At 37.0% G+C, this 72,089-nt stretch overlaps 2 long non-coding RNA genes across 2 annotated transcripts; one reads left to right on the top strand and one right to left on the bottom strand.

Moving 5' to 3' along the window:
- The first annotated feature begins 22,464 nt into the window (after nucleotides 1-22,464).
- Nucleotides 22,465-36,372, top strand: LOC136838342 (uncharacterized). The gene is made up of 4 exons (XR_010852947.1): nucleotides 22,465-22,833; nucleotides 33,092-33,305; nucleotides 35,504-35,775; nucleotides 36,014-36,372. It is a non-coding gene; the product is annotated as an uncharacterized lncRNA (long non-coding RNA).
- A 29-nt stretch (nucleotides 36,373-36,401) lies between these two features.
- On the bottom strand, nucleotides 36,402-49,927 carry LOC136838341 (uncharacterized). The gene is made up of 4 exons (XR_010852946.1): nucleotides 49,662-49,927; nucleotides 39,272-39,393; nucleotides 36,746-37,036; nucleotides 36,402-36,597 (listed from the first exon to the last, which is right to left on the bottom strand). It is a non-coding gene; the product is annotated as an uncharacterized lncRNA (long non-coding RNA).
- Nucleotides 49,928-72,089: the final 22,162 nt, after the last annotated feature.

The raw sequence follows: 72,089 nt of genomic DNA, 5'->3' as shown, positions 1-72,089 counted from the left end.
TATCTACTATATTCCTGGAATTAATGCTTCTTTTTCTTAATTTGTAGCCGCCTTTTATCCTTGTTTAATTACCAAAACTAAAATAAATTTTTTTTTAGAAATGGAACATCCTAAGTTACCATGCTGTCTGTCACCAATATTAAAACAATTAGTTGAGGGCTTAAATCAATGAGAAGTAGAGCAAATCTTGTCTGTGATAATGCAGAACTACATGCCACAGCATCTGGAAAAATTATTACCTCATAACTGATTAAAAAATCTGTTTTCAATAAACGTAGACCACTCTTTGTAATTAGCAACTTTTTTTCGCTTTATGAAGAGGAGAAATGTTCTAATACCACTGGGTTAGCCGACCATAATTTGATAAATTTCCTTATTAACATCAGTTTAGTGGACTTTCAATAATTATCATTAAAGTATGACAACTTAATATGAAAGAACTGTCATATCCTCAGCTTGGAAAACGTCTCCGTTTCTCATTTGAAATGTCTCTATTATAGAATATTTCGTCGAAATTAATAAAAGATCGCATTGGAGTTTATAAAATAAAAAAAAGACTATAGAGAACAATCTCGTTCTTTGAATGTGAGGATAAAATAAGACCCCTTCTTTAGTGTAAACCTTGGTATATTTTTAAAGATACAATTGACATACTTGAGGCAAAGGAGAACTCCAATACGCAGAGAGATTATTTATAACAGTTTTCTGCACGAACTTCTGACTACTTAACCACCCTGTTTTTTATGACTATGCTGCCCTTCTGCTGCTCAGTTGGGGCCGTTAATCCCTGGTGTGGGTCACGAAGGTCAGGTATTTATTTTTCTTTCCGTCAGTTTTAGAAATAAGTCTAGATTATTAACCTCCCTTACAGTCTCAAAACCATTGGCAAGCAATTTTAACTGGGTGATAAGCTTCGATGTGGTATCCTCACTCACTAGCGCCCCATTAGATAAAGTATTCGAATTCATTAGATCAAAAGGAGGTGAGCTTTTTTTATAGCTTCCTGATACCAGTGGGTAAAATGTGCGAATTGATCGTATAATATGTCACAGATGCGGTTTTCGGTTTTGATGGCAAGTATAAATAGACGTTCGGTATAGCAATGGGTTATAATAGGAATCAAATGAATATTATTGGATCGGTATGGAACTGATATTTATGCCTTATGGGAAGTAGATATCGAAAACTCCCATTTCATTCTTAGACGCCTTGAATTCTAAAGATCCTTCAATAAATTTCGCATTGAAAAAGAGCTAAGGCAGCATCCTTCCCCTTATAGATTTAATGATATATATATAAAAAATAGACGGATTTCAGACTAAAATATACTAAAGCCACGCATTAAAAGTCGTGAATTCGCTGTTTTTCATACCACAATTCGAACATAGACGAAAAGAGTAGCAGTAGGCTTTGTTTCCTAAGAGTCCAAAGAATTTGTGACCTTGCTAGTTTAGACGTTGAGATAAACTCTATAAAACTTGTTTTCTCGATTTAGCGCATTCAACCTACTTTCTGGAAAGTGCTGCAAAACCATAAAAAATAAAGAAATATTTACTATTCAAACAGCGAAAAAACGAGACCCAAAAAATTTAGGCTTGAACAATATAAATTTTTACTTCATTTTGTCAATAATATACTTAAATCTCTTTTCAAAAACAAAATCTGGAAAATGAAGGATGAGGACGAAGCCGGGATGCATACCATCAGTTGTAATAATTACAGATTGGCTTGCGTGGGTAAGATCGGAAGAAGTCTCGAAAAACGCTTCCGGCACCTCAAATATTAACAAAAAAAAAACAATGCGACAGCCACACATTGTTACGATTATAACTATGGAATGAGTTTTGAGGACAGTAAAACTTTTTATACAAAAACGTTAAGGTAAAACTTCGTTGGGTTGTGGAGGCGGTTCTAGCTTACTCGATACCAACGTTGGCTGGAAAAAAAAAAATCTTTTAATACCCTTGATAAGATAAACGATAGCCAGGTTCTTAGAGAAACTAAGGTCTCCAGAATAGTAATGGAAGCTAATAATCCACAGCTATTCCTTGGGCTGCTGGAAAGCCAAATAACTAACGTTCGTGGACCCTGGATTAACGGCCCCACTTAACAGATGGGCAGCATAACCACAAGAACCCGGAGTGGTCAAGAAGTCAGATGATCAAGAAGAAACCTGATGTGAATAATCTGTCAGTGTCGACATTGTGATTGTTTATTTATTTATTTAATTGAAAGCTACAGAAAATGTCTAGAAGAAAATAGTGTATACAGCAAGATGAGATGAACTTACCATTGCAATACAATCCCTCTGAGAATGGGATCAATAGTCTTTGTCAAGATTAAGGAATTTAAGTGTGTTTTGAACAATATACCAGTATTGACACACACATGGAGATGGTCTTATTTTATCCACTAAATTATTCCTGCTAATCAAATCCCTTCTAGAAGACTATTTCTTTAGAACAGTTTGAGTGAAGAACAATATCTTGTTTTAGGATAATTTTAGGTTTCTGTAAAAGAAAACTATTTGGATGGCTTTGTCTGTCCGTCCGTACTTTTTCTCTCCGCCCCAGATCTTAAAAACCACTGTGTCTAGAAGGCTGCAAATTGGTATGTTGATCATCCACCTTCCAGTCATCAAACATACCAAATTGCAGCCCTCTAGCCTCAGGAGTTTTTATTTTATTTAAGGTTAAACTTAGCCATAATCGTACTTCTGGCACCGGTATAGGTACCAACAACACAGGCCACCACCGGACCGTGGCTGGGTTTCATGGGCTGCTGCTAAAAGTTTTATACAGCATTATACGCTGTACAGAAAACTAGATTGCGCCGAAGAAACTTCGGCTCATGTTTTACTTGTTTATTATCGCAAACAGCTACCAATAACGCAAAGAAGAATTGTAATTCAACCACTCCTTAATCGAGCCAAAGTACAGTAAAGTCTTTTTCTATAGTGTTCAAGTAAATAAATAACGAAATGAATAAATAACTGTTTTGAATCTATTTACAGTCTTATAAATACAAAGTTTTATATCTTTCTGTTCCGTAAGTATGCGCTAAAGATTTATAACTCACTTTCGAGGAACATTAACAAAATGGACTGCATTATTATAATTTATCATTGATTAAATTCTCTGATGGTCACAGTACAAAAGTTAGAAATATGGACATGTATTTTATGTATATTCTACTTTTTCGATAAAAAAGGCTTTTTCTATGAACGAGATTTATTGACTTTATTATAAATTAGCAGATGGACACCTGGGTAAGGAAAATAGTGATTTTTTTTTTAATGGAAATAATATAAAAACAACAGGGAATTAGTGTAACTAGTTTGCGAATGAAGTAATATGATTATAAGAAAACAACGAACGTCAGAAAAACAGAAGCCTCAAGAAAGAAAAAAGAAAAAGAGCGGCGGGGTCGAGCTGATCGTTTTATAAGAAAAGGTCGCATCCATATCGAAGTAGCTCTCCAGGACGTGTAACCTTTCAGCATCCATTTAATATTTCCAAAGCAAATCTGTGGCCCCGTGGCCATCGCGCTGATCAGCGATGGCAAGCGATCCAGACTGTCTTTCCACTTCTTTCTGGTGAGGAACACAAAACTCTCTTTTACTTTAAGCAATAGAGATTATCCACGAGTTAAAGTGATCTTAATTTCGTGATATGAATAATGGAGTCGCTTAAAGGCGAAAGATTGCTATTGGACAAGAACCAACTGTTGCCTAAATGTCACGGAAGTGATTATGCTTTGGACTTTTATTCTGATGTCTCAGGTGGTAGGGATTTCAACAGCTATGAAGAGCGCAGGTAAGATTACAAGACAAATTATTGTCGACGAGCAACAAAACTCGTATGAATTGTAAATTGGAAATGTGCACTAATTATCCAACATCAAAGATTCTATGATTCACTTCAGCTGACGTTGCAGAAGGTAAGATGATTCCAGCCGAATCAAATACAAGGCAAGTGCGTGAGAGAATCTAATCGAGGGTGAATGAAGATAAATGCAAGTAATCAGAGAACACAAAGAAGTAAGGGAGATAAGACAAGGTGGTAAATAAGCTGCAAACGTATGAAAAGACAGGTTCTATAATTTTCTGAAACAGGTATTGTGGTGTACATTTTTTGAAATTATAGTATATTCTCGGCAGTCTTGAATGTTTGGTTCAGGTCGTGTGTATAATACAATTTCAGAGAGAGAGAGAGAGAGAGAGAGAGAGAGAGAGAGAGAGAATATCTATTCTCCTGTTCTTTCTTCTTTACTATTGATTGTAGTTTTGGTATATAAATGAGGGTTAAGAGTACCATGAGGTGATTTGGTGTTCATATCCAGGGAGATGAAAATTCAAAGACTTCAAAACGGTTGTAACGATACCGTAAGAAATCATACACGTGCCGATTTTATTCTCTCATTTTAACATGGATATATATAAACTCATTTATTGTTTTTAGATTTAACTGTCAAATACATTTTGCTGCATTAGTTGTTTTAGAGTTACGTAAAGCTTTATTACCTTGAATTTTATTACAAACATTACTCTCTTTCTTGAATTATTGTGCATTAATATTTTGCTTTGACATTTAGAGTAAAGAAAAGACAAACTCTATAAGAAAAAATTAAATATCCTAAGCTAGCGAGGGGTAACTGCGGTTTTAGCAACTTAGTTACTTTTCTGCCAAGGTTTGCTGCCTGAGGCAATTAAAAGGTGCTCAATATATGGATATGCAAAATGCACCATATGCATTAGTTCCCTTTCAATCAACTTCATTGCTAAAATACAGTTCTTATTTTTCATTCTAGGGCCGATCGACTTTTATGTCTGCGTATATTTATGGAGATTACTACATATTTGATAAAATGGTTTGCAAGCTATACTAAGTAATATCGTGCAGTGTATCTAAAAGGACAAGCCAGACATTTTCAAAGTAACATAGATCGGTTTTTGTATATAAAAAAAATTCAGACTTTCTTTCGTTTCCTGAAAAATCAATGGTGATGTAGTAGAATAAATTTTGTGTCTGACATCTAACACGGCCGCTTGGTACACAGCACCCGATTTTGACAAGTATTAATGTTTTTTGGACGGAAAGGCCGCTCAAAGGAATGCCAGTCTTACCATATTAATGTCAGTTAAGTCTGCAATACTTTTGACTGTTCAATGTCCAATGTGTCATACTGATCTAATGAAGAGTTACGTACATTGAAGCTGGAACAAATGAACCTAGAAATATGTGGCTGTCATTAAGGGCAGCGTTTTGCTGAATGGTGATCCCTTCCTACGATATTTACTAGATGCTCTCTCTCTCTCTCTCTCTCTCTCTCTCTCTCTCTCTCTCTCTCTCTCTCTCTCTCTCTCTCTGCGCGATAGTAGAGGAACCGTGTTTGATACCAGTAATGGATGAGGCAAGGAACTTTGCGAGTTTTTTTTTTCCTCGATCTGGGTATAATGGGGTGTTTTGCAATGCGGATCATATGATAAAAAATCACTTTTATAACAATACTCTTGTTAAAATCTTGTATGCTCTTAATTGCCATTCGACTGATGTGGGTTGCAGCCGGGGATTGAGTAAGAATTATGAATGTTTTCATTACGGTGAGGTCGAATCCTTCTCGCCTTGATGGTGTTCGTGCTGGCGGTACACCTTCTCCTTTCCTCTCACTCTCTCTCTAACCGTGAACTGCGATCTACAGTCATTTTCCAAAAACTAAGGACATAATCCACTGTTTAGGTTAAGAGAGTCATCACAGTACATTTTCAGGAAACGCACAATATCGTCCCCGAGGTCCGATTAGGCGATCGAACACCAATGCGCCTGTTTATGAGTGGAATGCGGTACCATATACGTTATTAGGCTAGAGAAATAGAGAAAAAAAATGAAACAGATGGAAGATTCAACACGCTCTGGTGATGAGTGACCGCCAAAATGTATACCGATAAAGCGTTGCTAGAGGACGGGAACACCCCGGTATAGGTGACCATACTTTTCCGAGTAAAGTCAGATTTATATATATAGTATATATATATATATATATATATATATATATATATATATATATATATATATATACATATATATATATATATATATATATATATATATATATATATATATATATATATATATATATATATATATATATATATATATATATATATATATATATATATATATATATATATATATATATATATATATATACATATATATATATATATATATATATATATATATATATATATATATATATATATATATATATATATATACATATATATATATATATATATATATATATATATATATATATATATATATATATATATATACATATATATATACATATATATATATATATATATATATATATATATATATATATATATATATATATATATATATATATATATATATATATATATATATGTGTGTGTGTGTGTGTGTGCATGTGTAATTGTAATAGCCACAATGCCCTCTTAACTTCTCGAATTCTTCGCGCTTTTTTGGATACGCTTGTAACTACAAAGCCTTTTGATCCAAGAACAAGAAATATGAAGAAATTATTTCTTGCACTTGCATCCAAAGGCTTTGTAGTTACAAGCGTATCCAAAAAGCGCGAAGAATCTGAAAAGTTAAGAGGGCATTGTGGCTATTATTTTCACACACACACACACATTATATATATATATATATATATATATATATATATATATATATATATATATATATATATATATATATATATATATATATGCACCATCTTACCTAAGCTGTCATGCTTATCACTTCTCCTTCTCACTAGCTTCCATAGTTTCTCATCACTATTCACAAGTGTCACTTTTTTCGTAATGGAATGAACACACCCTAAACTTGACATTCCTTATTCCTTTTCTAACCGAATCACTTTGCACCCGCTTACGCTGTTCTCTCTCTCTGATTCCACCCTCCCTCTATTCATAAAGAATAGCGAGAGTCACCACTGACGGGTGGTTCAATGGATAACTTTTCTGTTGGTTATTGTGTACTTATCTTTGTTTTGTCATTGATTTACGTAGACATGTTTTTCTATTTGTGCTGACCGTTTATATTTTACATTTCACCTCAGTTGATTAAGAAGTATTGAATCTTTTTCCGTCTCACCTCCTACTAATAAAAGTCGTTAACAAACTTATTGAGATTTTACAAAGTTATTTTTTGTTGGTAGGAAATTCCATTCTTGATAAAATGCTTATATACGGGTAGGGAGTAAATAATTTTGTTTTCTACATAACGTTTTTCGTAGCCGGTTATCTATTGCACAAGAGAATCCCTGAAGCAACCCTTCTTTAATATCATGAAGTTAGCAATACTTTGAGTCTCCTTATTGCTTTAGAAAAATTTGCAGTCCAAGGAAAACAATTTCCACAGAACGGGTGCATCAGGATACTCTAACAGGACTACTGTTACTCGCTCTTTTACTTTAAAGACCTGGCGTCTTCTGGAATAAGGAACAGAATACGAGTTTTAGGTTGAGGAAAACCATTGAGCATTCAGTGTTTATTAGTTATCAGATAATTTATATTTGCATTTTAATGCTTGGACGGATACACGATGTACAATTGAATGGGGAGACTTCTGGTTTCGTTTATTATCCAGTTCATTTTTAGGGGAAACTATGGAGTAGATTTTCTAATTTTATTGCTGTAGTGTACTTATCTGCAATAAGTAGACGTACACGCAATGAATATAAAATCTAAATGTAAGAAGTGAATTATAAGGCAACAAGGAAAAGACAAAGACATATTGTTCACACCCTGTACTTAACATCAACAAACACATCCATGGCAAGAAGGGAAACGCGTTACTCACATTTTTTTTTTTGACAGGCAACTGCTCTCACTTATATCCTAATGGAAAAATCAAAGGTAAATCTCTTTACGTAACTGGAACCACACTCCCTACATACCTCTGTATCTGTATTTTGTGCCATGAATCTTTTGAAATAAACAGCTTATTTATTCGTAGGCTGACATTTGTATTGCCATTAATACTTTCTTTTATTAAAGTAGGCTGAACTATGTTATGTTACATCCTGTGGTACATCAAAGTTTTTGTATATTTCCAAATAATAGTATGATTGTTTACTGAATATTCTATTTTTCTCGGTTCACTTTTGCAACAATTTTCCAGTTTGACCGACAACATTTGTTACATGTCTTACATTGGATTTAATATAAATAACTTTTAACAATGTTACAAGAGTTCTTTAAAAATACCTTTTTAGTTTTCTGACAGGAAAACTATTGTGCCAGCTTTGTCAGTCCGTCCACACTTTTTTCTGTCCACACTTTTTCCGTCCGCACTTTTTCTGTCTGCCCTCAGATTTTAAAAACTACCAGGCTAGGGGCTGCAAATTGGTATGTTGATCATCCACCCTCCAATCATCAAACATACCAAATTGCAGCCTCCTAGCCTCAGTAGTTTTTATCCTATTTAAGGTTAAAGTTAGCCATAATCATGCTTCTGGCAACGATATAGGATAGGCCACCATCGGCCTGTGGTTAAAGTTTCATGGGCTGTGGCCCATGCAGCATTGTACCGAGACCACCGAAAAATAGATTTATTTTCGGTGGCCTTGATTATAAGCAAAATCCTCGGCCCTTTGCAGTTAAGCCCTGCCACTGCACTCCAGATTTTTACATAATATTTATTTCCATTCAGCAGTTGTCATTTTTGTTGAAATTATTTCTTAATAATGTCTGTAGAATGCTGTCGTGACTCGTTGTATGCATTTTCGTCACCGAAAAGGTTAATGTTTAATTCTTAATCCATTTTAATAAAGATTACCACTGAACCAGACTTGTCAGCCATTTTCACATTTATCTTTTTATCACGTTTCTGTTATTTAAGGCTGCCAGGAATTACTCACGTCAGCTCAGATAGCTGACTTGTTCATAATTTTCATATAGGTTGAGACACTTTGTAGCCTGACTTTTTGTGGGATGGGTGATGAGGTCAGGAAAGTTCAGGAGGTCACAGTTGACCAACGTGAGGTGAACGAATGAGTATGCAAGATGGTGGTTAGAGATGTCGGGAGATTTTCAGGACAGTTATGCCGAAGGATCGAGGAGATGAGGGTTCCATGGAGTTGGTGGTTCTCTATTTAGTTCTCTGTTAAAGAAAACTACTGAGATGGCTATTTGTCTGCCCGTCCGCACTTTTTCTGCCTGCCCTCAGATCTTAAAAACTACTGAGGCTAGAGGGCTGCAATTTGGTATGTTGATCGTCCACCCTCCAGTCATCAAACATACCAAATTGCAGCCCCCTAGCCCTAGTAGTTCTTATTTTATTTAAGGTTAAAATTAGTCGTGATCGTGCGTCTGGCACAGCTATAGGTGCCAACAACATAGGCTACCACCGATCCGTGGCTGAAAGTTTCGTGGGTCGCGGCTGAGAGTTTCATTGGCTGTGGCTGAGAGTTTCATACAGCATTATAAGCTGTACAGAAAACTCGATTGCGCCGAAGAAACTTCGGGGCAATTTTTACTTGTTTTTAGTAAACCCTGTTCTACACCTTTCAGGAAAAAGAGTTATTTCCAGAATATAACACACAAACACCTATGCAAGTATACCACCGCACAAATCTCAGATCCAGAAGCATATACTGTATATACGTCTCGAAGGTTCACTTGCAAACAAGATATAGAAAGCGAGGTAGCTGCTGGGATTCAAAGGCCACACAAATACATTACTTGCAGTTGTTGCATAGTCAATATTCGGTTAAGGCAAACTGCTCTGCTGAGTCATTCGTTGGTAAATGTTATGTCTGCCGGCATGCCTTTTCATGTCATTTTCAGGCTCACTCTGTCTGCCCACCTAATTACTTGACTCACTGGCCGTTTGTCTGTTCACTTGATTCACACGCTTGCACAAACACGTATCTTGCTAACATCTTGATAATAACTCACTGATGTTATTAAGTCTTTATTTCTTCAAAACTAAGAGTATGTATAAAATTAACGTTTAGGTATTCAAGGTTCTTGAGCATCACAGAAAATTAAGGATTTCATCTTTTTTTCGAAATTGCAACGAAGAACTGTGGTCGGGGGCATTCTGCAGATAAAAAAAAATCTAATAAATTTAAATTTGATGCTTTGATCAACCTGTATTTCAGACTTTCACTAAATTGCAACTGAAGAGAACCGGTCCAAGATATCACTGTTCCTAAATATCTGAAAGGCCTAATCTCATTAGCCCTTTCTTCATCAAATATCGTTTTGCCCTTTGTGCGTATTCTGTCCTTGCTACTGTTGTTTTTCTTAGTTTTAGTTTGAGTCCCATCTTTCCAGATATAAGATACATTCTATTAAGCATGGTTGGTAAATATCGTGAGTTTTCCCGATTGAAAAAGCGTCATCTGTTTATTATAAACATGTTAAATTTCTCTCGGTACTCAACTCTAAACAGTCTCTTCCGTCTCCGACCACTTAAATTTTAAAATCTATGAGAAGGGCCAATAAATAAACAAAGGTGAAATAACATTCCTTTGCAGCACCCTACTATTAACTAAATATTCAGTTGACAAGACTACATGACCAGTAGCTTCCCGTCATATTGGTTTTGTACTCCTGGACATTTTATAATTTTCTCCAGCCTGAATACTTCCATAAGTTTAACGCTTCTATAGGTACCTTTCTTTTGTGCCTTAGCCATGGCTTCAAAATTCTCAGTTACAAGGTATCGTTTTCATTCTAGTCTAGTTAGTTTACGATGTTTCATTTCAGTGTCGGGTAGATTCACCTTTGCAGTGATTCGTCATCAACTGGTGTTTTCCGTATCCGAATTTTCTTTATTACTGATGGGAAGTTTTCTTTATTTACTCAGTCACTACTAATTGCTTATAATTTGTAATGAAGTAGTGTATTGTTATTTATCCAAAATCTTTTGAAATGAATACGCGCCCCTTACACCAATAAATACAAAAAACTGGCAATTCTTTGATGAAGAAAAAAGACGAAGTGATTTCGTTATTTCATTTGCGTTTTTAAATCCTTCGAATGTATTTTAAACCAATATACCTACACAAAAAGAAGAGGCAAGTGTACACAAATCATTGATAAAAGTTGGAGGGTAAGTAACATATGGCAGTAAGTTATGTCATCCACCGCAAGACAGAAAGGATTTTCGAGATTTCATCCGTTATTCTGGTTCCTGCCTGAGAGTCTCCCAAAATTTACTATTTCAAAGCACTCTTCTTTTCATAATGAAATTTGTTCGTGTTTAAATAGGAAGTTTAAAAATTATAAGCCTCCTCAGAAACCATTTGTAATTAATGACTTAATCACTGAATATAAAGATAATTGTCACAGAATTATTTTATTGCATCACAGTTCGCAATCAAAGAAGAACTAAGAGACGGGTGAGTGCCTATAAAAGAGATTATAGCAATGGGTTAATTTATGTGAGCTTGTGAGATAGAGGAAAAATGAAAAAAAATACCTAATGTGTGTGTTTGAGAGAGAGAGAGAGAGAGAGAGAGAGAGAGAGAGAGAGAGAGAGAGAGAGAGAGAGAGAGAGAGTTTTGAAATTTATCATGTCAAAACATGTGAATCTCGAATACGTCATTTTGTTATTCATTTTGATAGCTAAGCAAAATGCATCTTCCAATATTCCCTAACATTCGCATCGTATTTATACAGAAACCGTGAAGATGATCTTGAGCTGTCTCTTACATTTCATCATCTCTGGCTTTCGTCTCCTTCTTAGTTTATTTCAGTGAAACGCTAATTATTTTGCCCTACAAACGAGAGCATTTATATAAAAAAAAAAGGGGAAATAAAATATACTGCAAAAATTGGTTTCTGTTAAACATTTTACTTGAAATGATGAGCAATAATGGACGTGGATTTTAATACTGGTATAGTTGTTGACCTCAGAGAGGTATTATTATTATTATTATTATTATTATTATTATTATTATTATTATTATTATTATTATTATTATTAAATATTCATAGTAGCATGAGTCTTGAAATGGAAAAACAAATGCACAGTCATGTATACGTAAATATACTTAAAGATAAATCTGTATAGAGAGTTTTCTGGAATCTTCGATTCCTTTTCAACCTCAAAAGGGGAATCAAACAGATTCCCGAAAGCTCTCTGTACAGAATTATATTTAAATATATGTACACATACATAACTGTGGATTTGTTTCTCCATTATTATTATTATTATTATTATTATTATTATTATTATTATTATTATTATTATTATTATTATTATTATTATTATTATTATTATTATTTGCCAATAATTTATATATTTACTTTACAACAACTTTTCGAGAAAATGATACTTAACACGGGCTCTTGTTTAGAGAACAGCACCCGTAAGTCATTCTAATGATATGAAAGTGAAACAGACACTCATGATTAATAGTCATGTTCATGATATGCAAGTGGTGGCTCTGGTCATTATTGAAATGAAACATTGAACAGGCAAGGTTAGGTCCTATAGAAACTCTAAGGTATCAGACAATGGGAGAGAAAGAATTATAATATCGAGTAATGACAAGTCGTAGGTAGCCATGAAGGAAAAGGATATATATATATATATATATATATATATATATATATATATATATATATATATATATATATATATATATATATATATATATATATATAATATTCAGCGGATAAAGTCTACGGGGTCCTCATGCCGTATTTCATTTACTCACGTTTTCTATGATGGCAAATAGCACTGACTATAAGTTATAAAGGATCGATGAGGAAAACGAAATCTTTCTAAATCTTCAAGCTTGAGAAAAAATGAAGTTGTCTCGCTGTACTTGAAGGAGAAACGAGTCTTGTGCGTGTCTCTCGAGCAGAACTGTGGACTATTAGTATATTAATGACTCATAGGCTGAGGACTGTAGACTGCAAGAAGGTAAATTTGGTTTTGTTTGTTTATCTCCCTGCAGTGATGTGTTAAAACGAAAAAAAAAAAATGCAGGATTAATGCAAATTGAAAATGAAAAAGGTAAAATTTTTGTACGGTGTTTGTGTAGATGAATCTTGAGGGAATAAGAGAAAAATACGAAATTAGGAATACGGTAGTTAGAGGAACATCCGGCCAAGTGCCATATGACATGTTCTCACATTTTCAATTTGGACATCAGTAGAAAATTCCAGGTTATTTCCAAAGTGACAATTGAGGTTCTTTCCGAAGTTAGTGGCGGGCATGGTTTCTGGGTACTATAGCAGAGGTTCTTCAGCACAGACATCCAAATCTTAACCTGTGTGGATAATTACTGCTAGTTTCCGTGAAGTTTCTTTGGAGACGCTACGTGGGTGAAGATTGGCAGTGTAATATGTCGTTTGGTAGTTAATTGACCTTCAGAGAAAGTCTGCTTGTCAGTACCTAATGCTTGCCATTAGTTTTTTTTTTTTTTTTTTTTTTTTTGTAGTTTATTAGTGGCACTAGAGTGATGCTTATTGCACTGAATAGCAGACCGCTTGTTGAAAGGTCGTCTGCCTCCTCTTTTCCGTTTATTTCCACTTGACCAAAAATCCAGTTTAATGTTGTTTGTCTGCCTCTTCTTTGGTGAAGTGAAACAATTACCTAATTTCTAGTTTTTAGTTTAATATTTTTCGTTGTTTTTGGTTTTAAAACCGGCGAGGACCAGTGCATTTCCTTGTTTGTACTGGCTTTTAACTCTTCTCGAAGGGCGCAGGCATCGTCTAGAGGTCTTTAGCTTTCTTTAAATGAAGCTGGAAAACTGTTTCTACTGTATTTCTGAGATCACCTGACCTATCGGTGAAATATGTTGGGTGCTGTTGTTCTGACAATTGCGTATTGGGCTGCATATTGCTGTTGTTGAGGAGTGTTAATGGCTTTACTAGCAGCGAGTGTTGTAAAGTTAATTATGAAGAGCTCGAGTTCCCAATACGTTAGTTCTGTGTATGCTTCAGTGGGAGTCGTTATTGGTTGCAAGGAGGCTTCCAGCATAGATTTTGAATTGATCCAGTTCTTAGTGTAGATTTATAAACCTGCTTATTACGTTATTCAGTGAACAATTCCTGTCATTTGATATTGTTTGAAGTACGGTAGCTGTATTCCTTCTATCAGTTCAGTGTGCCAGTGACTTTCCTGTAAATCGTCCTTTTTTTCCCCTGCCGACGACTTGGAACCTTCATTGTCGTCAAGCTGTCTGCCGTATTCCATGATGCCAGGTGAAGGCAGCTTCTCCAAGGAGACAACCTCACTCTCTCTCTCTCTGCTTGACCCCCGAAAAACACCCAATGCTATAACCTTACCATTTACCCTTTTTTGCCCCGCTGCAATATAGCCTGATTGCAATAAAATGTCGAAATATGGCCATATTCCATGCATACTGATCGATTGCTTGCCCATACTCTGCATTTTTCACAATTTGAAGGAAAAGTCAGTTTAACACTCAACAACCTCTCAACTATCTGAGCTATTTTTGCCCCCTTGCAATATGGCCCGATAGCATTGAAATACCCAAGTATGGACATTTTCCTTGCATAGTGATCACTTTCTTGCCAATGGACAGAATTTTTCAAAGTTTAAAGGAAAAGTCTATTTGACCGCCCCCCCCAAACCCATGGGTATAGCCTTATTATTAGGATTTTTTTGCAACCCCCCCCACATACTTTGATTACAATCAGATGTCCAGATATGGCCATTTTCCTTGTATACTGATTAATTCCTTCCCCATAGACAGAATTTTTCTCGGTCTGAAGGAAAAGCCTGTTTGACGCCCCCGAAAACATTCACTATTCAGTTTTTTTACCCCTTTCAACATAGTCCGATGGCATTCAAAGATCCAAATATGTCCATTTTCCATGCATATTGATAAATTAATTGTCAATAGATTGCACTTTTAACAAAGAAAAAGTCAGTTTGTTCCCCAAAAAAACCCCAATGCTAGCCTTACTATTTGTGTATATCTTGCCCCCCCTGCAAATGGCCGGATTGCAATACCGTAAAATGTCCAAATATGGCCATTTCCTAAACATATTGATATTTGGCTTACCCACAGACAGAAGTTTTCACACTTTGAAGGAGAAGTCCCTTTGAAACCCAAAAAACACCAAAGGCTAGCCTTACTATTGCCCCCCCCCTCCGCAATATGGCGAGCAGATGTTGAAATATGGTCATTTCCCATGCGAATTGATCAATTGTTTGCCAATAGATTACATAGAATTTTTCACAGTTTTAATCAAAATTCCCCTTGACCCCCCAAAAACACCCACTATCGTTCCTTTTTTGCCCCTCTGCAATATGGCCTGTTGCAATAAAATGTCCAAATATAGCCATTTTCCAGACATACTGATCAATTGCTTGTTATTATAAATTTATTAAAACCGATGTTTAGATCTTTTAAGAGGTTTTGTTTTCTTAGAAGGATTTTCTTGTGAAATGACTTTTTGTGTAGATCCACCACGTTTATGCGTTGCTGTTTGATGTTATTCCAAAATGCCCGATATTTTGGGAGATTTCTCGTTTTTGTTAGAAACATTTTTGTAGACTGGTTTTATCGAAAAATAGGGAATAAAATTTTAATTGAATTATCAGAAGCATCATAACATTTTTGCCGTTATCATGCACATGTGTTTATGTTATTATTTTTCTTTGAGAGAGAGACTAAACCAAATATGAAGAGATAAAATTGTTAAACTAGATTTCAGGTACTCTAGACACTGGCGATTTCTTTGATTTTTTTTTTTTTTTTTTTTTTGTTAAATGAATTTCTCATTGCAATATAAATAATTTGCTATCCACATTCTCTACTAGTCTCCATAAAGTTTCTAATCATTTCTCTCATAAGATCCATTTTCTTTTCATGACGTTTTAGATATCTCATGAAGTTGTTATCTTTATTATTCAAAAGAAACAGTCACGGTTTTACCATCATCACTGCTGTGTTGAGAGAAATGAAAATTATAATTTTCTGTAAACATTGGGATACATCCTTAACCCTTAATTTAAATTCCGGGTAATATTTTTCTAAATGATAAAAGGGATGGAATTTCGGCAGTTAAAAGTTATTATTATTATTATTATTATTATTATTATTATTGGTAATATATTTGAATCTTGAAATACAGTTAGGCATGCTTCCACGTAAGAGAGCTTTAATCAAGCCTTGTAATACATATAAACTGTGTTAGCTTTGCTAGGAATGGAGTTACTGAGGTGTAATGAAATAAGAGCTTGGCATCCATAAGTTTTATTCTCTTATTTTTCAGCATAAAAAAAAAAACAACCAATTAGTCTTTTCCCTCACACTGAGGGACCTGGGGCAACCCGAACGAACTGTAAGGTCTGTAAGGTAAGGTAAAGTATGCAGGTTCTATCTTTTTCCATTTTAGCCACTTGCGTGAATTTTCTAAAAAAAATATTTGTTGTGCATCGTTAATCATGATTCATATCTTTCAATAACAATCTGAAAAAGAATGCAATGTCATAATAATTTATTACAGAAGGATATTAGATGCGTGTTCATCAAATGTGGGGACGTTTAGAATCATATATTTATCCATTTTAATTTTCTTTTCATATTTTATTCAAAGAGGGTCTTGTGGCCAGAGGCACGGAGGAAGGAGTTCCAAGGAAGTTCGTAGGGCACCCCAGAGCTCTGCTTCGGCGAACAACAACTCCCGAAGGAGCGCCCGGTACCACGAAGACGAGGAGGAGGAAGAGGACGAGGCCAATAAGGTGAGAGCGATTTATTTCGGTCGGTTTTCAAGCGAAAGATTCGAGCCCGAGGTCTTTTTTTCCTCTGTCGCATCTTTTACAGATTGTATCGCTTACCTTCTGATTCTTTCTTCTGTGTTTTCTCTTCAGGTCTTCCGTTGTCGGGTCTTTTATAGATTCTTTCGTCGTGTAGGGGAGCGAGGCGGGGTTAGTGCCTTCAGCGTACTTCATGCGGTGCACTGTGGGCAAAATTTAAGGTTCTTTGCAGCGTCCCTTCCATGGCCCCTAGCTGCTGCAACCCTTTCGTCCCTTTTACTGTACCTACTTTTTCTTCCATCTTTCTCTCCGCAACCCTCTCCTAACAATCGATTCACAGTACTTCAACTGCAAAAGGCTTTCCTCCTCCTGTTATGCCTTTCAAACCATTTTATTCCTTTCAGTTTCCCTTTCACGTATGTGTGTGTATATATATATATATATATATATATATATATATATATATATATATATATATATATATATATATATATATATATATATATATATATATATATATATATATATATATATATATATATATATATATACATATGTACATTATATATATACACATATATATTAGCTGACCAACCCAGCGCTGCCTGGGAAAACTGTGAATGACAACTAATAAACTCTCTCTTTCTCTGTCTCCCTCTCTCTCCTCCATAACACCTTCTCTCTCTCTCTCTCTCTCTCTCTCTCTCTCTCTCTCTCTCTCTCTCTTTCCTGTTAAGATAGTTGTTTCAATTACATTACCCAGCATTTTTGACAATTATGTTTCACCCCTTCTCATCCCCCATTCCTGCCGGGGCTGAACGTGGGCTTAAAGGGCATCGGGAGTGCTATGATTCATCTCAGTGACCTCGAAAACTATGGATTAGACACTGACAGCTGTCAGTCTTGGCATTTCAGTTTTCACCCCTTCTCATCCCCCGTTCCTATCTGGGCTGAGCTTGGACTTAAAAGGGCATCGGGAGTGTCAGCACTTATCTCAACAATCTCAAAAACTGAATTAGAAACTAATATCTGTCGTTTTCAGTTATTTTTACATGTCACCCCCTTCCCACTCCCTTCTTTTGCCAGGTGATGTCTTAGTGTCATATGTACTGTATATCAAAACGAGGTATGATAAATTCATAGAGGAAATTTATTTATTAAGTCTATGGACAGAGCTCGTTTCAGGGAGGGCCTTTCCCACCCCTATCTCCTTTGGTACCGTTTGGTGCTAGTGATGTCTTACCTCCACAGTACTCTTTTCTAGATAATAAATCATGTGTATACCAAGTTTGGTTGAAATTGCTCAGTGCATTTCAGAGTTATGCTGGAACATACACACACACACACTTACATACATACTATATATATATATATATATATATATATATATATATATATATATATATATATATATATATATATCGGGGTCTAAGCGATGTCAGGCAGGGCAGCCGATCGAGGCTACAGCCTACCCAATGCCAAATCAGAGTCCTTCGTAAAGAAGGCACCGTGCTTACCCCATATAGAAAATGGGAAAAAAGCACGTTAAAAACGAATAACTAATCCCGAATTTTCTAGTATTAGAAATCATGCCGTTAAATGCAAAAATATAGATAAAAACATTTTTTCCATCATGGGAACTACCAAACAATCGGCATTAACGACCCTTGAGTCTTTGTTTATTAAACGTCATGCACATCTTTTAAACTCCAACGTGTCTTCTTCTCCTCTGCAATGGCCTAAACTCTGGGCAAGGTCTCACTTCAAGTCTTTCCCTTCTATTGATTAGGTAGACTTAGAAGAAAAAGAAAAAAAATCTCCTTTCTTTTTACTTTTTATGTATGTTGTAATTTTAAAGAATGTAACTGCCGTTTTTAATTTAGCTTTATTTTAAATTAGAGAATTAATGTGTATTTTTCAATTTTACAGACTGATGATGTGTTTAAGTAACACGAAACGTTTCTTAATACATATGCAACTGTTTTGTTGACTGTCGTCTTCTTTGGACTATATATATATATATATATATATATATATATATATATATATATATATATATATATATATATATATATATATATATATATACAATCATTAAGCTACAAGTGTCGTTTAATATCCAATTCATGTTACTTCAGAAGTATCCCCGAAAGGGAATTATCACCAAAGGGGAATTTTTAAGTGATAAATGAATTGGTGCTGAAGTGTCTTGAACACTTGACACAGTGTCTTCCAATGACTCCAGTCAACGGTAACCACTGAGCCATCAAGAGAGGTATAAATTAATACTGAATCTTCTGTACTTATTTACCCATCGAGAGCAGGGAAATTGTACTTAGCACCTGAATTAACTTATACCTCTCTTGATAATTCAGCGGTTACCATCGACTGGAGTTCTTGGAAGGCACTGTGTCAAGACTTCGAGACACTCAAGTACCAATCCAATAACCACTTAAAAATTCCCCTTTGGTGATAATTCCTCTTCGGGGATATTCCTGAAGTAGCGGGAGCTGGATGTTAAACGACATTTATATATACACACACACACACACACACACACATATATATATATATATATATATATATATATATATATATATATATATATATATATATATATATGCTATACATACATACACACACACACACATTATATATATATATATATATATATATATATATATATATATATGTATGTATATATTGTCACAATGTTGTCCTAAATGCCTTGGTAACATGTATTTACTAAATATAGAGTTCGAACCTTACCTTACTTACAGCCACATACACAAACCCTCATAAAAAATATGACTGAATACTCTAAAGGCAACCAGTGATCCCTTAAAAGACTTATCAATAATGTGAGGTTTCAATATTTAAACACAAAATATATTATAGTCTATTAAAGGGCATCACTCTATTAAGTTGTGTATATTACTATAAATCTTTCTCCTCGATTTGAGTCACTTCAGCAAAACAGAAGGAAGAAAACTCTCTCTCTTATTCATTTACAGAAATAATCAATCCTACCACTGGTGATCAGTAAATGAAACAGTACTGTAAAAATTTTATATACAAAAATTTATTCTTAATAAATCAAAATTCATAATTGCTCTGAAATTAAATTACTATAATTTGGAAATACAATCTTAATCTTGAATTTAATTATGAAACAAAAGTTAAATCATCAAAGCAAAAGCATAAACATTTGAAGAGAAAATTAAATTCAACAAACAAACAATTTGAATAACATTATGAACATATAAATACATGAAACATGAAAATTGTAAGTATTTCAAAATCACCAAAGTGTTATCAAAACTTTTTCTTTTACCTGGCTGGTCTATCAATCACTAAATCAGAAATACTCACAGAAGATAGATCAATCTAAACAACACTCACAAAAAATATAAAATCATGATTTTAAATGTTATTACAGTAACTCAAATGCTGCAGCAGCCATTACACACACACTTGCACAGATCTATCTTGTTAAACTTCACAATTAATCCCAATGAGTGACCACAACAAAATACTTAATGTTACGAACTTAAAAACTCGAGAGAGACAGAGAGAGAGAGAGAGAGAGAGAGAGATGACTCATTAATTAACCAACACCGCACGGCACTTTGTTCAAAATAATATTCTTACTTGATACTCGTCAAAATGAAACTCCACATAATGTTCTAGGTATTATGAAACTAAACTCTCAACAAAAGTTGTTCATGATCAACAGCTAGCCAATGCAAAAAAGCACATGCTTTCTCCCTCTGTGTGAGACCTCACAAGATAACGCAAGAGTGACTGGGCTGCAAATTCCTGAGATGTATGCTAATATTACACGAGCCCCGGTTTTTTTGCCATGCCTCTAGGTTAGGTTAGGTTAGGTTAGTTTAGGTTTAGGTTAGGTTTGATTAGCATCTCTAATGTAATTTGGGTGTGGGAAAACATAATGAGATTATTTTCAAGAATATTATATGGTTAGTTTTTAAGATAAGGCATCCCACTTTTTTCAGGAAAAGGTCCCAGTACTCCATTATGTCTCAGGAAAATGCGCCCAGGCCGTCTCATGACAAAACGTTCAACTTGACTTAAGACAGATCAATACATACATGTTTAAAACAAACAGCCCAATGATTTCACAGTCATATGGCACAAAGTCTCATGTTCTGGTCTGATGTAATCTCCTTTACTTATTACGTTACTTATTAAAGGCGCTATAATATGCTATCACAATTGTGAAGTTAACAGTTACCTTTATACAAATGACATTTTAATATCATAACATATAATATCTCCCATATACAGAAAACACGTGACAATCACAAAAGTGAATTGCAATATCATTCTGAAAAAATACAACAACATTTTATACATAATGCTTCAGAAAAAAATATAACTTCATAATAAAAAAATTATATATATATATATATATATATATATATATATATATATATATATATATATATATATATATATATATATATATATATATATATATATATATATATATATACAGTATATATATATGTATTATATATATATATATATATTGTATATATATACAATACCTATATATATTATATTTCTCATATATCTTCACTCCTTTTTTTTGGATACGTTTGTCACCACAAAGCCATACGTGACAAGCATATCCAAAAAAGTGTGAAGAATTCGAGAAGTTAAGAGGCAATGTGGTTATTACAATTACATATGTATCTGGTAAAATAGAGACCAGTAGATTCCACATATACATTACCACCTTCCTGTTTACCTGCTTTAATAAACCTTGACTTTTCACTTTCTGTCAAAATTTTCCTCCCGGGCCCAAAACCACTTAAGAAAATGACCCCCACCTCCAAACTTATTTGAATAGTTTGTGGAGGGCCAATTATTGATTTATCTGAGAAATTGGCAACCTCTCGTACCTGCTTCGATGAGAGAGAGAGAGAGAGAGTGCTATTTTAAACCTGGCGATTAATTTTTACCAGCGTAGAGATTGACCTCCATTTCCAGGGGCGTACGAAAAGTAGACTCCGCCTTCCTAGGTATTGCCAGAATTAATGTTTGAAATATCGTTATACATTTCTTAAATTACTTAAATTCATTCATACTTTGGTACAAATTCCATGAAAATAGACTGTATCTTAAATTGTTAAATAAATAATCAATTTATTATCATTTATAGAGCAAATAACAATAAAAATATTTTTTCTTAGATATTTATGCGACTAGGCGACTGACAGTGATGTCAATACTTACCAATAGATGGCGGTAGCAAAGTTATTTAAGTTTTTGAAAATGTAAACATGTAGTTTCAGTGGCTGATATATATTATGTTTCTGGCTTCTTATAAATTTCCCTTACATTATTGTATTCCTTAATTCCTTTCTAATGTAATTTTGTCAAAATTATTTTGATATCCTAGTTTCAATGGAAATTATTCATTAGATAAGGAAAGGATTTATTTGTGAATGTGAGTTTGTATTCCTTAGAGTTTCCAAAATCCTGGTTAACTTTATCGTATTGGTTCAAATGTTTTCAGAATTAAGACATTATCTAAGAGACTTATAACTTTATTTGCACATATTTGTATTGATGAATCATTACTGCTTTAATTTTAAAGCGAAAATTTCGTTATATACTTCGTAATTCCATTTTATACTGAATTTTTACAGGTTAAATAATCATTTCCGAAAAGGAACCACCATTTAGTTACTGTCGTAGTGTTTCTTCAAGTTACCACCAGATGCCTCTAAGTATCAGTGTGTCTGAATTGTTCAAGTCTTGTGCCCTACTCAAGTGATCTTGAGTTATATTTAAAACATCATTAATTTATTTCAAGTTGTGCGTGAATACAAAACTGTCTAATTAAGTTGATATTTATGTAGGAAAACAATTATTACATAAATCCTGTTTGTTGCTTCCAGGTTAATTTTAGACCAATCATATGAACCCAGAATCCATGATGGTTGACATGACAGCTCCCTTGCTATTCAGAGGTAGATGTTGGAAGAATTTCAAGAAATAATTATGGTGTTTGGAAATGGCTATTGATTCTTCGTGACTTTATTGTTGCAAGGTGAGATTGTTTTTGTTTTTCATTTGGGATAATGGCTGAAATTGCCTTTATGGGGTCATAGGATAATGGCAGAAATTGCCTTTATGGTGTCATATTACTAGTGAAATGGATGGTGATTGGCCACTGATAATGATGGTGTGTTACTCACCCAAAGGATATCCAGTTTTTTTTTTTTTTTTTTTTTTGGTGGGGGTGATATTTAGGGAGAAGGACACTTTATCCTTTATATTTATATTTTGGGTAATTCTAAGCCTGCTGTCCGTGGTGAGGTAGCCTATGGCAGTTGACATTTTTCTATAGAACTTTACCTGCTGAACAAGAATTTCAAGTAAAATTTTGTCGGTCGGCTGTAACTAAAGCGTAATTGACACTTGAAGACTGCACACCGGTACCGTGGGTCCCCTGCACTGGCGCATACAGCTCAAGGGTAAATTACAGTTTAGCTGCAACCGACAGGCAAAATGTTACCCTAAACTCATGCAAAGCAAGCAAAGCAACACTGAAAATCGTCAACTGCCACAGGCTACCTCAACTGCACACTGATCGTTGCTTGTGATAGGAGCGAAGAAACGTAAATGGTAAACAGATCCGCCATCTTGGGTTACGTAACCAATAGGGAGCCATATGTTCAGCAGGGGGGTGGTGGGGGGAAGGTGGGGTACTGCACAAAAGGTACAAGTTGGTAAAGTGACGTAGGACTGTTATGTAGAAACATGGTGGTAAATGACAGTTACCCAAAAAATAATAACGCTCCTACATGAAAAGCACTAAAATCTAATAACACCAAAACACAGGTGACCTAACTACCTAGTAATAAAGAAGGATAGTTTAGGGACCTTACCTTAAGGGGTGGAGGGTACAGTTCAGCCGCCGCCTTTACGAACGCTTGGAGCCTTGTCTTCAGGTCATCAAAGTGGATTTTAAAATAGGCCACTGCCAAGTACCTGACGGAGTTGTACCTCCTACGGCCGTACCTAGGCGTCGTCTCATGAAGTTCCCTCCACCTCCTCTCAGTAGTATTTGTATGGGCACCAGTTACTGGGTCCACAAAGTTCATGGAGTGATTGACGGTTAAGTGCACGTAGCCTTTGTTCTTCAGGCAGTCATAAGTTCTCCAGCAATCAGATACAATAGTTGTCCCCGGTACAATGTAGTCCTTATAACTAAGGTAGCAATTGGCACAGGTAAGTGCCAAATTGCCCTTGGTTACAGACTCAGAGGAGCGGGAGGTTCCGGGGGTGACGTCCGCCATCGTGCTGGGTTGAAGAGTGAGTGAACTGTGCCGGTGAACTGCACCGGAACAGGGTAGGAAGGATGAAGTTGGGGGGGCTAAAAGTGTATTTCTGCTTTCAGTTTTGGGGTGGTGGAACGGCGCTGCGCGCCTTATCCGCATTTTTTTAAATAATCTGGCAGGCTCGTATGCTCTGGCAAGTGGTAATATTGCGCTGCGTGCGCCAACCACAGGGCTTACAAAATATGTGAAAAAAAGGTTTCTGTTAACTCACTGAGAGAAAGTGGTAGTGAAACGTCCTGCAAGACCCTTCTCCTCCTACCCCATATACATGCTTCAGGTGTCTGCCGACAAATGTAAAGTAATTTTGTAAGTTATTTATGGTAAAATCATGTTGCGAAGAGATGTCAATATATTTGTGAACGGAAAAGTACTGGAAGAAGGTTGTAGGCACAAGCTACAACGAATAGGAAACGGTTATAAAACAGTTGAGCAAAACGAATTCATGTAACTGAGTTTATGTATCCCCCAAATTCTCCACCTGGGTGAAACGTAATGTTGGGGTAACATTGCAACCCTGATTGGTTGGGTACAGCCACCCGCCAAAAAACCCACCAACTACTCTCTCAGTTGGAGGCATTGGATGAACCGAAAGCTCCCCTGTAAGACCGCGCATGCGTGACATGGCCTGGAATCAGCAGTAGTAGTGATGTGTGAAAAGTACCTTTGTAACGGCTCGCGCTATCCATTTATTCCCCCTTATTTTTATGCTTGTTTTACGTGTTCCAAATGACATATATAACTGGAAATACAACAATAAGTTGCCCAAACCTTTTCCCAAGTTATTTACCCCACCCAGAACCCCGGATTCCCAACGGGTCCCCCTCACCGTGAGCTATTCTCGAAAGTGTTTTACCCACCCAGGACCCAGATTCCCAACCAGTCCCCCTTACTGTCGGCTACAGTTCTAAAGTAATTTACAGCTTAATTACAGCCGACCGACAAAATATTACTTTAAATTCTTGTTCAGCAAGTAAAGTTCTATAGAAACATGTCAACTGCCATAGCCTAGCCCACCACGGACAGCTGGCTTAGATCTACCATATTTTGGATTGTTCATATGAATTTGAAAGAATTTTTAGACCTACCCTAAACAAACTATGGTCTGATAAGTTTTTCATATTTTAGACGACATTGAATCTGCAAAATCTACAGAGACCCTAGAACCAAGCTATACATAGTGTGTAGAAAGCAGCACAGCTGGTTACCATTAGCTGTGAAAATGAATGGTAGATACCACCACAAGATACTGATAAAATAAACAGAAAACCTTAATGGGGTAAATTTTTACAACAGTTCCAACTCCATTTTTCTAAAGTAATTATGTATTTTCATGTGTGTTTTAATGTGTTCTGAATGGTTATGATAGTAATACATTGGGGAAATGAGTTGTTTTTGAGTTACTAGCCTATACACCCCTACTACATCCAACAAGGTTAGGGACCCTTTGGGAATGGGGGGGTTTTGGGTGGGGTAAATCATAGCATACCTAGCAAGCTATTGTCAGGCAACGTGGGCTAGTGTAATGTAGCCTAACATCCCTTAACCACAATGGGGTGGCGGAACGGCGCTTCGCGCCTTATCCGCATTTATAAGGATTCTTGGCAGGCACGTATTTACTGGCAAGAGGTAATGTTGCGCTGCACGCGCCAGCCACAGAGGTTACAGAAGGTAAATCATGTTACAATATTATTTTAAAAACAATTATAAATTTACCTTATTTGGATGGACACAAATGTTTTGATGGGTTATATCCAGAACAAAATGGTTGTGGCTCATCTGCAGTGACGTCGTCGTCATCAGAAAATGATTCCTTAGGTGGTGATGGTGGCTGAGTGTCACTTAAAGGTGGACATAATTTAGCAGCTTCAAGTAAAAATTGGTGTAAAACTGAACTGTACTGCTGCAGGTAACACTCCATGTTGTCTTTAAAAATCAATGCATCGTGTTTCATTTTCAAAGAAATCGTGAATTAAGCGAAAATAATCTAAGTTACAAGATGAACACAGACTGGGCATAACCTCACTCTATGCCAAACTTCAACCAAATGACAAGCGAAAATGTCTGACACCTGTAAGATTTTCACCAAGTCACGTGACTCCTAGACAGCACGTAACTACCCTGAATGCACTTTTAAGGGGGAAAAAATTTGCATCAGAACCACAATGCAGTTCTAAACAAAAACAAATTCGCAGCAAAGCACAAACTGTGTCCATGTTAAAGTAAACAAAACACTTAGAAATTTTTCGAGGATGGGGATTATAGAAACATTAATATCTTGAATATGGTAAATTTCCCCAAAAAGTGTTCAGAGACAAATTTTAATTATTTTTTATGCAAAATGCAACTATAATACTATAATTGTTATAGAGTGAGTTGGAACTATTGTAAAATAATACCCTTAATGGTTATGTAGGGAAAATGTCAGCCTCAAATTGAACGTTGCTTAACCCACAGAGTTAATAGATACCAACCTGACCAAACCTAACCTAGGACACATTGACCTCTCAAGCCTTGGCTGAAACTTGAAACTCATTATTTCTTACAAAGGAGAAAGAATGGCTTAGTGGAGTTATTTTACAAACCATTCTCAAGTTAACTGCTGCTTCAGGTAACTTGGAAATCATGTACCTGTACTAGTCATTTTTTTGCCATCTTGATTTTGTTTAAAATTCAAATATGATGATGCCTAGGATTTCATTTGATATTCAGTGATGAAATTGGGCAATTACAGTACTACAAGATAAGACCCAAAGGAGTTGACAGAGAGTGGCCATGGTAACTTACAAGCTTTCTGGCAATTTGAACATTTCCATTGACTGAAGAGTTAGCCTACAGCTTCAAGTATGGCTACAAGCAAAGAAGAAGGGTAGCCGTTACAAAGTATGATTGAAGAGTTAGCCTACAGCTTTAAGCATGGCTACAAGCATAGAAAAAGGGTAACCATTACAAAGTATGATTGAAGAGTTGGCCTGCAGCTTCAAGTATGGCTACAAGCATAGGAGGAGGTCAGCTATTACAAAATGTGATTGAAAAGTTAGCCTACAGCTTCAAGTATGTCTACAAGCATAGAAGGGTAGCCACTACAAAGTAGACACATTGGTATGGAAAGGTTTTCTTGGAATTATTATGTGGTGGCAAATAGTATTTCTGAAGGTGTTTAGGATCTATTAGTGCCAAATTCTTCAGCCCTAGAATGACTGGAGACATTCTGGGCTCTGGTCTAATGTTGAAATTGATCAGACTGTGACTAGGCAGGGCAGTCTTTAGTATTCAATTCATATCATTGAGTAACATCACAGTCAGGGTAATTAATTTAATCCCATATTCAGGATATTTGTAAAAACTAGGCTAGTATAATATTACTTGTTCATTATATCATGTACAGTACTAAATGAGTAATTTATTGACCAAATACAGCAGTAAGGGATACTTATGAAGTTTCAACAAAATTTTCAGTGAATTGCAGTACTATGGACAGCACAAACACTGTTTTTATATAAGTAACTTACCAAGTAACTACATAACTATTAGTTTCATTTAATCGCAGCAGTTCAAAATTTGAAATTCATGGTAACACACTATTGTTTTAGTGTAGGTAACTAGACTCTGCCCACAACCGGGGAAGAATAGGTACAACAGTGCTGAAGAGCCCAATTTGTTTCTGCCGGTCAACAACTGTACATGGTTGTTTGAGCAGCTATGATTTGAATTTTGCTGGATGGTTGTATCTTTCACCTTTGGTGAAGTATTCATACATGTTGACAGCGTGCTATTTATTAGCTTAGCTAGTTGATTATTCAGACTTGTGACTTATTGTGACTCAGTATCTCAGATTCTAGCGTGTCTAGTATTAGGTATTGCAGCAAAGGGTGTAATACTAGACTTAATTCTGCTAAGTATGACTCACACACTTTGTGTTGCCATTGTAGAGGGCAAATTTGCTCGTTTGAACTTAAGTGTGATGAATGCAAAGACTGGGATCAGGGTAAATGGAAGGTTTTGGAAGCACATCTAGAGAGACTCCAAAAGAGACAGACAGAGAATGGCAGCTGCTAGAGCCAAGGCTAAACATTTAGCTAGTCAGGTTTCTACTCCAAAATTGAATATTGCTTCGCAACCTGTGCCTTCTACACCTCTTCCTGTGTTCTCCCGATCACTAGCCCTCAGACTTTTCCTCAAACTCCATACCTGGCTCCCATTTTCCAAACCTAGTGCCATTGCCAACCTAGACAGGCAAGTGTAATTAGTGCTGATGCAAGTTCAGTGCAAGTGGAGGTGGTGACGTGACTACTTGTCCCGCTGATGCTCCTAGACAAAGGTCAAAGTTAGACTCCCCAAAACCTGGGAGGAAGCAAACCATAAATCGAAGGGAGGTTGGTGGGGTTTGCCCAAGGGTAGTTGCCCCCTTCAACCAAGCCTGTTGATCGAACCCAGGACTTGGCGGATAGCCATTGGAAAGGCATTCATACCGATGTGCATGCTCTGTCATCCAGTGATTCAGACACCAGTGTGGTCAGGGGGTGTAAACAATTTTTTCAAAAGTGCTAGGGCCATTGAAAAGGCATGCTCCTTCTGCCAAGGGCGCTTCCCTGCTCCCACGTAAGATTCCCAGGGAACAAGAGCACAGTCCTCTTCCATCCTGAAATTTTTGGGTTAGTCCTGAGCGGGTTGTGCATAACACTGTGGTGATGGAGAGCCAGTCTTTGACACGGCATTCCTCATTCAAGTTGCCCGAGCACCTAGCTGCCGAGCGCCCAGTGGCCGAATATGCAGTGTCAAAGTGTTCTGTGTCCAAACGCCCAGTGCCTGAACACCTAACTTCCAGTCCTGATCGCCTTGTGCATGACACTTTGAAGACGGTGAGCCAATCTATGATGAGACATTCCTCATCCAAGTTGTCCAAGCATCCAGCAGCCGAGTGCCTGGTTTCTGAACATGTAGTGTCTGACCGTTCTGCATTAAAGTGCACAGTGTCCAAGCACCCAACTTCCAAACGTCCAACCTCTGAGCCCCCAGCTTCCAAGCACACAGTGTCTGAACACCCAATGTCCAAGAGTATGGAGTCGGATTGCCTATTGTCCAAGTGATTGGGTTGCAAGCACTCAGCGTCCGAGTGCTCAACTGCCGAGCAGTGCCCAGTGTCTGTACACCCAGTTTCTGAGTGCCATGTGCCAGAATTCTCGTCTTTGGTACGCTTGGCGCCAGAAGCCAAGCATTTGGAGCCAGTGCCTACCAGGATCCTTCGTTGGAACTGGATAACATCTTTGGGCTTTTACAAAAGTAACCTGCTGCTACACAGGATCAGGCGGACTTAGCTCCTTCTCTCATTACATCTCTCATTACATCAGAAGAGGAAGCCGGCGAAGAAACCGTTGATCAAGATCATCCTACGTCAGTGTATTCTGCCCTCTTAATATACTTCATCTCCTGCTATCCAATTTTCTCTCCCCAAGTGCCCCATCATCACCTGGTTTGGCCTTCATGATGAGACAGCCAGTACAGGCCTCCAGACTACTGAAGACGGCCCTCTTCTCATCCTCTAGGAAGGCACTAGCAGGCATTGACAGTTAGTTAGTAGGAAAGAGGGTGCTGGGTAAAGCAGTTTTCAGTGCACCTCCCTCCCATCTGTTGCGAAGGGGGTACTTGTCCTACTCCACTGGGGAAGTGCCTTCGCTGGGAGTTTGTCTCCTCCCAAGGGGACTTCTCTAGCCTTGTGGGTGCAACATGGAGATCAGCTCTTAACTCCCCTAAGATTAGAGATGGCTCTCAGGAGCTGGCTACTTTATTCTCCATGGGGGTTCTTAAGAAAGGGAACTATGGTGTACCTTTACCTCCAAAGGTGTTACTCCCTCTCAAAGATCGACTCTCCTGTTTGCGCATTTAGACCAGGCAGTCTTATCCCCAAGAGCTACAATACAGCAGATCGCATCTGACTTACAGAAGAAGTTGACACAGGACCTTTTGTTGCAGTCGACAAGGCGTGCCAAGGAACCAACATGTGGCACTTCAGTCTTGTTCAGCATGAAAACTGAAAGCCTCCCCGTTGCAACAGCAGCCCTTTCAAGGCAGAAGAACCATATTCCAGTCTCACCTGCGCTCGAATCTGTGATCAGTCCAGCCAGCCAAGAAGTCGTCCTCCAAACTGGTCTCTCGCAAGTGAGGTTCCAGCCCTCGTGTTCTCATAGGAGCCAGGCTTACCCAGTTTTATATACTTACCCAGTAATTACTTAGCTAAGAGTTTCTACTTGAACTGCAGTTAGAATTCTGAATTCTGCACTAGAGATTCTTTTGTTTTGCACAAGTGACTATGCCCCACCCACTTTCAGGGTAAGACAGAGGAACAACATCGACAACACAACAATTTGTTTCTGCCGCTCGTAGAGTCAGCACCTGATGTTATTATAGCAGCTTAGAGTTTTGGATTCGTTTTCTTGGTGAAGTACTTTCATAGCCTTTTCAGCATTTATTCTTGACAGTGACTTTTCTGGAATAGACTTTTCACGATTTTGACTTTTCACCTAGTTAGGAATGTCCGAGACTAGTAGTTCTAGTTACCGGTATTGCAGTAGAGGCTGCAATGCCTGGATGACAAAATTGACTTGTGATTCTCATGCTTTGTGTTCCAATTGTAGAGGACAAGTTTGCTGTAATAAGTTGACTTGTGACAAGTGCAGGGATTGGGGAGAGCAGAAATGGAAGACTTTAGTTTCACATTTAGCTAAGTTAGAAAGAGATCGGTAGAGGAAAGCAGCCGCTAAAGCCAGCGGGAAATTAGCTATTCAGGCTTTGACTCCTAAATCTGATAAGGCTGACATTTCCGTTAATTCTCCGACTGTTAACCCATTCCCACCTGCGTCAATTAATTCTCCTAAACCACCTACTCCTCCTGGCTCCATCGCTTTCGAACCCGGTAGCTTCGCCAGCCTTGAGAATAAATTTGATCAGTGATTAAATCTGCTAGTGAGTACAGTGGCCCCATTAGGGGCATCAGTGCATGTTCTGATGGACAAGTTTGAAAAAAGTGCTAAAGGTGAAGTGTCAGTGGAGGAGTGGGCTGCTTGTCCCACAGATTCTCATCGGTCCCTGACACACTTCCCGCTACCTGGGAGGAGGCATACAGGTAGCCCAAGGGAGGTCAGTGGGGTCTGCCCACAGGCAGTTGTCCCCTCAGTCCAACATGTTGCACCCCAGGTTGCGACTAGAGACAGCCGCTGGAAAGGCGTCTCGGAAGTGCATCAGCTTTTGTCAAGCTTTGAGGAGTCCTTGCCTCATAAGAGCCGCCTTCGTCACTTCCCAATGAATCTTGCCCGCTTAAGAGAAGCTTCTCGGTTAAAGATCAGTCCCCTAATCTTCCTTGCAAAAGGGTTAGGGAACCTTCCTTCAGTCCTCAGCTGTCGTGTGGCAAGTGGGACAGTCCAGAGCTCTTCTCCTCTCTTCAGCGCCAGGAGCAAGGATCTAGCTCTCTATGCTTTTTGAGTGAGCAGCTCCAACTTTTGCATAAGCACCCTGTTCCTTCTGAGTGTCCTGTATTGGCGGAATGTATTGGTGAGCACCGTGAAGCAGCCAAGCGCCCTGTAGCAGCCAGGCGCCCTGATGTGGCCAAGTTCCCTGATGCAGCTAAGTTCCCTGAAGCAGCAAAGAGCCCTGCAGCAGCCAGGCGCCCTGAAGCTGCCGGACGTCCTGTTTCGTCGGAGCGCCCCGAAGCTTCTGAGCTTCCTCTAGCGTTTGAGCCCCCTCAAGACTCCAAGTGCCATGTGTCTTGTGATAACCCCCCTTCTGCATTGAACCCGGCTCTTGTGCCTTTGCAACGTCAACTGGATAATTTCCTTCAACTTTTACGGGAACCCTCAGTGCAGACAGCTCCTGATCTAGACCCGGTTTTTTCCCCGGTCTCTTCTGAAGACGAGGAAGGGGATCAGGACTCATCTTCTGTGCCGTATGCAACATTACTCAAGTTCTTTCTGATGCAGTTCCCTGATTTTTTCACACCGGCCGCTCCTTCCCCTCCAGCTTTGTCTTTCATGACGAACAGTCAGCCTGTAGATTCGACGAAATTTCCCAAGATGGTTCTCTTTTCTTTATTGAAGAAAGCTCTATGCCAGGTAGAGAACTGGCTTTCTGAGAAGAGGGAACAAGGGAAAGCATGTTTTAGTGTTCCACCCTCTCATCTCGCACGTATGCAATATTTGTCTTACGCGATGGGAGAAGCTCCTTCCCTGAGACTACTCTGCTCTCATCAACGTGGGGCAAAGGTTGGCTCTCGCTTCAGCCAAGATCTTTTCAGCCCAGGAGATAGACCTATTAATTTCCTCTCCTGCCCGAACAAAGCTGTTAGAGATGGCTCACTGGAATTAGCTGCCCTTTATGCCATGGGCGTTCTTAAGAAGTGTGAATTTTTATTTCTTTTATACACATTAAATTATTTGAAGCCTTGTGCATACAATTAGGGGAATCAATTAGCTGTTGGTTTTATCATATTCTCAGAAGTTCCAAGTCAGTGAGGTTGCTGATAGATATGATGTGCAATGTGACTTGCAAAATTATTCTGTAGGCTTTATACCTCACAATGACCAATTACTACTCAAGATAATCTCTGCTGCTGTAACCCGTATTACTGTAGTCAATTTGTAAAAATGTTTTGTTAGAAAAATTAAATTGTATTATATATAATTACATAATTTTAAGACTAGTGATTGTAGTCAACATAAATGGGACCATCTAATAAAAAGCAAAATATTGTAAAATAGTTTTTGGGGCTTTTGCAGTCTAAAAATCGAAATGTTATCAACCATTCTGAGATGATATCTCTAGCTTCCTACAGTAAACTTCATTTATTTTGAGCACCTGCTGATATACCTTGAGAATTGTAGCTTCATCTAATTTATCACATTAAGTATGTCACTGGTAATCCGTTATCTTTCAACAATTAGGATATCAGATATTCAAAGTTGAATCATTTTTCAGGATTTTTCTCCAATCTGAGGATTCTGAATTCTACTTCAGCTGGAATATGCATTTATAGTATAGAAGTGACTGCGTGGAACAGACACAGGAAGTTTTGGGAATACATAAAGCCAAGTGAATCTTCATTCAAAATCTTAACCTCACTCGAACCTTTCGAAGATGCAAGATAAGCCCTGGAGGGCTGTCAATCTTCTTCAACCTCACTAGTTTAAAGGTAAGGGAAACTTTTTGATAAGTATTAGTATGCAACATCCGAAGGTAAGGTTAGCTCAGCCTAGGATGAATGATGACTTGAAGGTAAAGCACCTTATCCAGCCTAGGATACCGTATATTTTACTATGTGAAAGGACCCTAGGATGCATTGTTAAGGATCCAGGGAATGGTAAATCCTTCCTGAACTAAGCTAGGACTGGGTAGTAAATCCTTTGAGAGTTTACTAAGTGGGAAAGGACATATTAGTCAGGGGTGGTTGGTGTTTTGAGCAAGAATAATCTGATCAATCTTGGTTGTCCCAATTTAAGTTACTAGGTTAGGTAAATAAACTGTAGGCTTCAAGTGAAATTGGTCAATAATTATAAAACATCAAGTGATATCTCTAGGCTTCATTTATTTTGAGCACCTGAAATTGAATTGTCCATAATTATAAAAATCTTTCATCAGATATTCAAATTTGAATCATTTTTCAGGTTTTTTCCAGTCTGAGGATTCTGAATTCTACTTCAACTGGAATATGCATTTATAGTAGAAAGTGACTGTATGGAACAGACACAGGAAGTTTTGGGAATGCGTATAGCCAAGTGAATCTTCATTCAAAATCTTAACCTCACTCGAACCTTTCGAAGATGCAAGATAAGCCCTGGAGGGCTGTCAGTCTTCTTCAACCTCACTAGTTTTCGGTAAGGGAAAAATTTGACAAGTATTAGTATGCAACATTCCAAGGTAAGGTTAGCTTAGCCTAGGATGAATGACCCAAATGCAACTTGAAGGTAAAGCACCTTATCCAGCTTAGGATATATTTTGCTGTGTGAAAGGACCCTAGGATGCATTGTTAAGGATCCAGGGAATGGTAAATCCTTCCTGAACTAAGCTAGGACTGGGTAATAAATCCTTTGAGAGTTTACTAAGTGGGAAAGGACATATTAGTCAGGGGTGGTTGGTGTTTTGGGCAAGAATAATCTGATCAATCTTGGTTGTCCCAATTTAAGTTACTAGGTTAGGGTAAATAAACTGTGTAGGCTTCAAGTGAAATTGGTCCATAATTATAAAAACATCAAGTGAAATTGGTCTATAACCTATTTATAAACATCAAGTGAAACTGGCCCATAACCATTCGTTTCCTATACTGTAAATTCGTCAAAATCTTATTAACACATTCTATGGTAGATAATTGACACGAATATAATATGCAGGCGATGCAAAGTGCCAAGCAATAAGACAAAGTAGGCTGTAACATTTGTAATAGGTATACAAATACTAGTTGTGCAAGAATCTGTATAGAACTATGTTACAGAATACCTGTGATCAGATAAGTATGAAAGGAATATTTTCATTAAAAGTCGGTAAAAGAAACTTTTCAAAAGAACTAATGGTTATTAGTGATTATTGTACAAATGCAAAATTTTTTCCAAAGCTTCAAGTGAACTCAAGTGTTAATTAAGAATTCTTTAATTCAGGACTGACGTAATTGAAATATAATTACCAGTTACTAATCAAAACTTTTTTCAGCAGGTTAGTATGTGAGGGCATATTTATTGCTTTTAGGAACTTGTTCACAGCTGTATCGAAAGGTTTAAGAGGCTGATTTCGCGAGTTGTGGAGCCTAGAATGCTTTCAAGAATTTTTTAACATGCCAAATAATTATTGGACGTTCTTGAAAGCTGCATATTCTACACAAATACAGGGATACAGTTGATGACTGTTTCACCTTGTTTCATATATAAATGGGTTTAGACTTGTTTGGCACGATTTTATATAAGAAAAGGGAGCTAGTTTGAAGAGTGTTCCAGATTTTTAGATTTTTAAAGAGAGCTAATTTAAGAATGTTCCAGATAACTAGATTTTTGCCAATAATGTACGAATCAGTAAACAACCCTAACTATTAATATCATGTATGCACTCTGCATCAGCTAAGCACGAATGGTCAAATAAGCTATGAAATTTTGAATGACTTTGGATTATTTTCATATAGTTCTTGGAGTATGGAATTTAATTTGTTCTGCTTCTTGTAGAATTGATGAGAATGATTCAGTAGTTGGATAGTAAAATCGAGATTTGAAATTGCTTTCAGTAATTAAAATGGTTTGAAATTGCTTTCAGTAATTAATGATGTGTACTTCGCTATCATTTTGTATACATAATTTTTTCACTACCATTTTGTATAAAAGACCTGACACATACTGTACTTTATTTCAGAATAACACACAACGCCACCAGCAAGATTGATGAGGCCCCACAGGTGTGGAAAGAGGTTGCCAAGATTATTTCTTCAACCAACTCTGAAACTAAACGTGGCTGGGTCATTCTGCCACCCTACCAGGATAGGGTAGTCAATACAGTTATTGGCTATTGGTGCTGTTGAAGCAGATAATTTTTGGACGCAACAAACACTTGCTATACTGTGAAGAGGAGAGGTGCCTTCAGAAGCCTTATGAAAGCAGTGCACTGTGAATGTGGTGCACAGACAGGTAAACTATATTTGTAAGGGACCAATATCTTTGAAACATGAGCAATGCATTATAAAATCTTATTACATCTTGAACTTCCGTCCAGTGCACTGAGAGAGAGTGGTGCACAGAAGGGTAAACATTGTGTTTTTGTCACAGGACAGAATCAATTAAGTTATATAAGCAATGCAGTATAAAATCTTGTATTACCTACATTTATCTAACATTTCTATTTTTTAATCCATCTGTCTCTCTACAGGCTTTGAGTGCTGCATGCTGGGAAAACTTGTACACAACAGTATTTGCACTTGAAGCAAGTTATACAAAGCACAACCAACCACACCTCTGGCATGGTATAATGGAAGCATATGTCTGTCTGCACTCAGAAGAAAGTTATAGAGGTTGCATTGTCTAGAAAAGATGTTGCATCTTTAAGTTCGTGTAACCACATGAATTTTTAAATAAAATATTTATGTACTTTTAAATTTTTTTACATTTTTCTTGCAATAAATCCACTGTAATCCAAATTTTTTTACATTTTTCTTGCAATAAATCCACTGTAATCCATCTGTTGTACAGTAACTTAAAATTTTAAACTGTTAAGCAGTTTGTACTACGTACAAGACCCGTTACAATATAGCTTACAATAATGTTTGTCTATAAGAATGGCATGGAATCACTTGTCAACTGCCACTTTAGAAACTTAATTGATGTTGCCCGGACTTCTTGTTACTTCAGTAACAGGTGTTATTAAGCTGTCCACCGAGGTCGGAGGACAGCCATATATTTTTCAGGCTTTACCAGCGCCTTCATCTCCTCTGCCACTTCTCCGGCAACGAGAAACTGAAAGTAAAGGAAAAAAATATTTGGAATTTTCAAACATTTTCAAACAAACATGCTTAGAAATTAGTTTCAAATCAGTTATTGTTCAAATTGCAGAAACCAAAATTACAATGAGACCACTAATGGCCAAAAACCTGTATATATTTACTTGGGCTATATTTCCGTCCTGGCTGCATCCAAGAAATCACCATTGGATGATTATTCTTATTCTGTGAATTATAATTTGAAGCTTCTGTAGCAGGAAGGCAGGCCAGGTTCAGGATACAGTCCACATGTCTTAAAAGTAGACAGGCCAGTGTAGTGGTGTGGGACACTATCAAGAAATGGTACTCTGGTGCGTAGAGAAGGGCATCACTTCATGCCCAGGCCTCATGTAGAGGGTTCTTGAGTCGTCATTGCCATATCTGATCCGCTTGCTTAGATATCTTGAGCTTCTGACCTGATAACTGTACGTAATTGTTAGACATACAAGACATTGTAATGTTTCTCAGTAAACGCATCCGAAAATTAACTGTTTCTCTTTACCTTTTATTCCACAATTACTGTTTTTTATATTTAACGTAAAAGCCTTATCCGATAAAAAATTATGAAAGGCCTTTTTATAAAGAAAAAAATATTTTTAGAGAAAAAAATATAGAAAGGCCTTTTTTCATATAGAACATGACAGAAAACATTGTAATATTCCTCAGTAAAATCATTCCAAAATTGCTGTTTATATCTTGCACTTTAAAAGAACTTTTTTTTAATATAGAAAATATTAAAGAGACCTTTATGAAGACAGAAAATGAAAATGTAATAATAGACATTTGGCCATTTTTAAATTAAAATTTATATAGACAATTTGACATTTGAATATATAAAAAATTATGACAGAGAGGCCTTTTTGATTGTAGAAAATACAGTAAGACAGACCTTTTTAAGCATAGCATATATAATATACAAGCCTTTTTGGACAAAATATAATTCAAGAGACAGGCTTTTACAATATAGAAAACCTAACATACAGGCATTTTCCATATATAGAAAAATATATCAGACGTACCTTCTTGAGTACAGGAAATAATGGCAGCCTTTTTTGAACTGGCAAAGTATGACTACCAGAATACTAGAAGATTAATAGTGTTGCAATTTTAGCAGTGAAAAAGAACTTTATCAGATTATTGCAAAATATATGAACGGTACACTATTCATACACTATGGTACAATTTTTATACGGTGTGGTATAATAATCATACAGTATTATGATGAAAAAAATGTGGAAGAATGCTTAATTAGATTAGATTGCTGATTTTGGGATTATCTGAGCAGATTATCTGGTCGAAATCTCAACACTATCAGGGAAAAGAGAGAGTGAGTTACAAGCATAAGGATGTCTCAGACTCTTATTTGTCCACCCGAGGAGACATCATTTGCTCATTTATCTCTACGAGCAGGTTTTACTGTTCATTCACGTGTTCTAAAGATTTTGTCTAGCTTTCTTTTAAACTCTTCCACACTTGCTGTTTACAACTTCTGGTGGCAGTTTATTCCATGTGTCACATATGTGTATGTAAGGAAGTTCCAACGATTAGATGTGTAGTATCTCTTCGGCTTTAGCTTCAATCCACTAATTCTTGTCTGGTTTTCGTTTAATATGAAGAGGTAACTGAAGTATTATGCCTTTCAGTATTTTGAATGTTTCTACTAGTTGTCCTCGCAATCGTAGTGTTTCTAAAACTCGCAATCGTCGTGTTTCTAAGTCATATATGTTCAGGTTCTCTGGTTGTCTTTGGTAACCTATTTGCCTGATGGGTGGAATTAGCTTTGTAGCTCTTGTTTGTACCCCTTCTAATCTATTTATGTCCTTTCTTAGTGCTGGTGACCAAAACTGTACTGCATATTCAAGATGAGGTCTAACTATTGATGTGTAGAGCTGAAGCACCGTTTCTTTGATTCTGAATTTGAACTGCTTCTTTATGTATCCCACTAGTTTCTGTGCCTTCTTTTCAGCTTTTATGCACTGCTTTGTGGATTTTAAGTCCTTGGTAATGATGACTCCAAGGTTCTCTTCTTGTTCAACACTATAGCAGCATGTAGTTGGCATGAGGGTTGTTTGTTCCTATTTGTAACATTACATTTATCCAAGTTAAAAGGCATTTGCAATCTTTTTGACCACTCTCCTATTTTCCTTAGATCATTTCTTGAACTTTCCACTGTATCTGGGTCTGCTGCATTTACACCTAGTTTGGTGTCATCTGCAAATTTGGCTATCTTACTAGTTAAGCCTAAATCAATGTCATTAATGTAAATAACAAACAAGAGCGGGCCATGGACAAAGCTCTGAGGAACTCCGCTTGTCACATCTGCCCATTCTGATTCTTCATCGTTTATTACGACTCTCTGTTTTCTATTAGTTAGCCAGTCTTCGAGAGAGAGTGTAGATGCTGAGAGAGAGAGAGAGAGTGTGTAGATGCTGAGAGAGAGAGAGAGAGTGTGTAGATGCTGAGAGAGAGAGAGAGAGAGAGAGAATGTAGACGCCGACAGAGAGAGAGAGAGAGAGAGAGAGAGAGAGAGAGAGAGAGAGAGAGAGAGAGAGAGAGAGAGACCTATACTCCAAAGTGGTTATGAATGGAATAAAAACCAAGTGTTAAATTGTATATATTGGCAGATATGTTGCAATAAACGAGGCACTTACTAGCTCTTGTGTATTAGACGATGTGTTGATATATTAGCTAAGGTATTCATAAATCCTCATACATCCATATAAATCTGAGGTTCCTTTGGCCTTCATGATGTGATGTCTGGAAACAAATCTGCCTGAAAAAAAAACAAATGAAATCATTGGTTACAATTTTCATATTTTCTGAACAAAAATATTAAATATGACATTTTCATGATAAAAATAAAGTTTTATATATAATTACCAAGTGATTACATTGTTTATAGCTTCACTCGCCGGCGGCTTAAAAATTTTGAAATTCACGGTAGCGCTAGTGTCAGTGTAGGTGATTAGTCCCCGCCCACTTTCGAGGTACGAGAAGAGCGACTTCACCAGCGTGATTCAGTTGTTTTTTGCCCTTCTTTCCATATGAGGGGAGGAGGAAGGGCTTGATTTGTAATTACTTGGTAAGTATATATAAAACTTTATCATAAAAATGTCGTTTTTGTATACAGTACGTAACTTTCCAAGTAATTATACTGCTGAATCCCAAATTGACACGTGGGTTGGATTTATGGATTAACTACCCCAAAACATTATGAATGATAATGAGTTAGAGGACAGCAATATTAGCATTGGTACAATGCTTGTTCCTTACCTGGTAAGAGAGCTGCTGCAGGTAGATGCTGCCTCTGGTCAGCACTCATCTTAACCATGTAGGGTGTGGCGAGTTGGCCAGACACACCTCTACATCAGCGGGTACTTTGCAGCAAGGGATGAACCCGGTGACTAACAAAGTATACAAGACGCCAGTTGCCCCTGCCCAGGGCATATACCGACCAACCAAATGACCAGAATCAACAAACACAAACATCGCCTGTACCACAAAATATAAAAACACCACCCACCCATTAAAAGTAAGACTGGTAGATCTCCAGGTATACAGTATCCCCAGGCTCCCCATACGACTCAACACCCAAGTCCACGATGAAGAGAAAAGGAAAGAAGAAAGGCTTCCTACGCTTCCTTCCCCAACACCATGCCAGCCTCAGATAACGGTCCTAAAGCACTACAGTTTCCAAAAGTAGTTCCCACATCACGAAGATAATGAGTCGCAAAGATAGACTTGCACCTCCAGTAAGTCGCTTGAAGAATTGATCATAGAAACAGGTTGTGATTGAAGGCTAAAGACATGGAGACAGCTCTGATCTCATGAGCTTTAGCTTTGATGGGTGTTAAAACCTCTTCTCCAACCTGAGAATGGGCCTCAAAGATCAGATCCTTCAAGAAGAAAGAAAAACTGTTCTTTGATAGGGCACAAGACGGATTCCTAAATGAGCACCACAAATTACTTGTAGGAACTCGAAGTAATTTGTAGGACCTCGAATCTTTTCCGTTCTGCGCAAGCAGTGCCTCAGTGCTCTCACTGGGCACAGAACTCTCTCCTCCCCACCTGGGCCTAGTATTTCCATCAGGCTTTTAATAGTGAAGGAACAAGGCCAGGGCTTGGTTGGGTCTTCATTCTTTGCTAAAAATCCCAGGGTGAAGGAACATACGCCATCACCTTGGGAAAATCCCACTCTCTTGTCAAGAGCATGCACTTCACTGACTTTTGGCAGTTGCTAATGTCACAAGAAAGAGGATCTTCCTGGTAAGATCTCGTAATGAAGCAGAACGAAGAGACTTGAAGCGGGGTCCAAAGAGCCACTTCAAAACTACTTCCAGATTCCAAGAGGCAGCCTCTTGCCCCTTGGATTTAGAGGTATCAAAGGATTTTATGAGATCGGACAGGTTCTGATTAGCAGAGAGATCCATACCTCTGTGCCGAAACACTGAACTCAGCATAGACTGTATCCTCTGATCATAGAGGAGGACAGGCACCTAGATGTCCTCAAGTACAGGAGAAATTCAGCAATGTCTGCTACAGATGTCTTAGAAGATGAGATGTCATGTCTTCTACACCAGGCTCTGAAGATTGTCCACTTGGCTTGATAGACTTTGTCAGAAGAGGAGCACCTACACTTGGCAATAGCCTCTGAAGTTGCTCTTGAAAACCCCTCCTGTCTGAGGAGTTTCCCGACAGTCTGAGCCCTGTCAGAGCCAGAATGGACAACCCTTGGAGGAACCGCCTGAAGTGGGGTTGTCTGAGCAGACCTGGTCGCAGTGGTAACAACCTCAGGAAGTCTGTCAGCAGCTAGAGGAGATCCGGGAACCATTCCTGTCACGGCCAGAATGGGGCCACTAGAGTCATCATGACATTCATTTGGTTGTGGAACTTGTCGAGGATTTCACATATGCAGAATGGCAGGAAGGCATAGAGTTCCTTGTTCAGCCGTGCCAGTCTTGTAGCATCACGTCTGTTGCCCATGCTAGAGGATCTGGTACTGGAGAGCAAAAGACTGGTAGACAATGATTCTTGGACATCGCAAACAGATCTATAAGAGGTCTCCCCCACAGCATCCACAGATCCTCACACACCTGCTGATGAAGAGTCCACTCTGTGGGGAGCACCTGACTGCGACAGCTCAACCCGTCTCCAAGGACATTGAGCTTGCTCTGGATGTACCATGTCACCAACTTGGTCTGGTTGTGGTCTGCCCATAAAAGGAGGGTTCTCACTGGTTCAGAAAGGGAGAATGAATGAGTCCCCCCTTGCTTCTTTATATATGTCAGGGCCGTAGTATTGTCCAAGTATACAGTCACTATTTGATTGTGGACTATTGAAGCAAAATACTGAAGGCCCAGCTGAATTGCCGTCGGCTCCTTGACGTTGATGTGCCAGTGAATCTGGCCCTTAGACCAAGTTCCTGACACTTCTTGGGTGCCTAGAAGCACTCCCCAACCCGGTTCGACTCATCTGCATAGAAGTCTAGGTAGGGGTTCAAAGGAAGAAGGGACTTCCCTTCTGAAAGCCTGCCTTCTGACTTTCACCACCGGAGACCCTCCTTGATTTCTTGAGATACTGGGAAGATGAATGTGTCTGGATGAGCTTTCCTGTCCCAGCTGGCCTGCAGATAAAACTGAAAAGTTCTCATATGTAGCCTTCCTAGGGAAACAAACTGCTCCATGGAGGTTAAGGTACCTAGAAGGCTCATCCATTGGTTCGCCAAACAGGTTTAGTGTGAGTTTATCATCATCCCTAAATAGAGAATTGTGTGTGATGGAATCAGCTGGGACTTCTGAAGGTTGATTAGCAGACCCAACTCTTGTGATAAATGAAGGTTCTTCCGAAGGTCCACCATGCATCTCTCCTTCAATGGCGATCGAAGGAGCCAATCGTCTAAAAGGAGGGAAATGTTTGTCCCCATCAGATGAAGCCACTTGGAGTGGGAGCAAGAACTTGGGTGAACACTTGCAGAGTGGTCGAAAGGCTGAAGCATGAGGCCTGAAACTGGTATACTCTGTTAAGAAACACAAAACATAGATAATTCCTGGATTACAGATGTATAGGAATGTGGAAATAGGCATCCTGCATGTGTATAGTAGTCATCCAGTTGCCCCAGTGTAAGGCATTAGAGGGGAGTGGCCCTTGTCTGCCATGGGCCTTTCCAATGGCTGCCATTCATCACTAAAGCACCAATGGCGCCTATTCTTGGGGCTGGAAGCCTCGAAACTTGAGGATAGCATACTCACTTCCGTTTGGATGCCTTTCCAATGGCAATCCTTTGCTGTGACCTGGGAAGTTGCAGCAGTTCTGAATGAGGCAATAACTGCCCTTGGGCAGACCCCACCAACGTCCCTTGGGCCTCTGGTATGACTGCTCCCAGGTGTAGGGGAGTACGCCAGAGACCTTTGCCTTGGAGCATCGGCGGGACGAGCACCCTCCACTTCCACTAACACTTCACTAACACTAGCACTTTTTTCCACTTTGTCCATAAGGTCACACACTGAAGCACCCAACTAACCACAGTATCCACAATTAACCCCATTTTGACGTCAAAATTACAGTACATGTGAGTTTCGACTCTAGGCTGGCAAGAGAATCGGGTTTGGAACCAAGGGAGCCGGGTAAAGGAGTAGGCTGAATAGTCGGAGAATTGGGAACAGGTGACACAGCAGGTAAAGTTAAAGCAGGAATATCGTCATCAGCAGAACTAACTATGTTCTTGCTATCTACTGTCTGTTTTTCAGCTCTAGCGGCTACCTTACGTTTCCTGTCTCTGTCTAATTTCGCTAAATGAGACCCCAAAACCTTCCATTTTCTAGCATCCCACTCTGAACGTTCGTCACATGTTCAGTCAACCAAACACTCTTGTCCCCTACATTCTACATACATAGAGTGGGCGTCATATTTCACTTTAGTGAGCTTATTGCAGCCTTTGCTGCATTAGCATAGGCTAGCAGCGCTAGAGTCAGACTTACTAGGATAAGTCTAAGAAGTCAACAATCGAGTTATAATTAAAGTCAAATGAAAGAAAAAGCGTCCTAAATTGAAAATTACCAGTCTTGCGAAGAGAGAACCTAACATAAATACAAAGGCCATAGGCTACCAGTACTTCACCCAGAGAAGAATCTCAAAGGGAAAAGCAACGAAAGCCAAAATTTAAGCCGACTACTCACAACTGAACCACTGTCGAAGCCGGCAGAAAAACAACTGTAAAACACTGTTGAAGTAGCTTCCCTTTTACCCCGAAAGTGGGAGAGGGCTAGTCCCCTACACTGACACTAGCGCTACCACGAATTTCAAAATTTATAAGATGCTGGTGAGTGAAACTATAAGCAATGTAATTACTTGGTAAGTTACATATATAAAAATATAAAATGTGAATAAAAATAAATTTCAAAATATTTTTAAATATGTATGTATGCATATATATATGTCTATATGTATGTAAATGTGTGTATATATATATATATATATATATATATATATATATATATATATATATATATATATATATATATATATATATATATATATATATATATATATATATATATATATATATATATATATATATATATATATATATATATACATATATAAATATATATATATACATACATATATACATATATAAATATATATATATACATATATACATATATATACATATATATATATATATATATATATATATATATATATATATATATATATATATATATATATATATATATATATATATATATATATATATATATATATATATATATATATATATATATATATATATATATATATATATATATATATATATATATATATATAATATATATACATACATATATATATATATATATATATATATATATATATATATATACATATATATATATATATATATATATATATATATATATATATATATATATATATATAATATATATACATACATACACACACACATATATATATATATATATATATATATATATATATATATATATATATATATATATATATATATATATATGTGTGTGTATATATATATATATATATATACACTATATATATATCTCCTTGGGGTGGGTTATAATTATAGAAAATTTAAAATACAATTGTTTTGAATTAGACAAAATATACTTAAAATTAAAGAGTTATATATATATATATATATATATATATATTTAGGGAAAATTTATTTTAAATGTAATGGTCTTAATTGGGAAAAATCTATGTGAAAATTTATTAAAAACTTGAGGGATATAATTTGAAAAAAATATTCAAAATGTAAGTCATAATTATAGTAAATATATTATAACTATTCAAAATGCCATTGTTTTAGATTAGGAAAAATATATTTTAAATGAAAGGTTACAATTAGGGAAATTTTATTTAGAATATACTAATTGTTTAAATTAGGAAAAATAGATTTAAAATGCAATGCTTATAATGAGAAAGAAACTATGTAAATGTAAGGAATAACAACTACAGAAAATTGAACAAATATGTAATTTTTTAATTATGTGACATTTATTTAATATGCAATTGTTATCACTAGGAAAAATTTTTAATTCTAAGCCGGCTGTCCGCAGTGAAGTAGCCTACGGCAGTTGACGTTGTCCTATGTTATTTTACTTGCTTTACAAGAATTGAAAGTAATATTTTGTTGGCTGGCTGTAACTTAACTGTAATTGACCTCTGAAGGCTACATGACGGCACTAATGGGTCCCCTGCACCGACCTATATAGTTCAAAGGTAAATTACAGTTTAGCTACAGCCGACCAGCAAAATATTACCTTAAACTCTTGTAAAACAAGCAAAACAACACAGAAAAACATCAACTGCCATAGTCTAGCTCGACTGGACACTATTCAAAGCTTTCGGTCAAGGAGAAGAAACGTAAACAGGTGGTGGAATGGCGCTTCGTGCCTTATCCGCATTTTGAAATATTCTTGGCAAGCTCGTATGTTCTGGCAGGCGGTAATGTTGTGCTGCGTGCGCTAGCAACAGGGGTTACAGAAAATGTAAAAAGAATATTACTTTAAATTCTTGTAATGCAAGTAAAATAACACAGAAAAGTGTCAATTGCCACAGTCTAGCTCGCCATGGAACACCGGCTTAGAAGACGGTAGATCTAAGCCGGCTGTCCGCGGTGGGCTAGGTTATGGCAGTTGACATTTTTTTATAGAACTTTACTTGCTGAACAAGAATTTAAAGTAATATTTTGTCGCTGGCTGTAATTAAGCTAAAATTACCTTAGAACTGTAGCCATTAAGGGGGACCTTGGGAATCTGGGTCCTGGGTGGGTAAAAACACTTTCGAGAATAGCTCACGGTGAGGGGGACCTGTTGGGAATCCGGGGTTCTGGGTGGGGTAAATAACTTGGGAAAAGGTTTGGGCAATTTATTGTTGTATTTCCAGTTATATATGTCATTTGGAACACGAAAAACAAGCGTAAAAATAAGGGGGAATAAATGGACAGTGCGAGCCGTTACAAAGGCACTTTTCACATACCACTACTACTGCTGATTCCAGGCCATGTCAATTCACGCATGCGATCTTACAGGGCAGCTTTCAGTTCATCCAATGCCTCCAACTGAGAGAGTAGTTGGTGGGTTTTTTTTCGGTGGCTGTACCCAACCAATCACGTTGCAACGTTACCCCAACATTACGTGGTGGAGAATTTGGGGGATACATAAACTCAGTTACATGCATTCCTTTTGCTCAACTGTTTTATAACCGTTTTCCTATTCGTTGTAGCTTGTGCCTACAAAGTTCTTCCAGTACTTTTCCGTTCACAAATATATTGACGTCTCTTAAGGCAACATGATTTTACCATAAATAACTTACAAAATTACTTTACATTTGTCGGCAGACACCTGAAGCATGTATATGGGGTAGGAGGAGAAGGGTCTTGCAGGACGTTTCGGCTACCACTTTCTCTCAGTGACGTTAACAGAAACCTTTTTTACATATTTTGTAAGCCCTGTGGTTGGCGCGCACAGCAGCGCAATATTACCGCTTGCCAGAGCATACGAGCCTGCCAGATTATTTTAAAAATGCGGATAAAGCGCAACAGCTTCCGCTACCCCAAAACTGAAAGCAGAAATACACTTTTAGCACCCCAACTTTATCCTTCCTACCCTGTTCCGGTGCAGTTCACCGGCACAGTTCACTCACTCTTCAACCCAGCATGATGACGGACGTAACCCGGAACCTCCCGCTCCTCTGAGCCTGTAACCAAGTGCAATTTGCCTCTTACCTGTGTCAATTGCTACCTTAGTTATAAACCTACATTGTACCGGGGACAACTGGGTATCTGATTGCTGGAGAGCTTATGACTGCCTGAAGGACGAAGGCTACGTGCACTTAACCGTCAATCACTCCATGAACTTTGTGGACCCAGTAACTGGTGCGCATACAAATACTATTGAGAGGAGGTGGAGGGAACTTCTAAGAGACGACGCCCAGGTACGGCCGTAGGGGGTACAACTTCATCAACTTGGCAGTAGCCCATTTTAAAATCCACTTTGATGACCCGGTAAGACGAGGCTCCACTAGCGTTTGTAAAACGGCGGCTGAATTGTACCCTCCACCCCTTTAAGGTAAGGTTCCTAAACTATCTTCTTTATTAGTAGGTAGTTAGGTCACCTGTGTTTTGGTGTTATTAGGTTTTAGTGCTTTTCATGTGTTGAAAAATTATTTTTTGGTAACTGTCATTTAACGCCATGTTTCTACATAACAGTCCTACGTCACTTTACCAACTTGTACCTTTTGTGCAGTAAATCTCTTCCCCCCACCCCTGCTGAACATATGGCTCCCTAGTGGTTACGTAACCCAAGATGGCGGATTTGTTTACCGTTTACGTTTCTTATTTAATGGCAATGCAACGGTTAGTGTGTAGTTGAGGTAGCCTGTGGCAGTTGACGTTTTTCAGTGTTGCTTTGCTTGCTTTGCATGAGTTTAGGTAATATTTTTGCCCGTCGGCTGCAGCTAAACTGTAAATTTACCCTTGAGCTGTATGTGCCAGTGCAGGGGACCCACGGTACCGGTGTGCAGTCTTCGGGGTCTATTAAGCTTTATTACAGCCAACCGACAAGATTTTACTTGAAATTCTTGTTCAGCAGGTCAAGTTCTATAGAAAAACGTCAACTGCCATAGGCTACCTCACCGCGGACAGCGGGCTTAGAATTACCTAGAAGACTACTCTCTGAGTTGGAAGCATCAGGTGATTGGCTCGCCTGTAAGACCACGCATGTGTGATAGGGTCTGGAATCAGCAGTACTAGTAATGCATGAAAAGTGTCTTTGGAACGGCTCCCACTGTCCATTTATTCGCCCTTTTTTTTTACGCTTGTTTTTCGTGTTCCAAATGACATATATAGCAGGAAATACAGCAATAAGGTGCCCAAACCTTTTCCCAAGTTATTTACCCCACCCAAAACCCCGAATCCCCAATGGGTCCCCCTTACCGTTAGCTATTCTCAAAAGTGTTTTACCCCACCCAAAACCCCGATTCTCAAAGGGTTCCCTTTACCATAGGGTGCAGTTCTAAGATAATTTACAGCTTAATTAGAGTCGAGCATCAAAATATGACTTTAAATTCTTGTTCAGCAGGTAAAGTTCTATAGAAAAACGTCAACTGCCATAGTCTAGCTAACCGTGGACAGCCGGCTTAGACCTACCGAAAAATTTATTTAATGGAAGGGTTATAATTTGGAAAAATTTGCTTAGCAGCATAGTCACTTGCAGTTAGGCTAACTGAATTTTGAGTTAAATTAGTCAGCCCATTATTGAGTTAGGTAATTTAAGTTGAATGAAGTACCTAAGGTAATGCAGGTTAGGTTAGGCTTGGACAGGTTACATCAGGCTCCCCAAGTTTCCTGGGGTTCAGCTAAGTAAATTTTTAGTTAAATTAGTCACCCAATTGTTGAGTTAGGCTAAGTTAAGATAAATTAAGAATCTAGGGGTAGTAAGGATAGGTTAGGCTATATTAGACACATGGGGTTAGGTTAGGTGAGGCTAGATTAGGCTAAGTTAATATAGGATGAATTTAACTCATGGGATGTATTATTAACACCGCTAGTTAGGGCACACAAGACTAAGGATGTGTTATTAATACTTAAATTAAACTCTGTAAGACTAGGGATGTGTTATTAACACCTCAAGTTAGGCTACACAAGACTAAGGATGTGTTATTAACACCAAGTTAGGCCACGCAAGACTAAGGACGTGTTATTCTTAAATTAAACTCTGTAAGACTAGGGATGTGTTATTAACACCTGAAGTTAGGCTACACAGGACTAAGGGTGTGTTATTAACACCATACGTTAGGCCACACAAGACTAAGGATGTGTTATTAACACTTCAAGTTAGGTTACACAAGACTAAGGATGTGTTATTTTATTAACACCTTAAGTTAGGATACACAAGACTAAGGATGTGTTATTAGCATCAGGTTAGGCTAGTCAAAGTTAGACCACGTCATACTATGAAAATGATTTTTTCTAATATGAACTTTGGACCAATAATTAATCATGCTTATTTAAAGCCTAAATTCACATAGTTAACATTAACATTGGACCAGTTTAATAATCACACTTATGTAAGGCCTAAATTCATTTAGTTAACATTAATATTGGACCAATAAATAACCTAACTGATATTTAAGGCCTAAATTAATTTTGCTATAAACAACTTTGGTTAATAACATTAATACTGGATCAACCAATAGCCACACGTTTATCTTAGGCCTAAGGCATTCAGTTAATAATATTAGGTTGGCCAATAAATAACCTAATTGATATTTAAGGCCTAAATTCATTTAGTTGATAACATTAACTTTGGTTAATAACATTAATATTGAATCAATAAATAACCACACTGTTATTTAAAGCCTAAATTAATTGCGTTAACATTAATTCTGGTAAATAACATGAATATTGGACCAATAACTAACCACACTTTAAGGGCCAAATTCACTTTACCTCTATAATTCGACATTAATTTCAACATAATTTAACAATTTACCTTCACTCACCTTGCTTGATACCATTAACTCTTGTCAGTAGTATTAATATTGTACCAATAACTGACCACACGTATTTAAGGCCCATATTCAGTTAATGACATTCACTTTACCCTCATAATTCCACCTTAAATTACAACATAATTCACCCTCATTCACCTTAAAATTACATTCACCAACACTTCATACAGTAATTACCACTCACTGTTAATGATTTAACTTGCAAGTACAATTAAAAGTTAATTATTTTCTTTAGTAGCACTTCTCAAAGTCTTTGTTGATCTGCCATCTTGGAAAATAAGTTCTAAGGACTCTAGAGTTTGGTTAATTACAGACTGTTGACTATAGTGCCATCTGTTGAGTGAGTTTTTACATTAAAATGAAATTCATTCAATTTTACAATTTGTAAAATTATTATTATTATTAATTATTATTATTATTATTATTATTATTATTATTATTAATAATAATAATAGTAATAAATCATTATTATTAATATTATTGTTATGATTATTATATATTTATTTCCTAATGCATTCTTTTATTTTTTATATATATTTATTACTGTTATTTATTTATTTATTTATTTATTATTATTATTATTATTATTTTTTTTTTTTTTGTCTATCAGTCATCCTATTCGACAGGGTGTTTTTTTTATAGTGTGGGGTTCTGGCTTGCATCCTGCCTCCTTAGGAGTCCATCACTTTTCTCACTATGTGCTCTGTTTCCAGTAGCACACCCTTCTGCATGAGTCCTGGAGCTATTTCGGCTTCTAGTCTTTCCAGATTCCTTTTCAGGGATCTTGGGATCGTGCCTAGTGCTCCTATGACTATGTGGTACAATTTCCATTGGCATATCCCATACCCTTCTTATTTCTATTTTCAGGTCTTGACACTTATCAGTTTTTTTGTTTCTTTCTCATCTACTCTGGTGTCCCATGGTATTGGGACATCAGTGAGTGATACTTTCTTCTTGATTTTGTCAATCAACGTCTCGTCAGGTCTATTGGCATGTATCACACTATCTGTTCTGATACCATTTGCCTGGTGTTCGTACCACTTATTACTGCAAGCTACCTGGTGTTTCTTGCACAGGCTCTAGTGGAGGGCTTTTGCTACTGAACCATTCCTCTTTTTGTACAGTACTGGTTCTGTGCAAGCGCTGGGCATTCGCTTGCTATGTGGTTTATGGTCTCGTTTTTAATATTGCACTTCCTGCATATGGGTGAGATGTTATTTCCGTCTATTGTTCTTTGGACATATTTGGTTCTTAAGGCCTGATCTTGTGCCGCTGTTAGCATTCCTTCTGTCTCCATCTTGAGGTCTCCCCTCTGTAGCCATTGCTATGTTTCATCACTGGCCAGTTTTTTTAGCCTGTCTCATGTACTGTCCGTGTATTGGTTTGTTGTGCCATTCTTCTGTTCTGTTTTTCATTCTCCTGTCTCTGTATATTTCTGGGGCTTCGTCTACTTTTATCAGTCCTTCTTCCCATGCACTCCTTAGACACTCGTCTTCACTGGTTTTCAGATATTGCCCCAGTGCTCTGCTCTCGATGTTGATGCAGTCCTCTATGCTTAGTAGCCTTCTCCCCTCTTCTTTTCGTGTTCTTTTCGTCTGTATATTTTGCTCTTGGATGTAGTGCTTTGTGTATTGTCATGTGTTTCCTAGTTTTCTGGTCTATGCTGCGGAGTTCAACCTTCGTCCACTCCACTGCTCCTGTGCTGTACCTGATTACTGGTGTTACCCATGTGTTTATGGCTTTCGTCATGTTTCCAGCGTTGAGTTTTGACTTGAGTATCGCCTTAAGTCTCTGCATATATTCTTTCCTGATCGTGTCTTTCATCTCTTGGTGTTTTATATCTTCTCCTTCTATTATTCCCAGATATTTGCATAGTGTCTCATCTATGTGTTTGATGCTATTCCCGTCTGGCAGCTTTATCCCTTCAATCCTTGTCACTTTGCCTATTTGTATGTTGACCAAGGCGCATTTTTCTCTTACGATACAGCTTGATGTCGTCCATGAGCATCAGATGGTTAATTCTGTTGCTTCCTTTCTTGAGTTGGTACTTAGCATCTATTTTCTGCAGTACTTTTGTTATGGGAATCATGGATACTACGAAGAGTAGTGGGGACAGTGAGTCGCCTTGAAAGATCCCACTCCTAATGTTAACCTCTGCTAGTCTTATCCCAGAGCTTGCAATTACTGTATTCAGTTGTGCATTGTATTTTTAATAAGCTGATGGTGTTTTCCTCTGCCTCATACATTTTCAGGCGTTCTATTAGCTACGTGTGCAGTATCATATCGAAGGCTTTCTTGTAGTCAATCCATGCCATGCTTAGGCTGGTTCTCCTTTTCTTTCTATTCTTCATTACCATTTTGTCTACCAGGTGCTGGTCTTTTGTGCCCCTACACTTCCTTCTGCAGCCTTTCTGTTGGTGGGGGATGGTGTTTGTATCCTGTAGGTAGTTGTATAGTCTTTCATTGATGATACCTGTTAGTAACTTCCACATTATTGGTGGGCAAGTGATAGGCCTATAGTTACTTGGTATATTTCCCTTGTTTTTGTCTTTCTGTACTAAGGATGTTCTCCCTGTGGTCGTCCATTTGGGAGCATGGTGGTTTGTGATACAATACTGGAGTTGTTCTGCTATTCGTGTGTGTAGGGCCTTGAAATTTTTGAGACAGTATCCATGGACTTCACTGGGACCTGGGGCTTTCCAGTTTGGCATTTTCTTTAGTTGGTGTCTGACTGTGTCTGTCGTGATCTAAGTGAATCTTTGTTTTGTTCTCGCCATTTCTTCTGCCTTGACTTCTTGGAGCCATGTTGCATGTTTGTTGTGTGATACCGGATTGCTCCATATATGTTTTCCCAGAGTCTCTTACTTGGTTCAGTTCAGGAATTTCCTGGTAGTTGTCTTCCCCTCTTAGTTGGCTGCATAGTCTTTTCTGGTTGGTTCCAAAGAGTTTGTTCTGTTGGTATCCTTTATTCCTGTTCATGTACCATTCGATCTTATGTGCTTCGGCCTTAAGCCTCTGTTTTATATCCTCTATTGTGTTTTGTGCATTGCCAGGAAACACCTTTACATAGACAGTATATGGAGGCTATGGCTTAAAAGAGGTTTTACATATCAGTTTCACAGATACACAGCGCTGTAAACAAATCGTACATACGCCTCTCCCTACTTTTGAGGGTATTTCCAGTCATGCATCAGGATTTAAAATTCTCTTCTTCAGATGTCCTCCTAAAAAGGTTCACCAAGTCATTCCTGGCTTTCATGGGCTGAACAAAAGGAAAACCTTCAACACAGACAAGACAAAGTCAAGACCTTCGATCTGGAAGTAAACAGAATATTGAGGCAATATTTATAATAAAAGAACTACATTAGATAAAAATATGAAGAACTGGAAAATATGGTATTTATTTTTCAGGTGCCTCAAGACTACAGCACATATTCTTCAAGCCCCAGTTACACTGTCAAGTCCATTGAAATTTAACAAATACCGGTACATAATCTCCTTCACCTGTGGCACAGAGGGATATTTGGTGGTAAACTCAATCAGTCTGACCTTTTGCCAAGAACTTAACTCAGTCTTGTTAACTGGATATCAAGAAATATGTACTACCTTTCCAACCCATATTCCTTTTACTCCTTAGTTATGAAAACTGAAACGTTGACTCTCAAAGGCAAAAACCAAAGGAATCAGTCCTACACAGGGGCAGGAAAATTTCAGACCTGAATACAACAAAATAATACAAAATAAACATGAAAAAGAAATGGAGACACTTAGCAGATTGAACTGATGTCACTAGACTTCCCTGTTGCTTTCATTGCATCAATTAAGATGGAAAGAATCTTGTCTTTTAGGAAATTTTAACATCTAATTTTGCTATTTATCATTAACGTAGAAGCAAAGCATTTTATTACTGCATCCAAGATGTAAACAAAATTCCCAAAACTCATGAAGTAAAATTCAGCCTTTAAAATAAGAGAGAGAGAGAGAGAGAGAGAGAGAGAGAGAGAGAGAGAGAGAGAGAGAGAGAGAGAGAGAGAGAGAGAGAGAGAAAGGAATATAAGGGTCTTGTAATTTATAATATTAAAAATCTGTTGTAAAATAATTCAACCAAAGTTTCCCATATCAGAATGTTGAAGCTATTGAACATCAATGATTAAACAATGCACATGGTGCACTATGAGCATTACAAAATAGTGTGTGCAGTGTTTTTTTGCCTCTAGCTGTGCCCACTTTCAGCCTTTTAGCCTCCATTTCCTCTTCCTTCTTCATCTTGGCTGTCCAGCTTATTCAACGATTACTTCTCAGTGCTACTGTGTTTTTTTCCAGTTCCACCTTCAGATCCTTGTATTTCATATCCTTTACTTTCTGGACCTCTTATCTTGTTGACCAACCACTCCAGCTCCTCTTCCCACCGTCCCAAGTGTGGAATGACCGAAAGTGCCCCAGAGCTTGGCTAGACAGTCTAATTTCATAGAATCAGATCAACATTGTCACCTACAACTTCGTGTAAGAGGTAGACAAACAGACAGATAGAGAGAGACAGGCAATATGATTTGTTTATAAATAAGCACAACAATTATGTAAGGCAGATACACCAGACAGGAAGCAAATACACAAATATATCAGGATGGGAAATGGCAGTCTGCTGGAATGGATGTTTTTACTGCTGGAATGAATGTAAGTAAAAACTCGACTCCTCAAAAACCCACACAATTTCTAGATCAAAACTGTTTACTAACACTATCTATTACAGTCACCTGGACACAATTCACGGCAGAGCTATAGTAAGCCAAAAGATAACACATACCGAGGATACTCGTGCACCGTTTAATCAGGTCAGAACATCAAGATATTGTTTAAAACAATAAAAATATAGAGTTCTTACCCTCGCTTTCGATAGAAAATTAACTTAGAGTTGTGACATAATCTGAAGCTGTATTTTTAAACCAAATAACTGACACTGATAAAAGAAAATTATTACAAAACTGAAACTATTAATGAAAGACGAAGGAGGGTCTAATATTCTGTTGTATCGACGAGCCAGTAGCGAGTCCAGCCTGTGATGAGCCCGTGTGACGTCATTGTCTGGCCGACCAGTGGGTCCTGAGTCGTTCTACCTCTGAAACCAGATAAGACACGTAATGAACTTCGAGTTAAGTTGCAGATTGTTCAAACTTTGCACCACGGACCGCATGCAACCCTTGGACCACGAGTTAGAAGGAATGTTATGCTGCTGAGAATGGAATAGATATTAGGTCAAAGGCCAACCTACGGGACCTATGAGGCAATCCAGAGCTGGAATGGAAGCAAAGTAACTAGATTTGAAAGGTGTAAATGGAGGAAAACCTTGCAGTTGCACTATGAAATAAGTGTTAGGAGAGGGTGGACAGCAAGACGGAGGGAAGATAATATGAATGGAGGTACAGTAAACGGAATGAAAGGGATTGCAGCTAGGGGCCGAAGGGGACGCTGCAAAGAACCTTAAATAATGCCTACAATGAACCCCATGAGGTGCACTGATGGCGCTACCCCCCTACAGGGGCTGCTGAGAATGTGTATTTGTTAGCTCTAGCAAAACATTTCAATCCTACGGATAAATGTACATATAAGCTGAAATAAACTATTATGCCTTTGCTTCAGCGTATGTAGGTTTGAATCACACTACGGAAAGACTGAGCTTGTTCAGGACAGAGCTTGTTCAAGCAGTATCAAGCGTGTTTGAAAAGTTGAAGGAACTCGAGGAGTTAGGAGTCCATTGTAGCTATTGAAAGAAATACAGGGTTGTGGTGAGTGCGACATAGATTTTACATTTTTTTTCAGCATACATAGCAAAGTACTACGAAATACTATTCGGCAATAGTGTTTCGTGGTCTATTTCGTATGATGAAAAACATACTACAAACAGTCAGATAGGTAATTAAATATATATTAGTAGCATGTGTTGAGTGGGCTGAGTCATAACTGGACTTTTACTCTTTCAACTGAAAACTATAGATAAAAGTTCCTCTACCTTGAAAGAGTGAAACAGAAAACCATTATCTACAAAGCTACTATTAACACACGCACATAAGCGAGCACGTTAAACAGATCCTTAAAGTTGCAGTATCTATGGATATTTGGCTATCATCACCCGTAATCATTAGAGTACATAATATTATCAAATAATGGAAGTATAAAAATCGGATCAAAGATTAGCGAACCCACTCGCAGCTGGGTTCGCTATTCTTTATAAGAAGGTTATTGGGTTCGTTATTCTTTACATGGGAATAATCGGGTTCGCTGTTCTAGACATGAACACTTCGGTACCAGACATTTGATCTCCCAGGGGCTAGTACTAAACAAGGCGAAAGACATTTGACACCCCAGGGGTTAGTACTAAACACGGCGAAACTGCGTAGATGAATCACTGTTTCGCCATGTTTAGTACTAGCCCTCATGTGCAATTGGAGTTTGGACCGGAAAGGGTTGGCCATTCTTTACATGGGGATCATTGGGTTCGCTGTTCTTGACATGGAGATGTTGGGTTCGCTAATCTTGACATGATCCTAAAACCTTTAGATATCTTCATGTGGCACTGATTAAGCACCATTTATTCTAGACTAATGTGTTTGTCAGCTGTGTTTGCAAAGCATTCCTGTTTTTACTCTGATCTTCACTTTATTTTTGGAACGTGACACTACAAATGGCAAAAGAATATTTTCAGATATCCAAAGATTACTTTTCTAAAAGCCTGACTAGGCAAAGAAGTAAATAACTGTGGTTTATCTCGGTTATCAGTGCAATAACGAAACATGAAAGTAATCGATGTGTCAGGAAAAAATAAAAACTTAACGAGAACTTAAATCCACTGAGAGAATATAAAGATAAATGAAGGAGATGCTAGCTGCTCTTTGTACACCAGTTCTATATCACCCGTCAGTCAAGGATAGCCGATTTGTTGACTGCAGTATCAAAATGCTGCCTTAGGCCTAACGGACAGATAATGCTTCGATACCCTAGCTATGGCAGTGAGTGCACTGGACACTGGAACTCTGCTGGTTTAATTATTCCTTTTTGAGAGCACTGGGACGTCATGCAGATTTAATGGGCTGTGCATTTGGACCTGAAGTTGACACAAAGTGATAATTCCCTTGGTATACGATATTTCTAGGACAATACCCTTTGATATAGTGCTTTCATTAAACTAGCTGCGAGTGCTTTGGGGAAGAAATGTCGTACCCTTAAAGGATTTCTCCGGTTATGTGCCGAGTCTTACGGGAAAATTTGAGATTTTTTTCGGTACTTTGCTAATTTACTAATACTCTTTACTTACATTGTCAGAAAAAATCAACACTAGTCACAGGAATGTAGCAATGTTTTAATTCTCCTCCTCAGCAGCATGGTTTAATGCGTAAGAAGCATCAAAAAGTCATGCAAGTGGAAAATCCCGGGGAACGCCTGAGATTTTTATGCCAGTAAACTTAATACGTCCAGGTGGCTCAAAATTTCGTATCGTTGTCCTGAAATCCCTCAAAAGCGAATCTTAGGTAAACATTATGTAGCACTGAGTAGCTCTGGAACCTTCTTTGGGTTTTTCAACTAATTATTATTCCACTTCGGTGTCAATTTTTCCTAAGGTAAGGCGAATTCCATATGAAATTATAATTGTGGCCTAATATTTGTGCGTACAAAAGAGCCACACACACAATTGTGTGTGTTTTTATTTAGGTCCGTTCGAATATTAAACGACATTGTGAGAAATATCCCAGAATCTTACAGCGAAAATAATATCCATATTCTCCATCTTTGCTGCCCAATTTTTTAAGAAAAAGGAGAATTGAAAAAAACCTAGAGTCCTTCTTTGTATGCTGGGCAACAAAAGCTGCGTAACAGAATTATTGAAAGGTAAAAGGCTTCCCGTCCATACAAAGAAAAGAGGAAATAGTTTGAAAAAAAAAGGCGTATCATATGACCGAAGGACACACGGAACCCCATGTTTCGTTCTAATCCCAAAGGAAATAGTTCGAACCACACTCACGAGGAGGACAGAAAGTCAAAGAAAAAACCGACCGAAATCAAATATAGAAGTCTAGGATATCGGGAAAGAATAAAAAGATATATATTGAGTTTGGCGGGGTTAGAAATTAGGAAAGGGTTTATAAGGCACACAAGAAAGGATGTAACAGCAGTGTATGAAGTGACAAACATAAAAAGAAAAACCAAGGTTTTCGATGCTGGAAAGTATTTAAAGGTATCCGTTCATTGATTAGGGTTAAGAACTTTGTGACCAACTTTTTTTTTTATGAGGGTTCATGACCGTTTATTTTGTTTAACCGTTCTTGTCTCACAATCGGCATTCACCCAAGAATAGCCAGGTTTTATTGTTTTTCATTTTCGTCACATCAAAGATACTTTGTAAGAACGTTCTTAAATCACATTAGAGAAAACCTAATGCTTAAATAGTCCATAGGAACACTAAAATGTAAAATCGGCTTTTTTTAAAACGTATAAAGAAGGTTAGACTGTAATCTACATATTTATTTAAAAAAGGTTAAGCTGTAATCTATTTATTTATTGAAAAAATGTCAGGCTATAATCTATATATTTATCTAAAAAATGTTAGGCTATAATCTATATAATTAGTAATACAAAGGTTAGGCTATAATCTATATATTTATTTAAAAAATGTTTAGGCTATAATCTTTATATCTGTAAAAAAAAAAGGTTAGGCTATAATCTATATATTTGTAAAAAAAGTTTGGCTATAATCTATATATTAAAAAATGGTGAGGCTATAATCTATATATTTACTGATCACATGCTTATTACTGCTGTGGGTAGAAATAAACTGATTGAAAATCCTTAACGTTTATATACTATAGCCTATTACTGAATGAAATTGAATCGTAAAACCTTGCCTTTCAGTAATAAAACTTTTGTTTCACAAATTTCAAGTTAGTCTCTCTTCCTTGAATTTATGCAGCTTCCTTATCCACCACAATTATCAATATGTCAACCTAACCTAACCTAACCTAACCTAACCTTGACTTCTAACTCTTGTCTGTTGTCTGACTTCTCTCATCACTCTCTCCAGAAATATATTAAAACGTTATCATGACATAATGCAAAATTAACAGTAACTTTTTTATATTAATTTTCTCACAGATGATTAACTCTCTCCTTAGTCTTACAACTACTCTTAACTAGGAACCCTCACTACAACTTATAGTACGCTCCACGTCGCATCTTTGTCACTTTCATTACACTTTCAGTGGATCCTAAAATAACGTATATTGTTCTTCCCTTACTACAGTTTCCAATCTCGGCTTTACTTTCTCCATCACCTTCTCCGGTATATTTTTTTTTTTCATGTTCCTAAAATTCTAATAATATCCAGTTTCTACCAGTTTTGCATATTACGCCTCATCTAATCTGATGGCTTTTCCCCACTGGATAATATTCTCAGTTTTTTTTATATGACATTTATATCAAAAATACTTATTTTGTTGGCGCCACATTCTAAACCCTATAATCTTCTGTTTCTAATGTTTTCTCCAGCAAGATAACAGTATAATAAATTGCCAGCCTCACGTTTATTTAATATCACGTCCTAAACTTACTATTTCATGTATTCTACTTAAGGTTAATATAATAAAAAAAAATTTCAACAGTACTCACGAAGATTCTTCTTTTGAAATCAAACAATTTAAAAAATTAAACACCTCTCGCAATAATTTCCGCAATGGTCTCCCTGTTCTATCTCTTTTATATTGTCAAGAACCTTTACACTTAAATCATTCACCTTGTCTAAACCTTTTCACTCGAAAGACTCACTCAGTCGTTGAACTACTCGAGAGAGAAAAAAAGGGACGAAGCCACTTTATACAGCTGAAAATGAGATGCAGATGCTCAGATTGTAAATCCTCCACTTTGTTTACATTAAAAACCACAAGTTGGCCTTAGATTCCTTTGTTTGGACTACTGATGTTTCCCTCCAACCTTATATCTACTCGTACTGTCCATCTCCCTCGCAAGATGGAATCTCAGTCTCATTTTCGAAAGGCATAATCTCTGCCACTACTCTCAGGTGATCACGAAACATACAGTTGTTTAATTTTTTACACATTTACACTCTTGTAACGTATTAACTTTTATTATGTTGGCATAATTTCAGATGATTGTGCTTGTCCATAAATACTGGTAATAACCTGTCCATAAACACTGGTACAGTCATGTTCAAATCCGAGGCGACATGATTCTTTTTGTATCGTCCAAATCTCAAAGTCAACGTAACGTTGCCAAGTAGTGTTAAATGTTTTTTTTTTCAATGTCATAGACGTCGACAAGTTTGTGAATTCACGGCTGGCAATATTTTTCCTATGGTTATATAAACATGATCCCTTTTATGCACTGGTATAATTAGTAACCTGTGTGATTTGAAATGAATTTTTTTTATTGCTTAGCTCAAAGTACAGTGAGATGAGGTTAGTGGTACCGTCAGTGACAAGTGTGCTTAACGTGCTCCTCCGCAGATGGTCAACGTAACTACTCTGCAGCATTATAACAGTAGACCTGATAGGCTCAACAGTCATAACAGCATTTTCAAAATAGGCATGTGAAATACATGTTTTCTTTGAATTTTGAAGTTTTAGGCTGTGTTCAAGTTGCCTGAATGTTGCAAAATGATTTATATTGTAGAGATTACCTGTTCCTTGAGGAATAAAAGATGATGATTTTAATTATATGGAGAAGATGGCTATCAATCGAAATATCTATCAGTATTAATATCAAGGCCAATGGAACGCTTGTTTTTTAACTGGCTTAAAATATTATTTTCTTAAAAGTCCTTCTGCTCGCTTCTGGTGTATAATTTATTCATTCATAAGGTAACTTGAAGTGCAAGAATATATTGATAACTTCATATGCTGTCTGGCCAGAAACTGTTAATATAGAGATGTGAATACAAAGTGTAATGTATGTATATTAAGTAAAGAAATCTAACAACCTCGGTCTAGGAACAAGAACTTGGCTTTAACAAAAGAATAAATTGCACAGGCGAATAGTTGCTAGTAAGCTATAATTTTTGAAATGGTTAAGATATATAACGTAAGTTATTTTATTTTTATGAAAATTCAAATATTCCTCTAACAGATATAAAATAAATGGTTTCAAGATAATTTCATTGTCGCTACTCTGTAGACCTATGTTACACCAGGTGGTTCATATTGCGCCGCCACTCAAATGGTTGATATCGGTGGATGCATTCTACTTTTGTATTTACATTTTTTTTTCAGCGTTGAGGTGTAAAAAACAATCAAATAGGACCATTTCAAATTTTATGGTTGCATTGGAAGCAATATTAATGTTATGACAATTTTTTTATTTAACATTTGAACTGAGGTTTGATGATGACCTCTTTCTCAAATTCATCGGCGACGAGTGAACGAAAGTTTTGAAAATGTTTCGTAACTGTTTTTCTGAAATTTGACTACACGTGATATTTTCCTACAGTTTTGAAATATATGAAACATATTATGGCCTTATTGTATGCAATAATCATGTTTTCACATTGAAGTAATAAATAAATATTGAGCATGCTAGTTGCCAGTTCGTGAATTTTGAACGAAATCCTATGCAATCATGTCGTATCACTTAAGAGCATAGCTGTACTAAGCTATCAATAAATATGGGTAATAACGTGTCAGTAAATATTGGTACTAACCTGTTAATAAATATTTGTACTAACCTGTCAGACATACTGGTACTAAGCTGTAAATGAAATATTAGTACTAAGAAAGGACGCCCTAAAAGCAGATCAAATTTTTCCGTCCTACGATATTCTCATAAGTTTGGTAGAAGTGTTATGCCTCGAGACAAAAAAAAAAAAAAAAAAAAAAAAAAAAACGGTAGTACAAAAAATAGTCATGGATGACCTGGAATATTTCTGGACCACACTTTCAGGACCATTTAAGGTTATATTCGTGGGATTTATTAGAAATTATATCATCAACGGTATATTATATTCTATAATAAAAGTGATAAACGCGAAACATTATTTACCATAATAATTCCAAGGACAAAATGAAAGCTTGGTGGATAATATCATCGTGACATTTACGAGGAATAGCAGATAAGTGAAGTAAAAATGCGAAAAAAGGAGGACGAAGAGAGAAGAAGAAGAAGAAGAGATCACAGATTTACTTTCAGTAAAACGTCTTGATAGAGACGGGAGATAAATGCCGGATGTTTATTTAAATTTAGAAAAGCCTTGAGGACTTCTTTACCTGTGTAGGCCTACTACTCGTTGTCTACATGCAACATGAATCATTTTTGAGGTGCTGATAATAATACTAGTCCCTCAGATAAAAGTAATGTCAGGTTCCAATGCTAGAGATACGTTGCTGATAAAATTCGAGAATTAAGTTGCCAAATATTACTAAGACGTAAATCACAAAGATTAAGTTGCACGTTTTTTTTTATAATCGGTGTCAACTGTAAAAATAAATGTAAATATCATGGACTATTATTAATTTACGTAATGTTTGCTAGTAGGGTATGATAATGCTTATTGGTTATGATTGGTGTTAATGTGCGTGTGTGTGTGCGTGTGTGTGCAAAGAAGAAAAAATTAGATAAAGCGTTTATGAGTAAATATATTGGATGATGTTATGATAGGATATGAGGTGAGTCCCCGAGCGGTTGATGCATGGATGGTAACAGTATATATGCAGATTATTGAGGGAAAACTTGGTGTCTATGAAAGCCAAAATTAGAATGTACAAAGATATTGTTGAACCTCCCATCATCTATGAAACTGAAGTGTGGAAATTAAACGTGAATGAATGACGAAATGGGAAGGTTGTAGAGATGATTTGTTCATGTAGCATACTTGGCATAGTATGGATAAAAAGGACGATAAGTGTAAAGATAAGCAGGAGCGCTTAAACGGTCAAAATATGTGTAGTATAGGATCAAACTTTTTCACGATGTTGCAGCCTTGTGGAAAGCACGGTGTATGGTAGATTGTAAAAAAATGTACAATTCGGAAGTGTTAGGAGGATGGAGAGGCATAACAGGTCAAACAAGAAAAGGTGGCAATAGTGCCCAGAAGGTTATGCAGGAATGTACCAGGAGAATGTTGAATCAAGTCTTTTCTGTAGATGTGAAATTTGGATATTGATTGTGAATGAAAGCAAATAGGCGCAGGGATGAAGAGTCTACATATTATATGTAATATAAGAACAAAATGTGTGAGAAATGTGGATATACAGAGAAATGGTAAAAGTGCTTGTGCAGGTGAAGGGATGTTCCAGAGTGATCTGAGGTGATTTAGTCAAGTGGAAAGAATAAAAAAAGGTATGTCAAAATAGTGTACAATTTGGAAGCGTAAGTAGGAAGCAGATGGGGAGAAACCAGATTGAGATGAACATCCGAAAAGCGAGACATTCGTAAACCGCTCCACATGCAAGGAGCGGATGGTGCTAAAGTTAATACTTTATTATTAATTTTTTTTTCTTTTTGGTATGTTCGAAATTCAGTATTTTCAATTAAGATTTTCTCCCACTGAAGTTGAAATCGATTGACAGGATAAATAAAGATAAACTGAAGTATGCTCCCAATGCAGGTGCTTGATAGACAGTGATATTTTAAAGTTACATGAAACTATGTTGCAATAAAACATGGTCTTTTCAAAAACTCTGATGTCATTAGCCTGTGAATTTTTTCGATCTAGGAATCAAAAGAGAGACAACCGAATGACGGAGTTTCATCAAGGCGAAATTGCCAAGAAATATTTAATTTTCTTCTGATATATCTTCTCGATGATATATCTGGAATACCATTTTTTGAGAATTTGCGGAGCCTCTCATTTTCGCTGGTTTCTTTACTGACATTTACCGCTATATTGGTATTGGAATATTCTACGCGGTCGTCAAGATTTGATAATTAGGTAATGACGTCCCAACGGCGGTCTTTTATCGATAGTTCTTAAAACTGCTTAAAGAGGTTCTCCATTTTATCTCTTCGTTCAATTTAATTGGTTTTCGTCTGTCAATATTAACACCTGCTTTTTATCTTAATCCTCTTCTTCGTTTTTTATGTTTTTCAAATATTTTCATATTTTATGGCGCCACAGAAGGCATTATCAAACATTCACGTAACAACTGAGTTCACTTTGTTCTTTATTCTTGATAACCAGAATTATCTTAATTCCTGGGAGCAGAAGGAAAAATCTTCTGCTTAAAACATGATTCTAAGGATCACTCATTCGATTCTGGGCAACTAGTTCGCATCGAGAACCACATTAAAGTGTCTTCACTGATCTCAGAAGACGTCCATTGCAGAGTCTGTCTGGTAACTATAGAGACCGCAAAGACAACGTGATAAATGCTGGACCGTTGTTTCATATAGAGAGCACGCGTCATCTGTCATGAATGGTTGCTGTTTAAAGGGCGATCTCAACATTTGCGTAAAAATGAACACAGACTTTCTCCTACGTGAAATAGGAAAGTACGGTTTTCATCGTCCGGTCTATTTTAAACCGTCTTATCTTTTACAAGCTTAGGTTTACTGCCGTTTAATATAAAGATACATACATACATACATAGATATACATATATATATATATATATATATATATATATATATATATATATATATATATATATATATATATATATATCCCCTCTTGACTTCTCGTGACCTCCTTGTGGTTATGGTGACACGGGTTCGTTTCCCGCGACCAGACATCGCAACCACTTCAATTTCTTGCTCCTGGATCTTTAAGGCTTTGTAGTGACAAGCGTATCCAAAAATGCGAGAAGAATTCGAGAAGCTAAGAGGGCATTGTGGCTATTACAATTACATATGTATCTGGTAAAAGTGACCAGTAGATTCTACATATACATACATACATACATTATATATATATATATATATATATATATATATATATATATATATATATATATATATATATATATATATATATATATATATATATATATATATATATATATATATATATATATATATATATATATATATATATATATATATATATATATATATATATATATATATATATATATATATGTATATATATATATATATATATATATATATATATATATATATATATATATATATATATATATATATATACATACTGTATAGGTATAGTTTGTATAAATAATAGGTCTTCGTCAGAAAATATTTATTAAAAATAGTTCTTGACCCTTAAATAGTTATTCCTGCAAATTTTATAAGCCAAAGCATTTTTTTCACTATTTTTCACTGCTGATAGCTGTAAGTTACAAAGAAATGTTCTTTGGACATAAACATGAAACATATCTCATTTTTTCTTTAGCTTTATTCTACAGTACAGCTCTTTCGTGCAAAATAAATTACCATAAGCTTTTTCCCAACATGGTGAACAAGACCTCTTTTACTGTGATGAAAAAAACAGCAACGCCGCTACCACCGGCATACCCCAGAAAGGGAAAAGAGAATAGAAAAATCACACAAAAAAAAAGCTAAAAAGAGGAGAAAAGGCAGGGGATAGTCCCTCTAGAGTCTTTGAAACATTGTCTATTCAGCGGAGGATAAGAATCTCATTTGCTTTACAAGCTTTCCTGGCGTCCCGCTCAGGTCCAAATGTTCCTCCTCTTTTTACTTGATTGCTGTTATGAATAGTTTAGCATACCGTCCCCGTGGGAGAGTGAAAAAAAAAGAAACACGAAAAAAATATAAATACAGAAGTAATGGTTGGCGTCGCCCAAGGTACCCGGCTGTTCTTAAAACGCAGGGATCTTTTCACCTCGACTGGCTCTCGCGGAGGGGTTCATAAAAGATTCTACAGGAGGTAGGTGCAAGCTTTCGGGAAATGGGATTGCGGGGTGGCAGGTCCCATTTTGTTCACGCTTTGCCTGCCCTGCCGTCCTTTAAATGTGGATAGTTTTTCAAGCTTCCCTGGCGGTAACATACTTTTATTTTTCTCACTCATCATTTGAGTAGCTGACCATTTGTTGTTATGAAGTCTGTTTACTGCACTAAATCAATCGTCATAATCATCGCTTAAAATAAAGGTCCCCGATGTTCGTTCTCATTCCTGTAACGTATTTTCGTATATTGCATGTTATGAATTTCTTACATTTATATGTACATAAATATATACAGTATATATATATATATATATATATATATATATATATATATATATATATATATATATATATATATATATAATTTATATATAGAGATAGATATGCATACGTACATACATTTACAGACAGATATTAACTTTAAAATCAAAGATCAGAGAAGACGAAAAGGTACGCGCGCATAATCAAAACAGAGAGGGCTGCTAAACACCATACTCATCGTTGTATATTTTCCCATTTCCAAGCAATCATGATCTGAGCGGCACACGGAAGCTTAATTTATTCCAGAGGCAATGCCTAAATCACAGCCAATTATGCGATATGGGGTCCGTAGGTTATAAGCTCAATCTCGACGACAGGCAGCGCCGATTCTCTTTAATGCTGGAAAGGGGAAAGTATGTTTCAACGCATGCGGTATCAGTGATCCCAGGAACAAATTCGTGGTCTTTGTCTTCTTTATTGCTGCAGGTTCAAGCATTTGTCCTTTGAAAGAAGACGTTCTTCCACTAGCAACCAGTGTTGCATAGCCACCTTTGAATTGCGTCTCTCGCCAAATGTTAGCGCTCAGTTTTTCTCTGGGAACGGTTTTAACATTTTTGATGGAGTCTCTCGCCAAATGTTAGCGCTGTTTTTCTCTGGGAAACGGTTTTAACATTTTTGATGGAGTCTCTCGCCAAATGTTAGCGCTCAGTTTTTCTCTGGGAACGGTTTTAACATTTTTGATGGAGTCTCTCGCCAAATGTTAGCGCTCAGTTTTTCTCTGGGAACGGTTTTAACATTTTTGATGGAGTCTCTCGCCAAAATGTTAGCGCTCAGTTTTTCTCTGGGAACGGTTTTAACATTTTTGATGGAGTCTCTCGCCAAATGTTAGCGCTCAGTTTTTCTCTGGGAACGGTTTTAACATTTTTGATGGAGTCTCTCGCCAAATGTTAGCGCTCAGTTTTTCTCTGGGAACGGTTTTAACATTTTTGATGGAGTCTCTCGCCAAATGTTAGCGCTCAGTTTTCTCTGGGAACGGTTTTAACATTTTTGATGGAGTCTCTCGCCAAATGTTAGCGCTCAGTTTTTCTCTGGGAACGGTTTTAACATTTTTGATGGAGTCTCTCGCCAAATGTTAGCGCTCAGTTTTTCTCTGGGAAACGGTTTTGACATTTTTGATGGACGAAATTACACCTAAATAACATTAAAATTCTTCAGTTTTCCGACTAAGATTCAAACATTAAAGTTTCATTTCCCGTCAATACACCATATATATATATATATATAAGAAGTATTCTGAAAATGTTTCTCAGTACAGTTTCCTGATGTTTAGGATCATGTCTTGCACTCTAGTTGCTTGATATTTGATCCAAAAATAATTATTCCAAAATTATTTGCAGTACTCAGGTATGAGAGTTGAGTCATTATTCAGCCAACATCAAGGACATATCCCCTGATTAATATAAAAACTGGAAATGATTTTTAACTAGTACATAGTCTGTGGTAACCGAATGGTTTAATATAGCCTGGGAAACTACGAAGTGAGGAACTTTTACATGGAAAAGATTTCTTGTAACATTATAATCGTTTTTATGTTCTAAAAATGTACACTAATTTGTTTTCTATATTCATACGCATATCATAGATGGTTAGTTCGTTATGTGTTAATGTGATGAGATTCGTGTTATTTGCTCATTATTTACACAATATATTACTTAATACTTTTTGCTTTATTTTGATCTCCTCTGATGCTGTTATTGGAACCAGACCTCTACTGAAATAAAACGACATACTTTACCATTTTTCTGCGCACTAGGTATTTAATAAAACCGATAGAAGTGACTTGAAAATAGGCATATAATAAAATATGACTGATAGACATACTTAAGATCAGGGTCAGAAGGAAAGACATAATCTAACCCAATCATTCATGAGTATTTGATGTTTATGGCAATCAAATGAAATAATTTTGGATTTTCTCTACTAACTGCCAAAGTTTCCAATGACTAAAAATATCCCAGATATTCCTTAAAACCTTGAATGTTAGCATTAGTATGTTACTAAACATTCCTCCGATAAATTCATATAGTTACTTGAAACTTACGTGAACGACATGACAAATTGACAGATGTGAAACGAACCGAAAGGTTATCCAGGTGTTGAGGCATCAGTTATTCATGGACCCAGTCTTCAGCAGAGTGCCGGTCAAGGTAACTTCGGCATTATAAGTTTTGGCTAAATTAAAATAAAGTTTTCAGTCCAAACACAACAAGAACAACTTGAGGTACGTAGTTTATTTATAGAGGAAAATTAGCCATCGGGTAAAATGTGACTGTAATATTATTTGCTGGAATTAGAAGAGAAAATAGCAAGGAGAATTCCTGGCTGATGCAAGACTGACATACTTTTTTTTTTTTTTGTACTTCAAGAGAGGCGGGGTGGGGGAGGGGGGATATTCTGAGAATCAGATTGCTAGTTTTTTTTTATCTATTCGGTCTCTTCTAAAATGACAATTTTATTTTATATAATCACTCGCCCGGGAGAATCGAGGCATTCTCAACAGAAAGGATTATTAACATTATGATCTCCTTTGGCTGATTAATACACAGTGATAAAACTTCCGAGTCTATTCTCCATCATCATACCCTATACTTATATTTCTCCCATTCATCAGCAGAACTGCTACCGACTCAAGAGGATTCCGTTCGACGAATGTATTATACTCTGACACAAAAGATGAATCTAGACCGATGTAATCTCTGTAAGTAATCTTTATAGCACAAAAAATGCATGTAGTTTCATTCTTAGTTTTGACGTCAAATGGTTATGGTTCTCTCCACCAGGGGTAGCTCCATCGGAAAATCCAGAAAATGCGTCTGCAACATTGGCACTTTAGCTGCTGAATCGTATATAAACGCAGCACAGAAAACTTCCGCAACCTAGGCAGTTTCACACACCTACAGAGAAGGCTCATGAGCAGCGCGCGAAACCCACGTACGCACACTGCGCTTTTGACCTTTACTGCGTGGACACGTCAGTTGCCTAGCGCTCTCTTTAACTTCCCTTCTCTGTTTTCCATAGACTTGGGAATTATACATTCTTTTCATCCCTTATTGTTTCCGCTTCTTTCCACATAATCAAGCCTCGGAACAATTATCCGTTTGTCTCACGTGTTTACAACTTTTCACGAATCTCCACACTTATAATTTTTCAGTTTCTGTAATGCTAAGAATATTACACAAATAAATAATTTCAAATTCTTCAAAAATTTTCCTTTCTTTGAAGGACAGTAAATTTGTTAGTTTTGGCATCTAACAAACTAAGAAAGTTCCTTTTCTATCCTTTCCGTCTCCTCAAAATAGTTTTTTTTCTTGCCTTGATGTGTGCACGCTCCCACCAATACTTAGGATATCCTAATCTCCTCAAACTCTCCCTCAGGTATTCCAGCTCTTCATCTAAGAATTCGGGACTGCAAATCCTAGAAGCCCTAATGGCCAACCCTGTCATTACTCCCGTTTTTATTTCTTTCCTATGACTGGAGAACAGGGTTGGCCATTAGGGCTTATAGGATTTGCAGTCCCGAATTCTTAGATGGAGAGCTGGAATACCTGAGGGAGAGTTTTAGGAATTAGGTTACCCTAAGTATTGGTGGGAGAAAGCACACATCAAGGCAAGGAAAAACTATTTTGGGAAGAGGGAAAGGATAGAAAAGGAACATTTGGTAGGGAAGAAAATAATTACAGTCCTGGACAACAACTCTATTACACCCACTAACAGGAAGCTAGATAATTTCAAATTGATAGGCAGCTACAAAAACACCATTAGGAATAAATTAGAAACAAAAAGTCGGTAGAGTGGGGGGAGAGATAAGAGGGTGGGGGTATATATGGCAGCGTTTCTAGACTGTGAAGATGGGTACTATGGTGAAACTAGCAAATCCTTTAAAGAGCGAAGCAAACAACACATGCGGAACATAAGACTTTAGAATCAGACGTCGGCAGTTGCCAAACATTGTTGGGAAAATGACCATAAAATAGACTGGGAAAATATGAGTTTTCTGTACAGGAACACCAACAAAACGGCAGACTGGTTGTAGAGAACGCCTTCATAACATGCACCAACAACACAATGGCAGGGAACACCGGAAACGGCTTCGAAGACAGCATATAAAGGAAAATTGTACACTCCACAGTAGCAAGGAAACAAAAGAAAAACGCAAGAGGACGGACGGGACACGAACACCTGGATGAAGATGCGGGCAGAAAAAAGACCAAGGTCACGAGGGGGGGGGGGGGCGATCACACAGGAGGAGGAAGGCAATTGTAGGATTAAAGTACCCAGCACACAGATATAAATACAGCTGGACTACGCATCTGGGCACTGTAAGGATACTTGATAATGAGGACTGTTTGTCCTAGAAAGCTTGCAACTTTTTCTGAACAAATATCTCCACTAGATACCATCCAGTTTGAATGAGGTCCTGTTAGTAATTCTACTAATACACAGAACATTTGTGTGTGTGATAAAGTTAATATATATACGTTTATGTATATATATTACATATATATACAGTATATATATATATATATATATATATATATATATATATATATATATATATATACATATATGCATACATGTATATATATTAACTTTATCACATACACGATTGTAGTTACATAGAGTTCTGAAACAATATGACTTGATCGTCATGGAGAATAAGCATGTTTGTGGCTATCCTGATAGCAGGTGTTTTCCCTAAGTCCCACAGTATTTAGAAAAGGAACCTCTGTGCACTGAACACCAGACTACCCAAACTACACCAGCACTAAGGAGATGTGAAACATTAGAGTTGCTCAAGGGAAAAGCAAAAGACAAATCCACTCAAAAGCAGTTATGACCTAAAACAGATTCATTTAATTAAACTATAAGCCATAACTGAGAAACAAGAGGATCTCTAACCACATATCTTGGTAATAATGATTATATGGATAGGCTTATAAGTGTCATATCAGTAAGAAATTACGTAATAGAACACGTCTCCGGATTATGTTTTTCAGGCTTTCTTTGCGAATATGCATGCGTGAGTGAATTTACAGACATTATTTGCCCAAGAACTGTGACAAAACGTAAAAAACTGCAGTGTATATTAAGTAAAAAAAAAAAGTGTGCCCTCACTGGCCAGTGTGATAGTTAAAGGAGCGAAGTGAAAGCGGGGAAGAGCAGACAGTGACCAGGGACGTTTCGTTTTGCATACTTACCCTAGGCAGATGCTGAGGGAGTCTGTTCCCCGGACTGAGCGACGACGAGTTTAAACATGCAGTTTATCATCCGTAGAATTTCGTTTCTGCAGGAAAAGAAAAGAATACAATGTGAGTTACATTGAGCTTTATTATGTTCAATAAAAGCAATACAAAATGGGTCACATTGGGCTTTATGGCGTTCAATGAAAGCAAGACAAAAATGAAGTACTGAATAAGAGTTGGTTAGTCTCACTAAAAACCGATGGATGATATATTTGTTCAGCTACCTACGATCTCCGAAGGGAGCTTATCATTAATATTGTCCCATGCTTTTGAAAGGCGTACCTTCCTAAGCCGATTAAGATGCAATGCAAGGCATCACAGTAGAATTGGGATCTCTGTCCATTTACCATCATAAAAATGATAATCTCACGAGGAAACCAGTGAAAGATTTTAACGTTTGATGTTGGGCATTTGACTCATGGGGCTACCAGAGTTTATAGTAAATAAATTGCATGTTTTCTCTTCTGAATACGTTAATATCTGTAATGTTCAGGCATTTAGTTAATAGGCACAATGTCCCTTTCCTCATTTCGAATGCAGATTTTTCATAGTTTAAGAAGGCATGCATGCGTGCCATATTGCATTGCTTGATTAGTGTAAAATCACGCATGTAGATACACTAGACTTTCATGATGGGGTGAGGGCGAGGTCTTTTTTATTTTTATTTTTTTTTTTTTTGAGGACACGAGAGAGACTTATGTATATTCCCTCTTTAAGGCATTGTACCCTAAGTACGTTTTATATTTTTCTTGTTGAATGCAAACTTCGTGGAAATGTTGATATCACAACTAAATTGTACAATGCTTAAGAGGATAAAAACAAAGATTGAAGTGATATATCTTTTCCATGATAAATTTGGTTATATCATATAGATAGTAATTTTGAAAGATTTCTTATTATTATTATATCTGTCCTGACTTCTGTACATGATTAATACTTTGATCATTCAACAGACGAGGAAAGGAGATTAGTACCCTCAACACATATCAGGATAAGCA

Source organism: Macrobrachium rosenbergii, chromosome 4, assembly GCF_040412425.1.
Source record: "Macrobrachium rosenbergii isolate ZJJX-2024 chromosome 4, ASM4041242v1, whole genome shotgun sequence".
Taxonomy (NCBI): domain Eukaryota; kingdom Metazoa; phylum Arthropoda; class Malacostraca; order Decapoda; family Palaemonidae; genus Macrobrachium; species Macrobrachium rosenbergii.
The sequence above is the reverse complement of the archived record's forward strand: the minus strand, read 5'-3'. Positions and strand labels throughout refer to the sequence as shown.